Here is a 71,152-nt window from a genome sequence, read left to right on the forward strand (position 1 = left end):
GGTCAGAGCCTCCACCAAAGCCCTGTGAGTCCACACTGTCTCTTGGGTGGTGGTTTAAGTCGCTAATGTCCCTCTCTCTCCTCAGTCTTTGTGGCTGTGGACTGTCCCCTCACAGCTGTGGGCCTCTGGCCTCAGTCCTCAGCTCCTCCAGTCTCACACACCTGGATCTCAGTCACAACAACCTCCAGGACTCAGGAGTGGAGCTGCTGTGTTCAGGACTAAAAAGCGCCCCCTGCAGACTGGAGACACTCAGGTGAGACACGCCCATGATGCGCTCTGCCCCCTTCTGTCCACATGAGTGTAATGTTGTGTCTTTAGGTTGTCTGGATGTCTGGTCTCAGAGAGAGGCGGGGTTGCTCTGGCCTCAGCTCTGAGCTCCGCCCCCTCCCACCTGAGAGAGTTAGACCTGAGCTACAACAATCTAGGGCCCTCAGCCGAGCTCCTGACCGCTCTACAGGACGAGCACCCATTGCTGTCTGTCAGGTGATACTCCCACCTACTGTTTGTCAGATATGGGTCCTGGTATCTGGTTCTAGTCTCTGGTCATGGTTGATCCTGTTTTTTGGTCCTGGTCTCTGGTATGTGGCTGACCCTGGTCCTGGCCTCTGGTCCATGGCTAGTCTTGGTCTCTGGTCCATGGCTGGTCTCTGGTCCATGGCTAATCCTGGTCTCTGGTCTGGTCTCTGGTCCTGGTCTCTGGTCCATGATTGCTCCTGGTCTCTAGTCTCTTGTCCTGGTCTCTGGTCCATGGCTGGTCCTGGTCTCTGGTCCTGGTCTCTGGTCCATGATTGCTCCTGGTCTCTGGTCTCTTGTCCTGGTCTCTGGGCCTGGTCTTGGTCTCTGGTCTGGTCTAAACTGGACATGTTTCAGGCTGGATCCTGCTGGAGAGCACTGGATGGTCCCAGGTCTGAGGAAGTGTGAGTGTTTGTTTTTATTTCATTAAACATTAAGGGGCCTAGAACAGTAAACCTGGCTCTTCTATAAAAGAACATCAAAAACACAGGATTACTTGCGGGTATTAAATGTGGTAATGTTCATGTTTGCCCTCATTGCCACCCAAATGTTTGGAAGCTGTATGGTTGTGGGGGAGTGAACTCCCTGCCGCGATGGGAGCGAGCGCCTGCCGTGGGGGAGCACTCTTCCGCAGGGGAGCAACCACCCTGCCACATGGGAGCGAGCACCCTGCACATGATGCCCCTGGATCTGTGGACTCGGTGTAGGTTGGTGTGTTACTATAAAGTCATAAGATTAAATGTCTGTCTTTCAGACTCCTGTGAGTTCTCTCTGGACCTAAACACGGCTCACAGAGAGCTGCTTCTGTCTGAAGACAAACAGTCTGTGACCTGTGTGTGGAAGGAGAAGCAGGAGTATCCAGATCATGAGGACAGATTCACATTCTGGCCACAGGTCCTGAGCTGCACTGGCCTGAGGGGGCGCTGTTACTGGGAGGTGGACTGGAGCGGGAAGGAGGTTTCCATAGCAATGAGTTACAAAAGGATCAAACGGAGGGGAAAGGGACTGGACAGTAACTTTGGATCAAATGAACAGTCCTGGGATCTGGGGATCTTTCATGGAGAGTGGTCTGTTTGGCACAACAAGAACTTCACAAGTCTTGACACCCGTCACTTAGAAAGAAGGGGCATGTCCTCACACAGGGTGGGCGTGTTCCTGGACTCTGAGGCTGGAGTTCTGTCCTTCTATGAGGTCTCCTCTGATGGAGAACTGTTCCACCTCTGGACCTTCTCCTCATCCTTCTCTGAACCTCTGTTCCCTGCGTTTGGACTGTACAAAGAAGGTGACTCTGTGTCTGTGGTGAAAGTGGCATGACACTGAATACAGACTGGATTTAGGGTTTGGGGTAGGGTTTAGGGTAGGGTTAGGGGTAGGGTAACCACTAGGGTAAACCCTTCATATGTAGTGTTATAACCCCTCTTTAATTAAGCATATAGTCCTCTTCCCAGGGTTGTTGCATCACAAATAGAAACCCTGAGCAGTTTTTAAGTCCAGACGTTATTGCCAGACTCATTTTAAGCCTTTCTGCAATCAAACGATGTCTACATCAAAACATTTGGACATGTTCTTTAAAGCCATGATATGTAACTTTTTTGCCAAAAAATACTCATGATCATTAATTTTGCTTGTGTTTATTGCACTGAAAAGTGTAGAAGCTGCTGACCCCATCTGCTCCAAATCTGGAATATTTTCAATAATCCAGATGCTCGGCTAGAGGAGATGGCACAAACCACAGTGAATCACCATAATAATAATGATGGTATAGGCCGTACAGCACGTTTCAGGAACTGAAACTGAATCAGTCAAATGCCACTTGAGGTGGTTTGTGTTTCTTACAGCTGAAGTTATGATTTATATAACAATTCTGTAAACATATAACTCTGAATACTTCTGACAAATATTTATGTTGCTGTCTTATACGTTATAATTTCTGTATAGTGGTTAGGGTTCACATTAGCTTACATTATCGTAAACCTTAGGATTGTGCTGTTTCTCTGTGCTGGCATTCTTTCAAGTATTAAAGTGACCAAAGAAAAGAGATTAAAAGGCTTTGTCTCGTCTCGTTTTTTTTCCCCGTTGTTCAAACTGTGCATGCTCAGATACACACACACACACACACCCCCCCCCACACACACACACACACACAGTGGATATAAAAGGTCTACACACCCCTGTTCAAATGGCAGGTTTTTGTCATGTAAAATAATGACAGCAAGACAAATAATTTCACAACTTTCTCCACCTTTAATGTAACCTATAACCTGTACAATGCAATTGAAAAACAAACTGAAAACTTTAAAGGGGAAAAATATAAAATAAAAAAGTTTAAATAAACTGGTTTTATAAATATGCCACACCCTTAAAAGCCAAAGGTTGCTGCAACAAAGTATTAGTTTATTACAGCACTCAGTCTTTTTGGGTAGGAGCCTATCAACATGGCACACAATATTTGCCCACTATTCTTTGCAAAACCACTCCAAATCTGACAGATTGGGTGGGCATCTCCTGTGCACAGCCCTCTTCAGATCACCCCACAGGTATTCGATGGGATTCAGGTCTAGACTCTGGCTGGGCCATTCCAAAACCTCAATCTTATCCCGGTGAAGCCATTCTTTTGTTGATTTAGATGTGCGCTTTGGGTCATTGTTGTGCTGAAAGATGAAGTTCCTCTTTGGACTGGACTCACAACACAGATGCACTGTACAGGAATGGCCAGAGTAGGCTCTATCTCCTGAGGAGACTTAGGTCTTTTGGAGTGAGAGGGCCACTCCTGAAGACCTTCTATTCCACTGCAGAGGTTAGAATGTGACATTGGAATCAGAGGGACCGCCCTCAAATGGTTTAAATCCTATCTATCAGATAGGTACCAGTTTGTTAGTATAAACCAGAGCACCTCTCCCTGTTCTAAAGTAGCCTGTGGTGTTCCACAAGGATCTGTGCTTGGTCCAATCCTATTTACTCTGTATATGTTGCCATTGGGGAACATTATCAGAAAACATGGCATTAATTTTCACTGCTACGCTGATGACACTCAGCTGTACTTATCAATGAAACCAAATCAGACTGATCAAATAGATAAACTCAGTGCCTGTGTGAAGGACATCAAAACCTGGATGACCTTGAATTACCTGCTCTTAAATCCTGAAAAAAACAGAGGTCATTGTCGTTGGTCCCAAAGGTCAAAGAGATTCTCTGTCGGACCAGATAATCTCACTCGACAATGTGAGTTTAGCTTCTAGCCCTACTGTAAAAAATCTTGGAGTCCTATTTGATCAAAATCTCTCATTCACAGCCCATATAAACCTAGCTTGTAAAACCGCATACTTTCACCTGCGAAATATAACTAAAATTAGAAATATTTTACCTAAAAACGATGCTGAAAAACTCATCCATGCATTTGTTACTTCCAGACTTGATTACTGTAATTCTCTGCTCGCCGCCTGCCCCAAAAGTACTATAAAGTACTATAAAGTACTATAAAGTATTATAAAGTACTATAAAGTACTATAAGGAGCCTCCAGTTGGTCCAAAATGCAGCGGCCAGAGTCCTAACAGGAACTAAAAGAAGAGACCACATCAGTCCTGTACTAAAATATCTAAATATATATACTAAAAGTCCTCCTCCTGACATACAAAGCCCTAAACGGTATGGCTCCATCCTATCTGCAAAATGCTATTGTCCCGTACCAGCCAAACAGAGCACTCCGCTCTCAGAATGCAGGACTATTAGTGTTTCCTAGAGTGTCCAAAAGTACAGTGGGAGGGAGAGCATTCAGTTACCAAGCTCCTGTGCTATGGAATCAACTCCCTGCTGATGTTAAACAGGCCCCCACAGTCTCTGTATTTAAGACCAGGCTTAAAACCTTCCTCTTCGGTATAGACCAGGTTACATAGTGAGGGAGTTAGGGACATTAAAACCCGGGATAAGACAGGCTGCAGTAGGAGTAACTAGCTGGTGTGTAGGCAGCACGGTGGCCGAGTGGCTCAAGCCTCACAGCAAGAAGGTTCGATCCCCGGGTCGCCCAGGCCTTTCTGTGTGGAGTTTTTCATGTTTCTCCTCGTGTGTGGATGGGTTTCCTCCGGGTACTCCGGTTTCCCCCATCAACCAAAACATGAACGCCCTTTGAGACAACTGTTGTTGTGATTTTGGGCATTACAAAAATAAAATGAATTGAATTGCATCCATCCAAGTTAAATGGTTTATTAAAAGAATCAAATTACCGCATTTACATTTCTATTAAAAGACTTTTAATTAAGTGCTTTAGCCACTTATACAATGAAAATGACACAAATCTTGCTCATGACCTGTGTAGTATGTTAATGCTATTGGAAGTATAAATATTCCATCTTAACTATGGCAAAACATGAGTCTCCAACCAAACCAAGACAACTGTAAACTCCAATATTGAAAACACACAACATTTTTATGATAAAGCTCTGACTTGTATTATGAGTATAAGCCATTGTGTGAAGCTTTTGCTTGATTTTTACAACTTATAAACTAGTGACAGTATCAATGACCAATACACACTGAAAGGAATCTGTATCTGCACAGCTGCTCTATTACTGTACATTTATACTGTACATCATATCAAAACACAATATATTTGTATATAAAATATATTCAAAACAAGTGGTATGGGTCAAAATAAATATATATTTACAAACCACACACTGCAAACAGTGAACAAACACACACTGGGAACTAAAAATACACTGTACATGTGACAGTGTGAGTCATTCTGTGACAGAGGTTGGTGGATCGAGTCCCACTCAGACCAAATTCTGTCATTGTGTCCTTAGGCAAGACAACTCGCCCAAGTGGTGTGTGCGTGATGATTGGTGGTGGTGGGGGGCGCAGATTGGCATTAGCTAATGCTAATGATTACACATAATACACATTTGACCCCCAATTAAGTCAATAGCAGAATAAACCACGCTTACCGATCAGGAACAGTATCCAGTCCATCAGCACATCAGGTCCTCTGCTCCTCAGTCCATCATGAGATCTTCACTCGATTCCACGAACCGCTCCGGGTCCAGATGCCTTTAGTTTAACTTGTACAAACATCCACAGTGTCCTCGGACGCGTACTTCATTTGTTTTGTCCGTTTCGTCATGTTTAAAACGCAAAACCGCTGCAAAACAGTGCGTAAAATTACGCAATTACGCGCGCGTAATTTTATGCGCGAATTTTTGCCCGAGGGCGGGCCGTCGGAATGTTCAGGGGTTAAACACTAAGCATCTTTAGCGAGTCCTCACTCCACATCGGCCACACCGGCGAAAACACTAATAGCGGGACATGAGGACGCCTGTCAATGACGAGGATAAGCTGCGCAAATACGTCTGTGAATCACATACTTGTCTGGAGCAGCTCGTCCCGGTCACACTCACTGAGTCACACTGAAAAATAGCGCAGAATGAATTGTTGTGTGTTTATTTTATTTTCAACTCCGGTTCGATTTTTTTGTGCGCAGCACAGATTTTCTGTGCGCGGAGACCGTGTCAGCAGTGCGCAATTGCGCACGCGCGCAGCTTGGAGGGAACAGTGCCCTCCAGCCTGACTGACGCCCCAGTTCCAGTTGAAGAAAAACAGCCCCAAAGCCACTACCATGCTTCACTGTAGGTATGGTGTTATTTTGGTGATGAGCAGTGTTGTTTTTGTGCCAAATATACCTTTTGGAATTATGTCCAAAAAGTTCAACCTTGGTTTCATCAGACCATAACACATTTTCCCACATGCGTTTAGGAGATTTCAGATGTCTTTTTGCAAAATTAAGCCGGGCTTGGATGTTTTTATTTGTAAGATAAGGCCGTCCGTCTTGATACCCTACCTCATAGCTCAGACATATGAAGAAGACAGACGATTGTTGTCACATGTACTACACAGCCAGTACTTGCCAGAAATTCCTGCAGTTCCTTCAGTGTTGCTGTTGGCCTCTTGGCAGCCTCCCTGACTAGTTTTCTTCTCGTCTTATCATCAACTTTGGACGGACATTCTGTTCTTGGTAATGTCACTGTTGGGCCATATTTTCTCCACTTGATGATGATGGTCTTCACTGTGTTCGATGGTATATTTAATTCCTTGGAAATTCTTTTGAGCCTTCACCTGACTGATGTCTTTGAATAATGAGATCCCTCTGATGCTTTGGAACCTCTCTGCGGACCATGGCTTGTGCTGGAAGATGTGGCTATGAAAATGTCATGAAAAACCTACTAGAACAGCTGACCTTTATTCGGGGTTAATCAGAGGCACTTTAATTTGTGACAGCTGTGTGCTGACTCCAGTTTAACATGAGTTTGAATGTAATCAGTTAAATCTGACCACAGCCACATCCCCAGTGATAAAAGGGTGTGCACACTTATGCAACTACATTATCTCAGTTGTTTATTTTTAATTCACCTCCCTGAAAGATTTCTGCTTGTTTTTCAGTTGCATTGTACAGGTTATAGGTCACATGAAAAGTGGAAAAAGTTGTGAAATACTTATCTTGATGTCATTTTTTTTTTACATGACAAAAACCTGGCATTTAAACAGGGGTGTTGACTTTTTATATCCACTGTATACACATACAAACACACATCTGGTCAGGCCTGGTCAGGTCTGGTCAGGCCTGGTCAGGTCTAGTCTGGCACAGTTTTATTTTCAGTGATGTTTAGTCGGGTCAGCTTCACTGCTCTGGGAAGTGCTTTTGTAGATCATTTGTGTGGATTCTGGATAACGTGTTTGCACGCGATGGATTACAGAAAAAAAACATTTCAAGCACCTTTCTCTCTGTACTGGATTCCGCAGATATAATCCATGTGCAGACTTCAGACTCCACTTTAAAATCTCTCAGTCTTTCTCTCTGTCTCCATCTTTTCTTCCCAAAATGGAATCCATTTGAAGGACACGTCAAACTGGACAGAGCCACTGCAGCACTTTAATAATGTGGAGATAACCATTTACACTCTCACCTGCTCCTGTTTTTAATATTTTAAATGGACCTGTGTTTGGTTTGTGTGTTTTTGTTTGTATTTTCCCTCATGAAAAGGACAGTCTAAGTGTTCTCAATGAGCTGTCCTTGTATAAATAAAAGACATGTTTCAAATAGTTAAATGGGTTTGTTTAAAAAGGAATTAAATCGGGCAATGATGTCTCCTCGATGCGGAGGCCATCTTAGAACCACGCACTTATGGTGTCGTTCAAGCGGCGACATTCTTTTTGTTTCTTATTATTAAACACGTGACGACAGGCGTGTTCCAGATTCCCTTCTGCGCAGATCCGGATGTCAATGACGTGGTGCAGCCCAGTTACATCTGATTATTTTAACTTTGAATCAATTGGTTTGAGTTTGTGCTCTCGGCTCCTGTCACGTGACCCGTCTCCAGGCTAAATGTGTCACGTCTGCTGTACAAAAAAAAAAAAAACAGTGGACAGAAGGTTTGAATACATTTAATTTAAGAGACAGAACATGTTTGGTCCCTGGTCATATCCAACAGACTGGTCCAATTATGATACTAGTTTGAGAACAAACAAAAAGACAAAACGGGATCAGTCCATGTGCTTTTGAAATCACCAACTCTCAAAATGACATTCACAAACTTTACTGTTTATCAAACTCTAAGCCTAATGCCTGACCCTAAACCTAAGTCTGACCCTGACTCTAACCCTAACTCTGATCGTAAGCCTGACCCTGATCATAATCTTAACTCTAAACCCTCTAACAGTGACCATAATCTTAAAACTGACCCAAACCCTAACTCTAAGGCTAATGCCTGACCCTGACTCTAAATCGAACCCTGAGTCTAATCTTAAACCTGAATTTAACCCTGATCCTGACCCTAGTCTAATCTTAAATCTGATTTAAACCCTAACCCCAACCCCGAGTCTAATCTTAAACCTAACTTTAACCTTTTACTGAAACAAAGCAACAGATATTTTCACTACATCAAAATTCAGAGAAAGTCAAATACATTCACTTTGTCAACACTGAGCACAAGTCCACAGAGAAATACAGAACAAAGAGGAGGACAGAGGAGGAAGAGAGGAGTAGAGAGGAGTCCACAGAGAAATAAAGAAGAGAGAGGAGGACAGAGGAGAGGAGTAGAGAGGAGTCCACAGAGAAAAAAAGAACAGAGAGGAGGACAGAGGAGGAGGAGAGGAGTAGAGAGGAGTCCACAGAGGAAAAAAAGAACAGAGAGGAGGAGGAGGAGAGGGGAGTCCACAGAGAAAAAAAGAACAGAGGAGGAGAAGAGGAAGAAAGAAGGGGAAAGGAGGAGGGGAGAGGAGTCCACAGAGAAATAAAGAACAGACAGGAGGACAGAGGAGGAGAGGGGAGTCCACAGAGAAATAAAGAAGAGAGAGGAGGACAGAGGAGGAGGAGAGGAGTAGAGAGGAGTCCACAGAGAAAAAAAGAACAGAGAGGAGGACAGAGGAGGAGGAGAGAGGAGTCCACAGAGAAATAAAGAAGAGAGAGGAGGACAGAGGAGGAAGAGAGGAGTAGAGAGGAGTCCACAGAGAAAAAAAGAACAGAGAGGAGGACAGAGGAGGAGGAGAGAGGAGTCCACAGAGAAAAAAAGAACAGAGGAGGAGAAGAGGAAGAAAGAAGGGGAAAGGAGGAGGGGAGAGGAGTCCACAGAGAAATAAAGAACAGAGAGGTGGACAGAGGAGGAGGAGAGAGGAGTCCCCAGAGAAATAAAGAAGAGAGAGGAGGACAGAGGAGGAGGAGAGGAGTAGAGAGGAGTACACAGAGAAAAAAAAGAACAGAGAGGAGGACAGAGGAGGAGGAGAGGAGTAGCGAGGAGTCCACAGAGAAAAAAAGAACAGAGAGGTGGACAGAGGAGGAGGAGAGAGGAGTCCACAGAGAAATACAGAACAGAGGAGGAGGAGAGGAAGAAAGAGGGGGAGAGGAGGACAGAGGAGTTCACAGAGAAATAAAGAACAGAGGAGGAGGAGAGGAGGAACGGTAGGAAAAAGAGGAGGGGGGAGAAGGAGAAGACGACAGAGAGAGAGAAGAGGAGGAGAGTCACAGGAGAAGAGAGGAGGAGAGAAGAGGAGAAGGAGAAAGAGTGAGAAAGAGGGTCATAGGAGAAGAGGGGAGGGTCACAGGAGAAGGAGGGATGAGGAGGAAGGGCCATTAGGGCTGAGGTCCATGTGGAGGTCCATGTGGAGGTCCATGTGGAGGTCCATGTGGAGGTCCATGTGGAGGTTCAGGGAGGACATTTCCATTCATTTTTGCCATTGACTCTCAGATTTTCATGTGTAGTTGTGTTGCACAGATGAGACTTTAAACTGTCCATGGAGAAAAGGAACAGGCCCATGACCCTGAAATAAACTGTTTAAGGTGGACTGTTTAAGGATGATTGTTTAAGGAGGACTGTTTAAGGTGGACTGTTTAAGGTGGACTGTTTAAGGTGGACTGTTTAAGGAGGACTGTTTAAGGTGGACTGTTTAAGGTGGACTGTTTAAGGAGGACTGTTTAAGGATGATTGTTTAAGGAGGACTGTTTAAGGAGGACTGTTTAAGGATGATTGTTTAAGGTGGACTGTTTAAGGAGGACTGTTTAAGGAGGACTGTTTAAGGTGGACTGTTTAAGGATGACTGTTTAAGGTGGACTGTTTAAGGTGGACTGTTTAAGGAGGACTGTTTAAGGATGACTGTTTAAGGTGGACTGTTTAAGGTGGACTGTTTAAGGAGGACTGTTTAAGGAGGACTGTTTAAGGATGATTGTTTAAGGTGGACTGTTTAAGGAGGACTGTTTAAGGAGGACTGTTTAAGGATGATTGTTTAAGGAGGACTGTTTAAGGTGGACTGTTTAAGGATGATTGTTTAAGGTGGACTGTTTAAGGTGGACTGTTTAAGGAGGACTGTTTAAGGATGATTGTTTAAGGAGGACTGTTTAAGGAGGACTGTTTAAGGATGATTGTTTAAGGTGGACTGTTTAAGGAGGACTGTTTAAGGAGGACTGTTTAAGGTGGACTGTTTAAGGATGACTGTTTAAGGTGGACTGTTTAAGGTGGACTGTTTAAGGAGGACTGTTTAAGGATGACTGTTTAAGGTGGACTGTTTAAGGTGGACTGTTTAAGGATGATTGTTTAAGGAGGACTGTTTAAGGAGGACTGTTTAAGGATGATTGTTTAAGGTGGACTGTTTAAGGAGGACTGTTTAAGGAGGACTGTTTAAGGATGATTGTTTAAGGAGGACTGTTTAAGGTGGACTGTTTAAGGATGATTGTTTAAGGTGGACTGTTTAAGGTGGACTGTTTAAGGATGATTGTTTAAGGAGGACTGTTTAAGGTGGACTGTTTAAGGAGGACTGTTTAAGGAGGACTGTTTAAGGACGATTGTTTAAGGTGGACCGTTTAAGGTGGACCGTTTAGGGTGGACCGTTTACGGTGGACCGTTTACGGTGGACTTGAGGTAGCTTGAGGAGATGGTGTCAGTTCTATGGAAACAAAAGGATTGTAAATGGAAAAAGTGATGATGCATCCAAAGGCTTTGCCATCAGTGTTTCACTAGAAGTATAAAAATAACTTAATAATAATAACCACTTTTGTTTGCACTGTTGTTCTGATGCTGCTGTTGTATATAATTTCTACCTTTAAGTATTTTATTTTTTAAGCATATCTTTTTTAACTTTGTGCATGCCCTTATTTGTATTTATTCAGTGTGTTTTATGTTGCACTTTATCACAAAAATAACTTCCTAGTTTGTGAACTGTGTTCACAAACGATGGCAATAAAAGGATTCTGATTTTATTGACAGAGGGGGAAGGGTGAGGACTGTACCGGGTAGAGTTTTCTGTGACGAACACTGGCTCCACCTCCAGACACACTGGCCACACCCCCTCTGACAGATGTCTGCTGACGGCCCGCTCTGATTGGCTTAGCTTCAGGACACAACCAACACAGATTAGGATTAGATATAATGTTTTACTGGTGCAAAAACGCAAATAAAGAAAGACGCAGCATCTGAATGTGCCCCTCACCTCTAGCCCCTCCCTCAGTACAAAGCTCCGCCCTCTTATGCCTCCCTCACCACTTAGCTCCGTCATCTTACCCCTCCTTCACTACAAAGCCCTGCCCTCTTACCCCTCCTTCAGTACAAAGCTCCACCCTCTTACCCCTCCTTCATTACCAAGCTCCGCCCTTTTACCCCTCCTTCACTACACAGTCCCGCCCTCTTACCCCTCCCTCACTATAATATGGTATTTAAGGGTTTAGGTGGAGTGCGGTAAGTGTTTTGTACCAATCTGGGCATAGTGGGTCCTTTGTCTCATGGCGTCTTTGATTCGTTCTACTTCCTGTCTGCAGCGCTCCACTTCCTGTCTGTAGCTCTTCTTGTCCCGGATGGCGGCCATCTTGGCCTGGTTCAGTGCTTTCTGCAGCAGCTGCACACGCTCGGACGCTGCTCGGAGACGCTTCTCCAGTTTTGGTAGCTCACACCTCAGGTCTGCATTATCCCGCACCAACTTTAAAAACAAAAGAAGAAGCGGTTTGAATGAACAGCGAAACGCCTTCACTCTTAGAACGATTTGTTCAGTTGAAGGATTTAAACTTCATCTTTTGCTTTGAAAACAAAACACAACAAAAACTCTCCCGAACCCCACATTATCAATGTAAAGGAATAAACTAAATAAACAAAACAGCTCTTCAGGAAACAAAAAGAAAGTAAACATAGATCTCAGTGAACAGTGGGTTCCACTTGAGTCATAACCAGTTTTACCTGTTTATGGACTTTGCTGAGCTGGTCTAAGTTGTTCTCCAGAAAAATTATTCTTTGTTTTTGAGCCAAACTTCCTCCAGCTTCATCTGCATCATTTTCCTGGATCTGAAACACAATATTATCACTTCAGTCCTGGTTTAGTCCTGGTTCAGTTCTGGGTTAGTCGTTTAGTCCTGGTTTAGTCCTAGGTCAGTCCTGGTTTAGTCCTGGTTCTTACATTGTGGATCCTGGAGCTGAAGTCACTCACAAACTGTTTGCGGAGGTTCATCAGAGTCTGAAGCTCTTTGGCCTGAAACAAAAACACACTAAGAAGTTTGGGTGGGGGGTGGGGTGATATTCTGTCTGAGGGGGGCAGTAGAGAGTAGAATTTACCACAGTGTCCTCAAGCCCCTTGAGGTCCTCCTTGGCCTGGTCTCTTTTCTCTCTCTCCAGCCTGAAAGAGACCACTGTTTAGTCCTGCTTTAGTCCTTTCTAGTCCTGTTTTAGACTGGGTTTATTCTTGGTTTAGATCTGGTTTAGACCTGGTTTAGACCTGGTTTAGTCCTGGTTTAGTCCTGGTTTAGGCCTGGCTTAGTCCTGGTTTAGTACTGGTTTAGTACTCACTGCATCTCTTGGAGCCTTTGGTCCTTGGTCTGGTCTTGGACTTGTAACTGGTCCAGGTCTGAGGTGAGTCTGTGAATCTCGACCTGTTGCTGTGCCGTGACGCTGTTACATAAAGTGGTATATAAACAATGTAATATATATTAAAAAGATTCAACCTGAAGCTTCATCACAGTAAAAACTATATACAAAATAAAAATAATAAAAATAAAGGGACGCACATTTAAACTGAACCAAGTCCATCTGAAACCAAAGACACAACAGTCACAACAATATTAGTATGACTCATCATTATGACCACGGGCAGGACTCACTCTCGGAGGAGGTCCAAGTCCCGGTTTTGGGCCTGGATCTGGTCTCTGAGTCTGGAGACCTGTCTCTGATGGACCTCCCTATGATTCTCCATCTGCTCCTCCAGAGTGCGCTAGGCAAAGAGGAGAAAAAAAGAACAGGTGTAGACTAGATTCAGAACCTAGAACCACATGTGCCATCCCGTGTGACTTGTTAGGGAAAATATGTGTCCTAAAGAGTCCTACAGTTGTAACAAGACAGAGGTACAAGACTCTGGAGGTTTGAGGTACGAGACTCTGGAGGTTTGAGGTACGAGACTCTGGGGAAGTGAGGTACGAGACTCTGGGGAAGTGAGGTACGAGACTCTGGGGGGCTGAGTTACGAGACTCTGGAGGTTTGAGGTACGAGACTCTGGGGGGCTGAGTTACGAGACTCTGGGGGACTAAGGTACGAGACTCTGGAGATCTGAGGTACGAGACTCTGGAGGTCTGAGGTACGAGACTCTGGAGGTCTGAGGTACGAGACTCTGGAGGTCTGAGGTACGAGACTCTGGAGGTCTGAGGTATAAGACTCTAGGGGTCAGAGGAATGAGACTCTGGGGGTTCGAGATATGAGACTGGATGTTTGGGGTAGGAGACTCTGGAGGTCTGAGGTACGAGACTGGAGGTTTGAGATATGAGACTCTGGAGGTCTGAGGTACGAGACCTCACAGGGTCTGAGGTACGAGATTTTGGGGGTCTGAGGTATGAGACTCTGGGTTTGATGTACAAGACTCAAGGGGTCTTAGGTACATGACTCTGGAGGTTTGGGGTACGAGACTCTGGAGGTCTGAGGTACAAGACTCTGGAGGTTTGAGGTACGAGAGTCTGGAGGTTTGAGGTACGAGAGTCTGGAGGTTTGAGGTACGAGAGTTTGGATGCCTGAGGTAGGAAACTCTGGAGGTTTGGAGTGCAAGACTCTGGGGGTCTGAGGCAGGAGAAGTTTATTGACACCAGTTCAGGACCTGGTGACTTGAGTACTCAACTCTGCAGGTTAGTATTGTCCATTCAAGTGTGACTCTGCTTCCACACAAGGGGGTTCAAATAGGAGCTCAGAAGGACAGTCTGGAGACCAAAGAAAATGGATCATGTTAAAGGAGGAGAAACAACTGATGAGGCCAAAACCACACTGAACTGGATGTGTCTTTCTAAGGCTCTGCAGGGTATGTAAAACTCCCCAACATTACCGTGGTAGAATGTTTATCCTGAGGTTGTGGCCTTGACTCCGGTTCGTACCTTCATATCCACAGTGTCCTTTAGAACCTTCTCTTTGTCCATTGCTGACAACTCTACCAGACGACCTGTCAATCATAGTAACAGGTTAGTCTTGGTTTAGTTCTGGTTTAGTCAGGGCCAGCCCAGCCTATAAGCGAACTAAGCGGCCACTTAGCACCCCGAGGCTTCAAGAGGGCCCCCAATCTGGCAACCCCCCACAATATACATTGCATTTAGTGCACGCGCAGTACGCACTACTGACGCATCTCCATTGTACCTGGCAACCAACTGAATGATGCTACACCTGATCTTGCGATGATTGGCCAACTTTATTGTAAACGAGCATGAGTGTGGAGTAAACAAATGCATAATGTAACGATACTGTGCCCGACTGTTCCGAGTTGAGTGAATCTTACAAAGAGGTTAATGCATTTGTTAATGTGACAAGTTACGTTATCGTCATTTTAATTGACAATGTTGCCACCCACCGCTATCTCAAGTATGTCAACATGCTATTAGCACTTAGCATAGCATCGCAGCGGCAGGTGTAGTAGCAGGGGGCGGGGCCCAGCCCAGGGCCAGCGCAAGGTGGTGTTTCTGTGTTTGTGACCGACCGTGCAGCCTTCTTCCCAGTAGTGAAAGTCATGAAACATAATATTTTCATGATTGTGTTTCCTGCCTGTAAATTATGTGTGTGTGTAGGATATTGTTGTTTATTTATTTTATTTATTTATTTGTTTATTTGATTGGGACAGTGCATGTTAATGAACATAAATGGCAAAAGCACGAATGTAAACACGCCGGATTGTAGCTATACGGCTAATTTCCATCCGTAGTCCCACGGGTCACAGGGATCAAAAATACAACAACAATAAAATTTACATTAAACAATGATCAGGCCTTAAATACAATTTTCCAAACATACAATCTTACAATCTTAGTCACTTTGCACAAAACTCCATTAACATTCACTCAGCTCATTATCCAGACCCACATGCAGCATACAATACTATGTGTGAGCCAGTTAGCGTTAAATTTGCTGTTCTGCATCTCTTAACATTAAATCCAGGCTAAGGTGTTGCTGTCAGTGTGTCTCACTGTCGCTGCGGTGGTTGGTGCTACATTGCTCTGCTAAATTATCGCGAGAGCCTGGGCATGGAGCTGACGGGACGCCGGTCTTTCACATTTGTAAAAGACCTGAGCAGCATAATAAAGCCACGGTTAATAACAGTCTTATTTTATTCAATGCCATTTATAAACTATTTGTAACTATTATATGATTATAATCCCTATCCATAAACATTTCACATTTAACTTAAAATTAATGCAGATTCATAGATACAATACTCATTGCCTGTGATCCAGAGGCTGTAAAGTGTAGAGCCATGTGGCTCATGATGGCAGAAACTTTATTTAAACAGAGTTTAAGGAAATGTCTGATATTTCAGGGTAATGTTTAATAATCAACTGTTGTTTCAATTGTTGGATGTTTTATTGAATTTTAATCCATGTTTGAATTAACTTTTTAAGTTGCATAAATGTCATTTTTTTATCCAATGCACAAGCACAGTGTTCAATTTTATGTAATCATAAGGCATACGGTTAATATTTGGGCTTTTTGCCTCTTCCTGCATCTTTTTTTTTTTTTTTTGTATAAACTGTGTCCTTTTTATTGTTATGTGTTATATGAGTGCTAAAAATAAATAAATAACATAATAGTCACAAATAACGGCAAAGTGCCTGTGATAAAGCCTATAATTATTTCATTTCATCATTATTTTCATTATTCAGGAATTTGGATTTACATTTAGTCTGTCTGACTGTATTTTAAGTTTTTTCTGCAAAGGCTCTTTAGACAAGTTCTTTGCCGTTGGAGATGAAGTGACATCCACATCTTAAGATGCTGCTGAAGATGCTGAAGCTGGTAATGCCTGGTGATAATAACTTATTACTTAAGTAATTTATCAGAGTGTAAACATTAGTTATTTATTAATATAAATAAATACAATATGCTATTCAACACATAGCCTTATGTTTTTTGTGATATCAACACAGTTTGACTCAATGTTATAGCCAAAATTGTATTAAATTTTCTATACTAATCTATCAACAACTGACTGACTTCAGTCACTTACTCTTGGCAGTGTTTATCATATCAAACATAAATATATAAAGGAAAAAGTATATTTAGTGGGTCTTATGTTAAAACTGATTTAGTCTAAACAGCTGTTTTTATAAAAATATCTATCATGTAGCTTTTACAACCTGTACGTATATTCTCACTTTAGCCAATAGGGCCACATTATAATGCACCACTTGTTTTGATACTGTGTCTGACTTAAGATTCTTGATGTCTATGGTGTGTTATTTATACAGCCTGTAATCTGTAGAGATCTGTGCAGCATCAAGATGCAATGTGGGATTTGTGTTGCTGATGTGGTGAGGGCCCCCAAGGCAAATTCTGCTTAGGGCCCCCTAAAGGCTAGGGCCGGCCCTGGGTTTAGTCCTGGTTTAGTCCTGGTTTAGTCCTGATTTAGTCCTGGTGTAGTCCTGGTGCAGTCCTGCTGTAATCCTGGTCTCACCTTGAGCCTGGACTCGGTGGAGTTCTTCGGTTAGGGAGTCCTGGTTCTCCTCTAGGACTCGGTTCCGCTGCTCCAGCCTTTGCAGGTCCTCAGTCTGGGTCCGGGTCTTGGTCTGGAGCTGGATCACACCAGAATTAGAGTCAGAACAGATTAGTTCAGACTGGAACAGGCTGGAGCAGACTGGATCAGACCAGACCAGACTACACCAGACTGGACCACAGTCAGTCTACTACAGTATCAGATCTCATCTCTGCTCTATACAGCTCATATCATAAAGCTGGTTCAGTCCTGCTTTAGTCCTGCTTTAGTCCTGCTTTAGTCCTGCTTTAGTCCTGCTTTAGTCCTGCTTTAGTCCTGCTTTAGTCCTGCTTTAGTCCCGGTTTAGTCCCGGTTTAGTTTTGGTGTAGTCCAGGTTTAGGCCTGCTTTAGTCCTGGTTTAGTCCTGCTTTAGTCCTGCTTTAGTCCTGGTTTAGTCCTGCTTTAGTCCTGCTTTAGTCCTGCTTTAGTCCTGCTTTAGTCCTGCTTTAGTCCTGCTTTAGTCCTGCTTTAGTCCTGCTTTAGTCCTGCTTTAGTCCCAGTTTAGTCCCGGTTTAGTTTTGGTGTAGTCCAGGTTTAGTCCTGCTTTAGTCCTGGTTTAGTCTTGCTTTAGTCCTGCTTTAGTCCTGCTTTAGTCCTGCTTTAGTCCTGCTTTAGTCCTGCTTTAGTCCTGCTTTAGTCCTGCTTTAGTCCCGGTTTAGTCCCGGTTTAGTTTTGGTGTAGTCCAGGTTTAGGCCTGCTTTAGTCCTGGTTTAGTCCTGCTTTAGTCCTGCTTTAGTCCCGGTTTAGTTTTGGTGTAGTCCAGGTTTAGGCCTGCTTTAGTCCTGCTTTAGTCCTGCTTTAGTCCTGGTTGAGTCCCGGTTTAGTCCCGGTTTAGTTTTGGTGTAGTCCAGGTTTAGGCCTGCTTTAGACCTGGTTTAGTCATGCTTGAGTCCTGGTTCAACCCTGGTGTAGTCCTGGTTTAGTCCTGCTTTACTCCTGTTTTAGTCCTGGTTTAGTGCTGGTTTAGTCCTGGTTTAGTCCTGGTTTAGTCCTGGTTTAGTCCTGGTTTAGTCCTGGTTTAGTCCTGTTTTAGTCCTGGTTTAGTGCTGGTTTAGTCCTGGTTTAGTCCTGGTTTAGTCCTGGTTTAGTCCTGGTTTGTACCTGTTGGACCAGGGCTTGGCTCAGACCCAGGTCTCGTTCCAGGGCCTTGGTTCGAATCTTCTGGTCCTGAAGGTTCTGCTCCAGAGTTTTAGTCCGGTTCAGGGCAGACATCACCTCTGACCTCATTCTACTGATGAAAAGTCGAGCTGCTGTAAAGTCCTCCTCAAGACCAGAACCCAGACTAGGACTAGGCCCAGGTCCAGAACAGGTCTGAGGAAAGAGAACAGAGTTAGAGAGGGAGGTGCAGGGACAAGAGGGGACGGAGTCTGGGGAGAGGGAAGTGTCTAGGGAGTGGGAAGAGTCTGGGGGAGAGGGAGGAGCCTGGGGAGAGGGAGGAGCCTGGGGAGAGGGAGGAGCCTGGGGAGAGGACTCTGAGGAGAGGGAGGGGTTTGGGGAGAGGGGGAGGAGTCTGGGGAGAGGAGCCTGGGGAGAGAGAGGAGCCTGGGGAGAGAGAGGAGCCTGGGGAGAGGGAGGAGTCTGGGGAGAAAGGGAGGAGTCTGGGGAGAAGGGAAGAATCTGGGGGTGAGGGAAGAGCTGGGGGAGAAGAAGGAGTCTGGGGAGAGGAATCTGAGGAGAGGGAGGAGTCTGGGGAGAGTTTGGGGAGAGGAGGAGGAGTCTGGGGAGAGGGGAAGAGTCTGGGGAGGAGGAGTCTGGGGAGGAGGAGTCTGGGGAGGGGGGGGGGGGGGTGGAGTCTGGGGAGAGGGAGGTACCAGGACTGCTCCCAGGTCTGTGAGGTCTCTGAGGAGCAGGTTCAGGACTTCGTTGGACCTTTTCTTCTGATGAGAGCTCATGTTCTGGACTGAAGCCAACTCCTTCTGCACAGACTCCAGCAACACCTGCATAGGGTGAGAGTTAGACCTAGTTTAGTCCTGGTTCATTCCCGGCTCAGACCTGCTTTAGACCTGGTTTAGTCCTGGTTCATTCCTGTTCATTCCTGGTTTAGTTCTGGTTTAGACCTGGTTTAGACCTGGTTTAGTCCTGGTTCAGTTTTGGTTTAGCCCTGGTTTAGTCCTGGTTTAGTCCTGGTTTAGTCCTGGTTTAGTACTGGTGTTGCACGCACAGTCTTTTGCTGCAGTTCCTGTTGGACCTGGTTGAGTTCTCGGGACCGGTTCTGGGACTCTGTGGACTTGTGGTCATAGTTCAGGGCGAGTTCCTCCAGCGCCTGCAGCACCTCCTTCACTTCGTCTTTGGCCTCATCACACCCAGCCTGAGAGCGTGACAGCTCCCCCTGCAGCCGATCCACATCAGCGCGCATAGAGAGGATCATCTGCAACACAACAGCATCAACAGGGTCAGAACCAAGCCAGAGTCAGAACTGGGTCGAGAGATTTCGGTTCCGGGCCCCGTCTGGTTGCATCATCATGATTTCATGTTTTAAGTGTTTAGCCCATATCCTGTACATATCTGTGGACATAGCAAATCTGTGAGCTGCATGCTAGTTAAACAGGAAGTGATCATGGGCTCACTTCCGGCTCCATCGACTCAATTCACTTTCTGTGTTAAAACTGTGTACTCTGTCTGTACCTGCTGCTGTCAGACTCGTCATTTTGGTCTTAAATGTTGGTATTAACCCGTTCTACATGATCCTGGGGTTTTTATTTCACTATTATGTCTGTAAATCAAGAGATTAACATTAATAACAAAGAAATCACGCACCTTCTTTGCCCGAGGTTGCTCTCACTAGCGTTAGCAGCACAGCTGATTGACAGCATTGCTAAGCCTGCATCCTACCAAAACAGTGGAAGTGGCGGAAGAGGCATTACCTTCAACAGCCTCGCTCCTCATTAGCTCTTTGGTTACTATGATACTCGCGGCCGAAATTCTACATATGGAACTGGGCTCTAAATTAGCCGCTATAACGTCTAGCCTTGATGAGCTTCATTTGGAGCTGAATGCTGTGGTGATGTCACACTCACTTAGTTATAATAATAATAATAATATAATAATGGCCTACACTCTAAGTGCTACACTATAGTCATTATTCATTCATTTCCACACTTGGTGATGGTAAGCCACTATTGTAGCCACAGCTGCCTTGGGGCAGACTGACGGAAGCGAGGCTGCCAATCTGCGCCATCGGCCCCTCCAACCACCACCTATCATTCGCACACACACCACTTTCATACTACCTTGGTTTCATACTACCCTTCAGGTTGGGGGACCAACACTCTAACCACTGAGCCACTGTCGCCCCCCGTGTTCACTTCTTTATACAGACTGTAGTTTAACCTCTGTCCTCTATCTTATTTTGGACTGGACTGACTAAAAACCAGAGAGTAAACTATTAATAAACATGTGTTCAAGCTTAATCCACACACTTACTAACAGTTTAACAAATGTGGCTACAAGTCCAGGCTGATTTACAAAATAAAAGTATAAAACTTTCATAATTCTGAGAATATGACCATACACACAAACTGCCATCTAGAGGCCAGACTGAGTCATAACAGATCTCACCTGGTCCTGCTCCAGCACCTGCTGCTTCAGCTCCTCCTGCACCTGACTCTGGAGGTTTAAGTCATCATCCTGGAACACACAGACCCGCTTTAGTCCCAGTTTAGTCCCGCCTTAGTCTCGTGTTACTCTCGCGTGAGTCTCGGGTTAGTCCCGCATTAGCCTCGCGGTAGTCCCGGTTTAGACTCACTTTAGTCAATTCAATTCATTTATTTTTGTAACACCCAAAATCACAACAACAGTTGTCTCGAAGGGCGTTCATGTTTTGGTTGATGGGGGAAACCGGAGTACCCGGAGGAAACCCATCCAGACACAGGGAGAAACATGAAAAACTCCACACTGAAAGGCCTGGGCGACCCGGGGATCGAACCAAACCCTCTTGCTGTGAGGCATGAGTGTTGCCACTCAGCCACCCTGCTGAGTCCTGCGTTAGTCCTGCTTTACTAGTGGTTTAGTCCTGGTTTAATCCTGGTTTTGTACCTTGTCGTCCAGTTGCTTGTACAGGTCTGTAATGAGACTCTCGTACTGAGCTCGCTCCTCATTGGTCACAGGCACAGGGGGCGGAGCCTCTGTCACAACTGTGGGCCAATCAGACGCCAGCTTCTTGTCTCTGTGAGTCTGCTGCTCCAAAGGCACGGCCTCCCCTGCAACGTGGCACATGGGTCAGGGGTCAGTACACATGCACAGTCTAGGTTAGCGGTCAGAGGTCAACACACATGCGCAGTCTAGGTCAGGGGTCAGCACACATGCATAGTCTAGGTCAGGGGTCAGCACACATGCGCAGTCTAGGTCAGGGGTCAGCACACATGCGCAGTCTAGGTCAGGGGTCAGCACACATGCACAGTCATGGGATAAAGGTTAGGCTCAGGATTAGGTGTCAGGTATTACTGATCCCCCGGGCAGGCAATGGACCCTGCACTTTTGTTGAATCGGTCCAGTTGGACTCGGTCAGTGTTTGACCACTCAGTTTGGCCTCAAAATGTAGGAGCTGGTTTTTATGTGTTTGGCCTTTTTGCACTTTTTTTGGAGGAAAAAACTCAGGAGCAGCCATATTTACCCACAGCACTCAAACTAAGGTCAGGGGTCAGCACACATGCAAAGGGTTAAAGGTGCACTCAAACTAGGGTCAGGGGTCAGCACACATGCACAGGCACACTCACACTAGGTTTAGGGTTCTAACCCTAACTGAGCCACGTCCAGTGACATCATCACACAGCGCTGTTTGTTTACATGTCACGCAGCAAAGCTAATGCTTTAGTGGAGAAAACAAGACCAGAGCCATGAAATATCTCTTAAACAGTAGTTAAATATCTCTTTAACAGTAGTTTTAGTTGAAGTAGAAAGAAAAATTATACATTATTTCCAGATTTTAAAAAAACAAAAAACAAAACTGAAAAGTGCAGCATGCAAAAGTATTCAGCCCCCCTAGGTCAATACTTTGTGGAACTGCCTTTTGCTGCAATTACAGCTGCAAGTCTTTTGGGGCATGTCTCCATCAGCTTTGCACACCTACAGACTGAAATTTTTGCCCATTCTTCCTGGCAAAACAGTTTAAGCTCTGTCAGATTTGATGGAGACCGTTTGTGAACTGCAGTTTTCAGATCATGCCACAGATTCTCAATTGGATTTAGGTCTGGACTTTGACTGGGCCATTCTAATACTTGAATATGTTTAGATTTAAACCATTCCATTGTTGCTATGGCTTTATGTTTAGGATCGTTGTCCTGCTGGAAGGTGAACCTCTGCCCCAGTCTTCAGTCTTTTTCAGACTCCAACAGGTTTTCTTCCAAGATTGCTGTGTATTTAACTCCATCCATCTTCCCATCAACTCTGATCAGCTTCCCTGTTCCAGCTGCCCCCCACAGCATGATGCTGCTATCACCGTGTTTGACTATGAGGATGTGTGTTCAGAGTGATGTGCAGTGTTAGTTTTCCTCCACATGTAGAGTTTGGCTTTTAGGCCAAAAAGTTTGATTTTGGTCTCATCAGACCAGAGCACCTTCTGCCACATGTTTGCAGTGTCCTCCAAATGACTTCTAGCAAACTGCAAACAAGACTTCTTATGAATGGTTTTAAACATGTTTGGTGTGCTCCTTTGACTTCATTTTTTGGTTTGCTCCCCAACACACTCTTAAAAAACTTGTGTGGCCTTCACAGCACAGCTGCATTTATACTAAGACAAGATTACACACAGGTGGACTCTTTTTAGTCATTAAGTCAATATTCAATCTTTCCAAAATCATAAGGCAACAAGAAAAAGTGGGCGGAATACTTTTGCACACTGCACTTTTTTTCTTTTTTTTTCTTTTTTTGGAAATCTTGTAAAATATTTCCTTCCACTTCACACTTGCGTTCCATTTTGTGTTGCTCATTCACATAAAATGAATGAATGTTGTGACGTGACAATATGTGAAACAAGTTCCAGGGGGGTAAATACTTTTACAAGCCACTGTGACTTTATGGATAAAACGTCAGGAGCAGTGAGGAGCTGCGAGGAGCCACGAAGAAAATAGGAGACAAGGGTTCAGGACTTCTGCCTGTCACAGACTGAAGCTGAGTGCAGAGGAGCTGGGAGTCTGGAGCAGAGTTCATTTAGAGTTCCTCTCCGCCACAACACAGGCTCCAAACACACAAATGGAGCATGTGCACGTACATGAGCAACCGTGCCGTGCTTTGGCCCACCTCCTCCAACCGGGCCAAAGTCCCAAACGTGCCGTGCTGTGACACACCTCCAACCGGGCCAAAGTCCCAAACATGCTGTGCTGTGACACACCTCCAACCGGGCCAAAGTCCCAAACATGCTGTGCTGTGACACACCTCCAACCGGGCCAAAGTCCCAAACGTGCCGTGCTTGGGCCTGGTTCATTTGCATTCACACTGGACAAACATACCGCGCTTTATCTGTGCTTGGGCATGGTTCGATTGGGTGTGTGTGTGCGCGCCCTTAGGCTCATTGTCAAGGTAAGTTTAAGCACACATGCACAGTCAGGGTTAAAGGTTAAAGGTTACACAGTGAGCTCATAGGCACCTTTCCTCCAGCGTTGCAGCTCCCCCTCCAGGCGGTGATTGGACACTGTTAAACTCCTCGTTTTCTCTTTTTCTTTCTCGTATTTCCGCTTCCACTCATCTGCCGTCAGCTCCATGTTTACACTCACCGTGTTCTTTATCGTCTTGGCCCTAGAAGAGACTGGGTTTAGTTCTGGTCTAGACCTGCTTTAGTCCTAGTTTGGTCCTGGTTTAGTGCTGGCTTAGTCCTGCTTTAGTTGTGCTTTAATCGTGCTTTAATTGTGCTTTAGTCCTGGTTTAGTCCTGGTTTAGTCCTGGTCTACTCCTGGTCTAGTCCTGGTCTAGTCCCGGCTTAGTCCTGGTTTAGTTCTGGTTTAGTTCTGGTTTAGTCCTGGTTTAGTCCTGGTTTAATCCTGTCTGGACCTGGTTTAGTCCTGCTTTAGTCCTGGTCTGGACCTGCTGTAGTCCTGGATTAGTCCTGGACCGGACCTCCTTTAGTCCTGGTTTAGTCGTAGTTTAGTCCTGGTCTAGACTCACCTCTGTCCGAACATGAGCGTGGACCTGGTCTCTGGTTCATTGTAGGAGGAGGGCGAGCAGCAGACGATGATGGTGGTTCTACAGTTTCCTCCGAGGGAGTCCTGCAGGATCCGTGTCATTTTACTGTCTCTGTACGGGACATGTGCTTTCTGTGAAGAAAACAACAGCAGCTAGAATACACACACGCATGATCTGCACATTTGAATGAAATTTAGTGTATATACAGATTGGGAGACTCCGGTGATACATCTTTTTGTTACTCTGTATGTGTAAATGTGTATAATGCAATACACTTAGCCTAGCTCGGAAGTGCATCTGTGTAAATATTAAATCATATATTACTGTAACACTAACTCTATGCCCTAGTATGTGTATATAATGTGTTCGAATCCCCCCCAGGCCAGAGGTCCACGCAAGATAATGAAGCCAGACGAATAAGAACAGATGAATAAACATAGACGAATAAGCCGTCTGTTTGCAACACAACTGGTGAAAGTGTACACTCAGTGGCAGGGTAATAACACCAGAACAAGCCCAACAAGGCTGGAAACTGAGCAGTACTGGAAAGGCATATGGGAGAAGGAAGCATCTCATAACAACGATGCACAGTGGTTGGTGTCTCTGAGAGAAGAACAGAGGAACCTCCCTGAACAGAATCCAGTCACCATCACAGTGGCAGACATCCAGGAAAGAGTCTCAGGTATGAAAACCTGGACCAGGCCCTGGCATGATCCATACTTACTGGCTAAAGAAATGCACTGCTCTCCATGAGCGCCTGGCAGCACAAATGAACCAGCTGTTAAGGGCTGTGACTCACCCTGAATGTTAAGGGCTGTGACTCACCCTGAATGTTAAGGGCTGTGACTCACCCTGAATGGCTAACCGAGGTGTATGAACCTCATCCAGAAGGATTCGTCAAAGGGTACAGTCCCATCCACCTATCGGCCAATAACCTGTCTCTCCACAACATGGAAGCTCAGATCAGATGAGTGGGCTCACCAAAGTGGCTCATATCAAAATATCCTCACATTGTCTTAAGATAGCTGGTCTGAAGGACAGAGGTACTCATCCTGGAGCAGGCCTTGAGCACTAGAGCAATAGATCCAGACCCCAACAAGACCCAGATCTGCCAGACAAGACCCAGATCTACCACACCAGACAAGCCCCAGATCTGCCAGACAAGACTCAGATCTACCACACCAGACAAGACCCAAGGTGTAGGCTGGGCAAAGAGGTCCCTGAGACAATCCAGCACATAACTGCAAGGTGTAACATGCTGCAGGGAAAGCAAACGTGGAGCGGCATAACCAAGTGGAGCCAGAGTGAAACATCTGTGCAGAGTATGAATTGGAGACCCCGAGGTCAAGGTGGAAAACACTTCCAAAGGTCATGGAGAATGATCGAGCCAAGATCCTGTGCGACTTCCAAATACAGAGTGACACAGAAATGGTGATGGTGAACCAACCGGACATTGTGGTGGTGGATAAACAACAGAGCAAAGCTGTCCATTGTGGTGGACATTGCAGAACAAACATGATAAAGCAGAGAAATACCAGGGGCTCAAAGAAGAGTTGGAGAAGGCCTGTCATCGGAGCACTCAGGGCAGTGACCCCCAAATTGGAGGAATGACTACAGCAGACCCCAGGAAAAACATCAGACATCTCAGTCCAGAAAAGTGCAGTACTAGGAACAGCAAAGATACTGTAGAACCCTTAAGCTCCTAGGCCTATGGTAGAGGATATTATTCAAAAAAATTCCTCTGTAGGTGGTCTCATCCTCTTGTTCCACACTCGGGTCCTCAACCAGAGGCCCAGAAGCTTGAGGGTTCTACAGTATCTTTGCTGTTTCTGTACTGCATTTTTCTGGACTGAAATGTCTGATGTTTTTCCTGGAATCTGCTGTCTGATCTGCCTCAGGGTTCTACATTAGGGGTGGCCCTCTTTGCTCTGTACATGCTTCCCCTGAGTTTTTTAGAAAGCACAATAGGTATTTTTCTTGTTTTGTCTGATTTTTCCTGTTGTTTGATTTTCCTGTTTGTTTTTGTGTGTAGGCAGCACGGTGGCTGAGTGGCAACACTCATGCCTCACAGCAAGAGGGTTTGGTTGGATCCCCGGGTCGCCCAGGCCTTTCTGTGTGGAGTTTTGCATGTTTCTCCCCATGTCTGGATGGGTTTCCTCCGGGTACTCCGGTTTCCCCCATCAACCAAAACATGAACGCCCTTCGAGACAACTGTTGTTGTGATTTTGGGCGTTACAAAAATAAAATGAATTGAATTGAAATGAATAATTGCATAATTTTACGCAGCAGTTTTGCGTTTTAAACATGAGGAAACAGACAAAACAAAGGAAGTACGTGACCGAGGACACTGTGGATGTTTGTACAAGTTAAACTAGAGGCATCTGGACCTGGAGCGGTTCATGGAACCGAGTGACGATCTCATGATGGACTGAGGAGTAGAGGACCTTATGTTTTGATGGATTGGATGCTGTTCCTGATCGGTAAGCGTGGTTTATTTATGTGCAATCATTAGCATTAGCTAATGCCAATCTGCGCCCTCGCTAATGCCAATCGTTCAAGCACACACCACTTGGGTGAAGTGTCTTGCCTAAGGAAACAATGACAGAACTCTTTTCCAGTGTGTGTTTGTTTACATTTTGAAGAGTGTGTGTTTGTTCACTGTTTGCAATGTATGGTTTGTAAATATATATTTATTTTGACCCATACCACTTGTTTTGACTGTATTTTATATACAAATATACATTTTATATTGTGTTTTGATATGATATATAAATGTACAGTAATAGAGCAGCTGTGCAGATACAGATTCCTCTCAGTGTGAGTTTTCAGTAGAGTCTCACTGATGTCTGTGGGTTGAAACATTCAAAAGTCATTGCAGTTTTTCCAAACGTTCTCCAAATGTCTCCATTTGGAGAACTTTTGGAGAAGTTTGGACTTACTGATGATAAAATTAGTGTAAAATTAATAATAAAATAAATTTTTATAGGTATTGACCTCAAATTTGAAATGTAAGTGGTCAACAATCTTGTCAGTTGTGATATAGTGTATTTTTGTCCCCAGCTCCTACTGCAGCTTTCTACACCTTAATTTTCACAAAAAAATTTAGGTGAGAATGAGAATTTTTTTTAATGTGTGTTCCAAAGTGTATAAATGCTCAGCAGACAAACTCACAGTGATTCTGACACCTGTGCGTAAAACTATAGGGTGTTACCTTAACAAAAATCCCAAACTTGTGCATTTACTACTAAGGGTTCAATAGTGGTGATCATTTTAATTTGGAGAGGTCAGAACAAAGGCAATTTCACCAAAATGACCCGGAATGCTAAGACCAGACAAAAAAAACAAAAACAAAAACATCTCTTCTCCCTGAAATTTAACACTAGACAGGATATACAGGTGTTTTATTGGTTTACTGTTCTTTGCCTGTGTGTTGTATTTTATGTATACTTGTTTTTGTTTAAACTGAATTGAATAGTATATTAGTATAGTATACTGCACCTTTCCCTCGGACAGAGCTGCAATCACGTTCCCAAGTGCCGAAAGAGACTTGTTGATGTTTTTGGCTTCATCCAAAACAGATCCTTCAGCTCCAGTTTTACTCACCTACAACAACACAACAAACGACAAACAAAAGACAAAAGGCAAATCAGAGTTACTAGGCTATGCCTGGTTTATATTCAGACCCGGTTTAGGCCTGGTTACCTTTTCGCTCCCGGCCAGATCAACCAGGTACAGTTTTCCAGAGACTTTGGTTTCTGTCTCCACATTTTCCTGTTTGATGTTGATGAGGAAAATACTGTGGCTCCTGGAGCTGTGCTCATTCATGTCTGCAACGCAACAGGTCCTGGGTTAGTCCTGGTTTAGTCCTGGGTTAGTTCTGGGTTAGTCCTGGGTTAGTCCAGTCCTGGTTTTGTCCTGGTTAAGTCCTGGTTTTGACCTGGGTTAGCCCTAGTTTATTCCTGGTTTAGCCTTGGGTTAGTCTGGGATTAGTCCTGGTTTAGCCCTGGTTTAGTCCTAGTTGAGTCTTGATTTAATCCTGGGTTAGTCCTGGTTTAGTCCTGGTCTAGTCCTGGGTTAGTCCTCATTTATTCCTGGGTTAGTCTCAGGTAAGTTCTGGTTTAGTCCTGGTTTAGACTCACTGGTCACTGCCACATGACGATTGGCTTTTCCCTCATCGATAACGTCCATCACTTCCTCTGGACTCGTCACAAAACGCTCCGTGCAGCCCTGGGGTCAAAGGTGAATGGTGAGGAGCAGAACCAGTAGGAAACATTCAGTAGGACAGATCCAGGGGATTTACCTTGACAAAAGGCACTCGGTTCTTGTCCTCATGCACGGCCAGATTGGTCTTGGACACTAAGGCACAGGATCAGAATGATTACAGTTAAAGCCTGTGTTCGATGCCCTGCCGCTGTTAAACAACTAAATGATGAAGGTCAAGGGTCAGGTCAGAGTTTGCATACCATCCAGCAGGTCTCGGATCTTGTCCAAGTAAATTTCGAAGTAGGACACCTGCAGCACACAGAGTGTAGTATAATGAGAGTATAATATATGTCTCTGTGTCTACCTAAGGCCTCAACAACAGCCTGCACTAGAGACTCAGTGGACTCAGACTCATCAGACTCAGACCCATCAGACTCATCAGACTCATCAGACTCAGACCCATCAGACTCATCAGATTCAGACTCATCAGACCCATCAGACTCCTCAGACTCATCAGAGTCATCAGACTCAGACCCATCAGACCCATTAGACTCATCATACTAATCAGACTCAGACTCATCAGACTCAGACTCATCAGACTCAGACTCATACTCCTCAGACTCAGACTCATCTGACTCAGACTAATCATACTAATCAGACTCAGACTCATCAGACTCAGACTCATCACACTCATTAGACTCAGACTCATCAGACTCATCAGACTCATCAGAGTCATCAGACTCATCAGACTCAGACTCATCACACTCATTAGACTCAGACTCATCAGACTCATCAGAGTCATCAGACTCATCAGACTCAGACTCATCACACTCATTAGACTCAGACTCATCAGACTCATCAGAGTCATCAGACTCATCAGACTCAGACTCATCACACTCATTAGACTCAGACTCCTCAGAGTCATCAGATTCAGACTCATCAGACCCATCAGACCCATCAGACTCCTCAGACTCAGACTCATCAGACTCATCAGACTCAGACTCATCAGATTCAGACTCATCAGACTCAGACTCATCAGATTCAGACTCATCAGACCCATCAGACTCCTCAGACTCATCAGTCATCAGACTCAGACTCATCAGACTCATCAGACTCATCAGACTCAGACTCATCAGACTAATCAGACTCAGACTCATCAGACTCAGACTCATCAGACTCAGACTCATCAGACTCATCAGACTCATCAGATCCAAACCAAGACTTAAGCTTTGTCAGCTACATTTGAAGGCCAGTTCGGTGCAACAAATCTTGTCCCATTTCACGCAGCCCACAAATGCAGCTGACAAATGGTGTGAACAAAGGACACATCTAAGCATCTTTCCTGGCCTCTTATATCCCATCATACACTGTGTGGCGCTGGTTAGATGTTCGAAAAAATATTGAAACGAAAAGCTCGCCCAGAGAGAAAACAGCCAAGTACACGCTTTAAACTACATGAAATCATCAAGAACACAACTGTAAACATGACATATTTTCCTTTTGGACAAATTGCCAACAAACCTAATCATAAACTTGGTAAAGCTCCTACTGCCAACAGAGACTACTGCCCCTGAGGTATGGGACATGTGGCATTGCCTGTTGAAAACTAGTGATAATGAGGACTGCAAGATCAATCATGATCAAATTGAAATCACAATTTAAATGGTGAAAATGAGCATTTCTCAAATGTGTACTATTGCTGACTTCATTAGTTGCTTGCATTTATATAAATGTCCAGTGGATATGAATTATATTTCTGAACCTAATTTCATTCTAACCTGTAATAGTTTTGTACATTTCTTAATGTGTTTGTCGTTACAGGTTTGACTGTGCAGGACTTTCAAACACAAGGCCCATAATCCCGCTGTGCAGCGGACAGAGCTGAGTCGTCCTGGACAAACATACTGACATACAGAGTGGTCTAAGTGCGTTGGGTCATGTCTGTCCCTCATCCAGAGTCTGTGAGGAGGAGCTGGTCCTGCAGACCTGTGGAGCATCTATGGTTCATCCAGGCCCAGGCCGTGCGCTCTGTCCCTTATGTCCCTAATACTGCAGTGTGTGCGGAAAGTTTAGGTTTAACTTCTAATTTCTTGCAGGAGTAAAAAAATATTTCATTTAAATGTAGAGTAAAGATAGTTTCTTTTAATTTTAGCTGAAGAACACCTAAATGGTTTTATCATTGAGGAAGTGGACCATAGTAATGTTCCAGTTTCAGAAAATAGATTTGTACTTCACATTTGAAGTGTGTGACAAGAAGCAGAATGTTTAAAGATCAAAACACAATTGGTCCATAATGACCACGAGATTATTAGTGTTTTAATGATGTTTGTGTCTATACTGACTTTAGAGTCACTGTGAGATCTGACAGTTATTTGTCTCTTTTGATCATAACTAATTCATTTACATGGACTAAATAATGTTTAAGCCGTAATAATCCACCTGTTCATTTTGCAAACTTTACTGACATACAACTGTTTTTGTACTAACTTTATAATGTGCGTAAAGGGTTTAATGTTTGACTATTCACATTAAAATCTTACTTTAAGAATTCAAATTATTTATTTGAAACTTTAATGTCATTTTGGATATTTTATTACAAGAGAATTTTCAAATTGTTTACATTTATAAAAGTTACTCTAGTTTTAATGTTTGTGTTTTTAGCCATAAGATTTGAATGAGATTTATTATAATATCTTGGGCTCGTGGTCCAACTATTTGATCACACTATCTTTGTAATCGATCCATGTGCATAATATGTGTGGTGCGTGTGGTTAGCATTAGTGTTAGCCTTAGCGTTAGCAGCATGGCTCGATTGCTGGGTGACGGGAGTTGCTCCGTGGGCTAGACCTGTCCCACCTTTGCAGTGGAGGCTACGCGGAGGAGCAGCCTACGTCAGGTTCTTTGAAGGATGCAGCCGCTAAACTGTGACACGACTTTAGACTTAGACTCAGACCTTGATGTGAAACTCCAGGTTCTGGTCCATGGAGTAAATGTGACTGAAGATGTCTGAGGCGATTCTGGGGATGACGCCCTCGGCCTCCTCATCGTGAAGGATGCCCTGAAACACAGAGAGGTTTAACCTGGATCTGAACCAGTTTAGAGGATGATCTGAACATGCTTTTGAACCTCCATGGTGTGGGTCTTTCCTGAAGACGTCTGTCCATACGCAAAGATTGTCCCATTGTATCCACCCAGTACATCTGGACCAAACCAGGACCAAACCAGAGACGAGACCAGGACCAGACCAGGACCGGTCCAGGACCAGTCCAGGACAGGACCAGACCAGGACCAGTGACCAGAGACGAATAGGAATCACAAAAAAAGAGATGGGGAAGGGGGGTTAGGCATTGATCCAGCTCTTTTCTCTTTTCCACCAATTATGTTGAATAAAGCTGTGTTGTGGAACATTACATTTTGCAGGGCTTTTGTTAGGCTTTGTATTTATTTAGGTCTTTAAGATGTCTCTATGAATAAACTTATAACAACTCATTATAATGTTCATGTTAATATAACATGACTGTGCAGATAGCCTCTCCGCAGAGCTGACCTGGCCAAGAGGAGGTGGCTGTGACTCACTTGTTACCTTGGAAACTGTCTTTCTGTAATAGTTATAATTCAACATGTTTGGAAAAGGTCTAGTTTAGTTTAGTTTATTTGAAAGGGACAAAGTGCAAAAAACATTAAAGATGCCTTGCACCAGATTATAGTCGAAGCTCGTTTCCATCTGTCGTCCCTGAGCAGGTGAAAAATACAATACAATATAAAATGTAAACAATATAATCAATACACACTCACACACTACAAAATAAGACTTGGAGGAACAATATACAAATATACAGCAAACTAAATATTTATAAATTAAGAGTGTAATGTGTAATATAATGTATTGTAATGTAATGTAGTGTAATGTAATGTGACTCCTCTCGGGTCTGGCCTTGACGTGGCGAGGGGGCTTGTGTGTTCCCGGGACCTTGGAGAGCGATACCGTCAGGAGCTTGCTCCTGGTAGAGTCACCCTAGGCGGGCCGGTCTCCAGGGTAGGTTCCAGATGAACATAGACCCCAGCGTGTCGGTACGCTGTAAGGTGGCAGCCCCACCAACCGACTATTCTGCAGAGGGCCAACAACCCACCCAGGAGAAATCCTTTTGTTACGAAACCGACCAGAGAAAGAAGCCAGCCTGCCCAAACGACATCACCATCATTCTCACGGACCCCAACGCCACTCTATCTAGTTGCGACCGGCCCGCAGGCTCACCTGTTGGCACAATTTTTGCTGACAAGATCACAAACGACAATGGCAACCGCTTCTCCTTCTCTGCCACCAGAACAACCTCTGTGTTGCTGATACCTGGTTTCCCCGGAAACTCATCTATCACTGGACTTGGTACAGCCCAGATGGCAGAACCAGGAAAGTGCTGGACCACATCCTTATATCTCGACGCTGGAAGTCGTTTGTCACCAACTGCCGTGTCTATAGAGGAGCAGAGCTTGGCAATACCGACCATCGCCTACTGGTGGGCCAGCTTAAGCTAAAGCTGCGAGCCAACCAGCACACCAAGACCCCGCCTCACCTGGACTCCTCCCTACTCACTGATCCAAACATTGCTGCAGACTTCAGCCGCTCTGTCCGCCGTACCTTCGATGCCCTGGCCCCGGACAAAGTTACCGAGTGGACAACCTTTAAGGAGAGCGTCATTCAGTCAGCTCACAATGCCCTCGGATGCTCACGACCTTCCCCGAAAAATCCCTGGATATCGGAGAGGACTCTTAACATCATCGACCGCCGGCGCGAGGCCCGACTCCGGGGCGACCTCCCGGAGTATCGGCGGCTGAACTACCTGTGCAATGTGGCTACAGCCGAGGACCGTGAGAGGTTCTGGAAGGCAGAAGCTGAACACCTAGAGTCTGGGGCCAACAACAACAACATGTGCCGGGTCTTTAGTCTGCTGCGCCAAGCTCGTAATGGTCCACGCATCAAGACAGCCCTGGTGAAAGATTCTGATGGCCACCTCTTAACAACTGGACAACAACATTGAAAACACTGGACAAAAAGCCTCTACAGTATCACTATTGTAATATCTTAAATAAATATAATATTCTGGATCTTGAAAGTTCTCAGGTATTTATGGACGCTTGCCTTATTTTTAAAGTTTTAAATGGACTTGCTCCTCCACCATTAATGGATTTTATAATTAAAAAAACGACTGACCGAGTTAATACCAGAGCATTGACCAGAGGAGACTGTGACGTACAGAGACACAGGACCAAATTTGGCCAAATGGTGACGTCTGACAGAGGATCACAGTCATGGAACACATTACCGGCCCATGTCAGGAACTGTGGGTCCTTTTCAACCTTCAAGAACACTCTGAAACATTGGTTGAAAAATAGTCAAACATGCTCACACGTCTAGATTTTTATTTTTTTTTTCCTTGGGGCATCTTAAACTCAGAATATGGTCTGTTGTGGTTCACTTGTTGTCATGTCTATGTGCACTTTTGTCTCATCTGTGTGTTTCTCTAAATGTTCTGTTTCTGACCTGCCTTAGGACAAAGGATGTAAAGTATCTATTGTGCTAATTCCGGCATATTTACATTGATGCTGTTTGTTGACATGTTGATTAATATGCACTGTCCTAATTAAAATAAATAAATAAATAAAACTGAAGCAACCTGCCTCGAACGCTGGAAAGAGCACTTCACCCTTCTCCTGCAGCACAGCTCCATTCCGACTGACTCCATCATCCCAGCCACTGCACATGACGTATCCATCAGCAACGCTTGCAGCACAGACCCTCTCACCCCAGAAGAAGTCAGAGCTGCTCTGAATAAAATCAACAACAGAAAGGCCCCCGGCATCTGCTCCATAACTGCTGAGATGCTAAAATCTGGTGGTGATGGCATTGTCGAGTGGCTCACCCACACAATCAGGTGTGGGAGACAGAGAGACTTCCCAGCGACTGGACCAGAGGGGTTATTCTACCCTTCTGGAAGCGCAAGGGTGACAGGCTAGACTGCTGCAACCACAGAGGCATTACCCTTCTCTCCATCCCCGGCAAGCTCTTTACCAGGATCTTGCTCACCCGTGCTCTCCCAGCCATCAGACGTAGTCGCCGTCCCCAGCAGGCTGGCTTCATGCCTAACCGCTCCACAACTGACCACATCTCTGCCGTTTGTCTGCTGATAGAGAAGACCTATGAATTCCGTAAAGACCGACACCTCTACATTGGGTTCATAGACCTGAAGGCTGCCTTCGACATCGTCTGCCATGCTTCACTGTGGAGTATCCTACAGGCCCTTGGAGCACCACCCAAGGGCCTATTCAAGTTGCTTTATGGCAATGCACAGAGCTGTGTCCGCATTAACGGCAGAGACTCTGACTGGTTTTCCATCTCCAGTGGCGTCCGTCAGGGCTGCGTGGCTGCTCCCGACCTCTTCAGCTGCATCATTGACCACCTGATGCTCAAGGTCTGTGAGCGGGTCCCCGGAGTGTCCTTTGGCGACTACCATCTGACCGACCTGGAGTACGCTGACGACACCATTCTGCTCAGCACATCCTACAGCCAGCTGAGAGACGCTCTGGGCATATACAGTGAAGAGGCAGGGAAGCTTGGCCTCCAAGTGAGCTGGGCTAAGACCAAATTTATACATGTCAGTGATGGGCCAGATCCACCCCCCCTGCAGCTTGGCAATGACATTGTAGAGCCTGTGAAGCGCTTTGTGTACCTGGGGTCCATAGTGACGGACAACGGGGACCTAAATCCAGAGATTAACCGTAGAAGAGCCCTGGCAACATCAGCCCTGCAGTCCCTCTGGAAGCCACTCTGGCGACACTCCACCATCTCACGCACGACGAAGCTCCGGATATATAATTCCGCCACACTCTCCATCCTGCTGTATGGTTCGGAGACATGGCCCCTGAACAAGACTCTGGCTGCCAAAGTAGATGGCTTTGATAGCAGAGCTCTCCGCACCATCGAAAATATCAGGTGGCCCCAGCAAGTTTCCAACCAGGGGCTCAGAGCTCGCACGCGCCAGCCCAGAGCATCCTGCCTGGCTGCACAACTCGCACCTGCTGGTTTGGCCATGTCCTCCACCTTCCTGCTGACCATCCCACGAGAGCCATCCTCCAGTTTGACCCAAAGGCAGAAGGCTGGAAACGACCACGAGTCAAGCCCCGCACCCGATGGCTTGACGTCATCGCGGGCGACCTCCAACAACTTGGAGTCACCGTAGAGGTCACAGAGCAGCTGGCCCTAGACCGCCAGCGTTGGAAAAAACTAGTTGACCTGGTCGGCTCAACACCTGGGGACGGGATGCCCCCCTCCCCTTTGCTGGAGCCTTAAATAGAGTGTCGTAACGGTGCGGATAGGACCAAAGGATGCAGACCAGAGCAGTTTTAACAGTGTTTATTTACAGCGGTGAAAATGCAGTCTTTAAACAGGTCACAAGAGCAGGTACAGGAACCGGGGAGCGGGAGACGGGTCAGGCGGGTGCGGTGCAGGTAGAGGCGGGCAGGACAGGACCAGGACGGGGATAGAAGCAGGTGCGGTACCAGGGCGGGCGGAGCAGACGAAGACCAGAGCGGGGAGCGGGTGACAAACCAGAGACCAGGACCGGACAGGAGACGAGACGAGCAGGAGACGAGACGAGCAGGAGACGAGACGAGCAGGAGACAAGACGAGCTGGAAGCGATACCGGGACTGGAACGTGGCGGCAGGAGCTGGGCGAGTAGAGGCAGGAATCTGGAGGGTGCATAAATCCAAATGAGCATTTGCAGGAAAGTACCATATAACAAAGCTTAGCAAGAAACATTCACGTTTTACACGCGGACGGTCTGGCACCGAGTGTAGACTGCCAAGCCTTCTTGTACTCAGCAGCAGGTGGTGGTGATTAGGCTGATGCACCCCAGGTGTGCACGGGAGGAGTCAGGCACTCCACCCAGCTCCAGACACACAGGTAGGGGAGGGGGAGAGAGCACGGGAGGACAGGGAAAACTGACATCATGACAGTACCCCCCCCCTAAGGTCCACCTCCTGGTGGACCCCCAGGCTTGTCAGGATGAGCGCGGTGGAAGTCTCTCACCATGTCGGGATCCAGAATGCGTGCCCTGGGCACCCAGGATCGCTCCTCCGGACCGTAACCCTCCCAATCGACGAGGTACTGGAGGCCCCTACCACGGCGACGAACGTCAATCAGGCGGCGGACGGTGAACGCCGGGTGGCCGTCAATGACTCGGGCGGGCGGTGGGGGATCGGCCGGAGGGCACAGGTCGCTGGTCCGGACTGGTTTAACCTGGGAGACGTGAAAGGTCGGATGAATCCGGAGAGACGGGGGTAACTGGAGGCGCACCGCCGATGGATTTATGATCCTCATGATCTTAAACGGTCCCAGGAATCGGGGGGACAGCTTACGGGAGTCCGTCTTCAGCGGGATCGTCTTGGCGGAGAGCCAAACCATCTGGCCAGGTTGGTATACGGGCGCCGGGACACGGTGGCGATCGGCCGTCGCCTTAGTGCGCGCTCCAGCCCGAAGAAGGGCCGCCCTGGCCTTCTTCCAGATCCGGCGACAGCGCTGGAGATGGCGCTGAACAGACGGGACGGCGAGGTCCCTCTCCTCCGTGGGGAAGAGAGGGGGTTGGTATCCCAGCGATGCCTCGAAGGGGGACATACCAGTGGCGGAACTCACGAGGGAGTTGTGAGCGTACTCTATCCAGGGCAGGTGAGTACTCCAGGTCGCGGGGTTGGCGGAGGCTGTGCACCGTAGAGCCGACTCCAGGTCTTGGTTGGCCCGCTCCGTCTGCCCATTAGATTGTGGGTGGAACCCGGACGTGAGGCTGACCGTGGCCCCCAAACTGTCGCAGAAAGACCGCCATACCTGAGAGGTGAATTGGGTCCCTCTGTCGGACACGATGTCCACCGGGATGCCGTGGAGTCGGAAGACATGACTGGTCAGCTGGTCGGCAGTTTCTTTGGCTGTGGGGAGCTTAGGCAGGGCAACGAAATGGGCGGCCTTGGAGAAGCGGTCCACAATGGTGAGAACCACCGTGTTCCCCTGGGAAGGGGGAAGGCCCGTCACGAAGTCCAAGGCGATGTGGGACCAAGGGCGACGAGGAACTGGGAGAGGATGCAAGAGACCAGAAGGGGGTGAGTGGGAGGCCTTGGCCCGAGCACATACCTGGCAGGCGGCGACATAAGCCCGGGTGTCTGTGTCCATCGTGGGCCACCAGAAGCGTCTCCTGAGGAGGGAGAGAGAGCGACCGGCACCAGGATGGCAGGCGAAACGGGAGGCATGGACCCACTGGAGCACCTGAGACCGGACAGAATCGGGAACAAACAGTTTATCTGGAGGGCCGTTACCTGGGTCGGGGTCGTTGGTCTGGGCCTCTCGGACGGTGTCCTCGATTTCCCAATGGACCGCGGCCACCACACACGAGGAGGGGATAATTGTTTCTGCGGTGACCGGGCTATCCTCCAGGGCGAACTGGCGGGAGAGGGCATCTGGTTTGACGTTCCGAGATCCGGGGCGGTAGGTGAGGAGAAAGTTGAAGCGGCTGAAGAAGAGGGACCAACGAGCTTGACGGGGATTGAGGCGCCTGGCGGACTGGATGTACTCCAAGTTTTTATGGTCGGTCCAGACGATGAATGGTTGCTCCGCCCCTTCGAGCCAGTGGCGCCACTCCTCCAAGGCCAGCTTTACGGCAAGGAGCTCCCGATCCCCCACGTCATAATTGACCTCGGCCGAGGACAGTCGCCGGGAAAAGAAGGCGCAGGGACAGAGGCGGTTGTGGGGGTCGAACCTCTGCGAAAGCACGGCCCCCACTCCCGAGTCGGAGGCGTCGACCTCCACGATGAATTGCCGTGAAGGGTCGGGCTGGTGCAGGATGGGAGCGGAGGTAAATAGTCTCTTAAGCTTCTCGAAGGCTGTCTGCGCCTCAGGAGACCAGGCAAACTGCAAAGCAGGAGAGGTGAGTTTAGTTAAGGGCGAGATAACCCTACTAAAATCCCGGATGAAACGTCTATAAAAATTGGCAAAGCCGATAAATCTCTGGAGCTGTCTCCGGCTGGTAGGAACGGGCCACTCAGTGACAGCCTGGATCTTTTCAGGATCAGCTCTTACTTGGCCCCGCCCCACAATGAAGCCCAAAAAGCTGACCTCCTCTGCGTGAAACTCGCATTTCTCAGCTTTCACGAACAGTTTATTCTCGAGGAGGCGCTGGAGAACCTGGCGAACGTGCTGGTGATGCTCCTGGGGGGACCGCGAGAAAATCAAGATGTCATCCAAGTAAACAAAGACGAATCGGTTAAGGAAATCACGGAGCACATCGTTGATGAGGGCTTGGAATACGGCAGGGGCGTTGGTGAGACCGAAGGGCATAACCAAGTATTCGAAATGTCCCAGGGGTGTCTTGAAGGCCGTCTTCCATTCGTCTCCCTCCCTGATGCGCACCAGGTGGTACGCATTCCGCAAATCCAACTTGGAGAAGATGGTCGCACCGTGGAGGGGCGTAAATGCCGAGTCCAGTAAGGGAAGCGGGTATTTATTCTTTACAGTTATATTGTTCAGACCCCGGTAATCAATGCAAGGCCGCAGGGATTTGTCCTTCTTAGCCACAAAGAAGAACCCCGCTCCCACGGGTGAAGTGGACGGGCGGATGATTCCGGCAGCCAGGGACCCACGGATATAGTCCTCCATTGACTCGCGTTCGGGTTTAGACAGGTTATATAGCCTGCTAGATGGTAGTGGGGCACCCGGCAGGAGGTCAATGGCGCAGTCATATGGACGGTGGGGCGGTAAAGAGAGGGCCTTGCTCTTGCTAAAAACCTCCCCCAGGTCGTGATATTCAGCAGGCACCGAGGACAGATTGGGGGTGTCTGGGGACGGATCAGCGACAGGAACGGACCTCCCGGCCGGAGGGAGGGCGGACCGAAGGCACTTGGCGTGGCAATCGGGACTCCAGCCCGAAACTCCGCCCCTGGCCCAATCGAAAACAGGGTTGTGGGCGCGTAGCCAGGGGTAACCAAGGACCAGAGGAGAAGCGGAGGAGGACAGGACATGAAACTGACGGTTCTCTTGGTGGTTGCCGGACAGAATCACGGTGACAGGTTCTGTGATGTGAGTGATGTGCCCCAGAAAACGTCCATTGAGCCCCTGGGCATTTAAGGGGCGTTCGAGGGGCTCCAGGTAGACCCCGAGCTGCTCCGCGACTTGGGCATCAATAAAGTCCCTCTCAGCCCCGGAGTCGATAAGGGCGGAAACGCATAAGGTCTCTGTGCGAACGCACAGGGTGGCGCTGAGCCGCAGTCTATTAGAAGAGTCCAGGATGTGTTGCTCGCCCACCAGTACTCCCAGTGCTACTGGTGGGCCCCCCCTTTTGGCCGAACTGGGCAAGTGACCACATAATGTCCGCGCTCACCGCAGTAGAGGCAAGCCCCGGCCAGACGACGCCTCCGTTGACGCTCCTCGGCCGACACAAGGGTCCTGTCGAGTTGCATGGGCTCATCCGGCGGGGGCGGGGCAGCGCGTGGCTCCGGCGGGACCGGTGACCGGCGTCTCTCTCGGCGACGAGCCCGTAGGCGGTTGTCTATACGGTGAGTGAGGGAGATGAGGGTCCGCAGGTCGGGGGGTTCGTCCCGGGAAACCAATTCATCTTTCAAAGTCTCGTTCAGGCCCCGCACAAACACAGCCCGCAGCGCGCTGTCCGTCCAGTCCAGCTCCGCCGCATGTGTCCAGAATTCAATGGAATAATCCGCTACCGTCCTGGAGCCCTGGCTGAGAGTCAATAACCGGGAGGCAGCATTGTCCTGGTAGTGCGGGTGGTCAAACACCAGCTTAAACGTGGACACAAATTCATTAAAATCCAGGCTATCCACAGACGTCTTCATTAGGCGCGCCTCTGCCCACTGGAGAGCTCTGCCCCGGAGTAATCCACATATATATCGGATCTTGGTGGCCCCCGAGCTGAAACGAGAAGGGCATTGCTGGAACATGAACTCGCACTGGAACAGGAATCCGCGACAGAGGTGAGGTTGTCCAGCATACGGCTCCGGATCCGTGCCTCTCGGCTCCGGGAGGCGTGGCGGCGCTCCGGCTGCAGCAGGCGGGGTGACGAGGAGCGCGGCCACCTGGTGGTTAAGCTGTGCCACCTGCTGGGACAATGTCTGATTTAGCTCCAATAGAGTCCGAATGGATTGTTCATGCTGACCCAGCACCGCCTCGGGGTGAGAGTGCGTGAGGCGGCGCGTCTGGTCCGGATCTGAGCCTGCTTGGTCCATAGTGGCCAGACCGTTCTGTCGTAACGGTGCGGATAGGACCAAAGGATGCAGACCAGAGCAGTTTTAACAGTGTTTATTTACAGCGGTGAAAATGCAGTCTTTAAACAGGTCACAAGAGCAGGTACAGGAACCGGGGAGCGGGAGACGGGTCAGGCGGGTGCGGTGCAGGTAGAGGCGGGCAGGACAGGACCAGGACGGGGATAGAAGCAGGTGCGGTACCAGGGCGGGCGGAGCAGACGAAGACCAGAGCGGGGAGCGGGTGACAAACCAGAGACCAGGACCGGACAGGAGACGAGACGAGCAGGAGACGAGACGAGCAGGAGACGAGACGAGCAGGAGACAAGACGAGCTGGAAGCGATACCGGGACTGGAACGTGGCGGCAGGAGCTGGGCGAGTAGAGGCAGGAATCTGGAGGGTGCATAAATCCAAATGAGCATTTGCAGGAAAGTACCATATAACAAAGCTTAGCAAGAAACATTCACGTTTTACACGCGGACGGTCTGGCACCGAGTGTAGACTGCCAAGCCTTCTTGTACTCAGCAGCAGGTGGTGGTGATTAGGCTGATGCACCCCAGGTGTGCACGGGAGGAGTCAGGCACTCCACCCAGCTCCAGACACACAGGTAGGGGAGGGGGAGAGAGCACGGGAGGACAGGGAAAACTGACATCATGACATAGAGATAGATAGGTAATGTAATGTTATGCAATGTAATGTTATGTTGTAACACTAAAGGTTTGGTAATCTGAGGGCCATCAGGTGGTACCCACAAGGGTAACACCTGATGGCAAAGTACCTGTCAAAGTTAAAAGTTAAAAGTGCAATGTGCTGGTACATGTTCCGTTGTGTGCCTTTTTTTTTCTTATCTTAAAATATATAAATATGTTTTCAACTAAAACGTCGTTTAGAAGTATAAAAACAGAACAAACCGGCCCAGACCCGGCCCAGACCCAGTCTAGACCCAGTCTAGACCCGGTCCAGACCAGAGCTCACCTTTGACGATGTGTTTGGCACAGGTGTCATAAACCTGGATCTGCTCTGAGTCTGGAGGCAGAACTCGATCAAAGATGTACGGCTTTCCCTGAAACAGAAAGAGGTTCAACCAGGATCAGAACTGGATCATACCGGGATCTGAAGCCAGAACCCGTATAACGAGGACCTGAGCCGGTCTAGAGGAGCGGCAGTGTGTCCTGTCATTTCCTGTAAACCCCCCCTCCCTCCTCTTTAAGTTCACATTTAATAAAGTGCGGGTGCACGCGTGTGCGCGGACTCACCGCCAGCACCACCGTGTCTTCTCCGTTAAACTTGGGCACGAAGCGGTCTCCTCGCGCCCGTTCAGCGTCGCTCAGAGGACGGAACCTGCACATGACCTTCACCCCGCACTCCGCCGCGTCCCCCATCCCTAAACCGGACCCTCACTCTGCACACGGACACTACACCGGGAAACGGATCCGCCCTGCGTCCAAAGCAGACTGTCACCGAGCCCCGGGGCCGGACACAAGCGCAACAGGCCGCGGAGTGCGCGCCGTGGCCTGTGTAAACAAAGAGACCGGGAGGAGCTCTGGCACCGGGACAAAGGACCAAAACAGAGGACAGAGGACCAAAGCCGAGTCTTCGGGCACAAAAGGACGAACAGTTCTGTAAAAAGCTCCAGAACCAACGCGACTCCAGCAGAACCACACCGGAGAGAAGCGCTCCACAGGCGGATACGAAAACGGACACTGCCCGGTGTTGGTCTAACGGAGGATGCTACGAGGACACGCCCCTAACGCGCACCGAGAAGAGGGGCACTCTGGGAAATGAAGTCCAGACAAGTTTAGACCCGGCTTAGTCCTGGTTTAGACCTGGTTTAGTTTTGGTTTAGACGTGGTTCAGTCCTGGTTTAGTCCTGGTTAAGTCCTGGTTTAGACCTGGTTTAGTCCTGGTTTAGACCTGGATTAACCCTGGTTTAGACCTGGTTTAGTCCTGGTTTACTCCTGGTTTAGACCTAGTTTAGACCGGGATTAACCCTGGTTTAGTCCTGGTTTAGACCTGGTTTAGTCCTGGTTTAGACCTGGTTTAGACCTGGTTTAGACCTGGTTTAGACCTGGTTTAGTCCTGGTTTAGTCCTAGTTTAGCCCTGGCTTAGTCCTGGTTTAGATTTGGTTTAGACCTGGTTTAGTCCTAGTTTAGTCCCAGTTTAATCCTGGTTTAGTCCTGGTTTAGTTCTGGTATAGACCTGGTTTAGTCCTGGTTTAGTCCTGGTTTAGACTTGGTTTAGTCCTGGTTTAGACCTGGTTTAGACCTGGTTTAGACCTGGTTTAGTCCTGGTTTAGACCTGGTTTAGTCCTGGTTTAGACCTGGTTTAGACCTGGTTTAGTCCTGGTTTAGTCCTGGTTTAGACCAGGTTTAGACCTGGTTTAGTCCTGGTTTAGACCAGGTTTAGACCTGGTTTAGTCCTGGTTTAGACCTGGTTTAGTCCTGGTTTAGACCAGGTTTAGACCTGGTTTAGTCCTGGTTTAGACCAGGTTTAGTCCTGGTTTAGACCAGGTTTAGACCTGGTTTAGTCCTGGTTTAGACCTGGTTTAGACCAGGTTTAGTCCTGGTTTAGACCTGGTTTTGTCCTGGTTTTGTCCTGGTTTAGACCAGGTTTAGACCTGGTTTAGTCCAGGTTTAGACCTGGTTTAGTCCTGGTTTAGACCTGGTTTAGACCAGGTTTAGTCCTGGTTTAGACCTGGTTTAGTCCTGGTTTAGACCTGGTTTAGACCAGGTTTAGTCCTGGTTTAGACCTGGTTTAGTCCTGGTTTAGACCAGGTTTAGTCCTGGTTTAGACCTGGTTTAGTCCTGGTTTAGATCTGGTTTAGTCCTGGTTTAGACCAGGTTTAGACCTGGTTTAGACCTGGTTTAGTCCTGGTTTAGACCTGGTTTAGACCAGGTTTAGTCCTGGTTTAGACCTGGTTTAGTCCTGGTTTAGACCTGGTTTAGACCAGGTTTAGTCCTGGTTTAGACCTGGTTTAGTCCTGGTTTAGACCTGGTTTAGACCAGGTTTAGTCCTGGTTTAGACCTGGTTTAGTCCTGGTTTAGATCTGGTTTAGTCCTGGTTTAGACCAGGTTTAGACCTGGTTTAGACCAGGTTTAGACCTGGTTTAGTCCTGGTTTAGTCCTGGTTTAGTCCTAGTTTAGTCCCAGTTTAATCCTGGTTTAGTCCTGGTTTAGTCCTGGTTTAGTTCTGGTTTAGACCTGGTTTAGTCCTGGTTTAGTCCTGGTTTAGACTTGGTTTAGTCCTGGTTTAGACCTGGTTTAGTCCTGGTTTAGACCTGGTTTAGACCTGGTTTAGTCCTGGTTTAGACCTGGTTTTGTCCTGGTTTTGTCCTGGTTTAGACCAGGTTTAGACCTGGTTTAGTCCAGGTTTAGACCTGGTTTAGTCCTGGTTTAGACCTGGTTTAGACCAGGTTTAGTCCTGGTTTAGACCTGGTTTAGTCCTGGTTTAGACCTGGTTTAGACCAGGTTTAGTCCTGGTTTAGACCTGGTTTAGTCCTGGTTTAGACCTGGTTTAGACCAGGTTTAGTCCTGGTTTAGACCTGGTTTAGTCCTGGTTTAGATCTGGTTTAGTCCTGGTTTAGACCAGGTTTAGACCTGGTTTAGACCAGGTTTAGACCTGGTTTAGTCCTGGTTTAGTCCTGGTTTAGTTCTAGTTTAGTCCCAGTTTAATCCCGGTTTAGTCCTGGTTTAGTCCTGGTTTAGTTCTGGTTTAGACCTGGTTTAGTCCTGGTTTAGTCCTGGTTTAGACTTGGTTTAGTCCTGGTTTAGACCTGGTTTAGTCCTGGTTTAGACCTGGTTTAGACCTGGTTTAGTCCTGGTTTAGACCTGGTTTAGTCCTGGTTTAGACCTGGTTTAGACCTGGTTTAGTCCTGGTTTAGTCCTGGTTTAGACCAGGTTTAGACCTGGTTTAGTCCTGGTTTAGACCTGGTTTAGTCCTGGTTTAGACCAGGTTTAGACCTGGTTTAGTCCTGGTTTAGACCAGGTTTAGTCCTGGTTTAGACCAGGTTTAGACCTGGTTTAGTCCTGGTTTAGACCTGATTTAGACCAGGTTTAGTCCTGGTTTAGACCTGGTTTTGTCCTGGTTTTGTCCTGGTTTAGACCAGGTTTAGACCTGGTTTAGTCCAGGTTTAGACCTGGTTTAGTCCTGGTTTAGACCTGGTTTAGACCAGGTTTAGTCCTGGTTTAGACCTGGTTTAGTCCTGGTTTAGACCTGGTTTAGACCAGGTTTAGTCCTGGTTTAGTCCCGGTTTAGTCCTAGTTTAGTCCCAGTTTAATCCTGGTTTAGTCCTGGTTTAGTTCTGGTTTAGACCTGGTTTAGTCCTGGTTTAGTCCTGGTTTAGACTTGGTTTAGTCCTGGTTTAGACCTGGTTTAGTCCTGGTTTAGACCTGGTTTAGACCTGGTTTAGTCCTGGTTTAGACCTGGTTTAGTCCTGGTTTAGACCTGGTTTAGACCTGGTTTAGTCCTGGTTTAGTCCTGGTTTAGACCAGGTTTAGTCCTGGTTTAGACCTGGTTTAGTCCTGGTTTAGACCTGGTTTAGTCCTGGTTTAGACCAGGTTTAGTCCTGGTTTAGACCAGGTTTAGACCTGGTTTAGTCCTGGTTTAGACCTGGTTTAGACCAGGTTTAGTCCTAGTTTAGACCTGGTTTTGTCCTGGTTTTGTCCTGGTTTAGACCTGGTTTAGTCCAGGTTTAGACCTGGTTTAGTCCTGGTTTAGACCTGGTTTAGACCAGGTTTAGTCCTGGTTTAGACCTGGTTTAGTCCTGGTTTAGACCTGGTTTAGACCAGGTTTAGTCCTGGTTTAGACCTGGTTTAGACCTGGTTTTGTCCTGGTTTAGTCCTGGTTTAGACCTGGTTTAGTCCAGGTTTAGACCTGGTTTAGTCCTGGTTTAGACCTGGTTTAGACCAGGTTTAGTCCTGGTTTAGACCTCGTTTAGTCCTGGTTTAGACCTGGTTTAGACCAGGTTTAGTCCTGGTTTAGACCTGGTTTAGACCTGGTTTAGTCCTGGTTTAGTCCTGGTTTAGTCCTGCTTTAGATCTGGTTTAGTCCTGGTTTAGTCCTGGTTTAGTCCTGGTTTAGTCCTGGTTTAGTCCTGGTTTAGTCCTGGTTTAGTCCTGATTTAGTCCTGGTTTAGTCCTGGTTTAGTCCTGATTTAGTCCTGGTTTAGTCCTGGTTTAGTCCTGGTTTAGTCCTGGTTTATCCATTGAATTCAGTGTGGTGACAAATTGAGACTGTTGCCATAATAACAATTAAAATAAAAATGTTGCTTTTATATTTTGAATGAGGAAATGTGTGAAGGAATCACATGACAATATGCCCCTAAGTCCAGTGGGTGGCGCTGTCACACAGAAGACTGAAGGCGTTTTCAGTTTCACATCTGTGGGCGACAATATAATAATAATAATAATAATAATAATAATAATAATAATAATAATAATAATAGCAATAATAATAATAACAAAATAATAATAATAATAATAGATGTCATAAATGCAGTATGTTGTTGGTGCTGTCCACATCTGTTCAGGTCTAGACCTTGGTCTGGACCTGGTCTAGACCACATCTGAACCTGGTCTGGACTTTGTCTAAACCTTGGTCTGGACCTGGTTTGGACCTTGGTCTGGACTTTGGTCTGGACTTGGTCTGGACCTGGTCTAGATCACGTCTGGACATGGTCTGGACCTGGTTTGGACCTTGGTCTGGACCTGGTTTGGACCTTGGTCTGGACCTTGTTTGGACTTTTCTTTGAGACTTTCAAATGTTTAATAATCAAAGATAAACGCTCCATTATTTCAGATGTTTTATCAGACACAGCTTGAAACTAAATTAAACTGTATGAGATAACCTTTGACCTGCAGCCTCCAAACTCTGAGAGGAGGAGGAGAGGGGGAGGAGGAAGAGTAGAGGAGAGGGGGAGGAGGAGGAGGAGGAGGAGAGGAGAAGACCAGGTCACACTGAGACCAGGTTTAGACCACATATAGACCTGATTTAGACCTGATTGAGACCTGGTTTAGACCAGGTTTAGACCAGTGTAAGGCTGTCACTGTGTCGTGACTCTATGACCTTGTTAAACCTGGACTTCATCAAACAGGTCCTAATCCTGATGAGGACCAGGTCTAATCCAGGTCTAATCCAGGTCTAATCCAAATACACATGTTTAATCTGTCTGTAATTAAAACTCTTCCTCGAATGCCACAAACAAAGATCCAAACCAGGACTACACCAGGACTAAACCAGCTCCAAAAGAGAACTAAACCAGGACTCAAACAGGACTAAACCAGCTCCAAAATAGAACTAAACCAGGACTCAAACAGGACTAAACCAGCTCCAAAAGAGAACTAAACCAGGACTCAAACAGGACTAAACCAGCTCCAAAATAGAACTAAACCAGGACTCAAACAGGACTAAACCAGCTCCAAAAGAGAACTAAACCAGGACTCAAACAGGACTAAACCAGCTCCAAAATAGAACTAAACCAGGACTCAAACAGGACTAAACCAGCTCCAAAATAGAACTAAACCAGGACTCAAACAGGACTAAACCAGCTCCAAAAGAGAACTAAACCAGGACTCAAACAGGACTAAACCAGGAATCAACCAGGTCTAAATCAGGACTAAACCAGGACGAAACCAGGACGAAACCAAAACTAAACCAGGACTACTGTCTGGAGCTGTTGGGTGCTGTTGGGAACTGTTGGGTGCAGATGTTTGGGTGAGAAGTGGATTAGAAAAGTGTGTGATCAAACGTCTTGTGAGATTAAAACAGAATTACTCGTTAATCTGTGTAATCCCACGGCGCCACCTGCTGTTTTTTACTGCTCTTTATCACAGAGGTGTGAGTGGATCAAAGGAGGAGCAGCCCCTGCACATGCTCTCTCCTGACGCTCTCCTCCTCCCTCCTCTCCCTCTCTCTCCTCTCTCTTCTTTCTCTCTCTCTCCTTCCCCTCCCTCTCTCCTCCCTCTCTCCCTCTCCTCCCTCTCCCTGTCCTGCTGCTCTGCTTGTCTCTCTCTCCTCCCTCCCTTTCTCTCTCCTCCCTCTCTCTCCTCTCCCTCTTTCTCTCTCCTCCCTCTCTCCTCGCTCTTTCCTTCCTCTTCCTCTCTCCTCCCTCATCCTCTCTCCTCCTGCTCACTCTCTCCTCCCTTGTCCTCTCTCCTGTCACTCACTCTTTCCTCCCTCATCCTCTCTCCTCCCTCTTCCTCTCTCCTCCCTCCCTTTCTCTCTCCTCTGTCCTTCCACTCCCTTCCTCTCCTCACTCTTTCTCTCCTCCCTCATCCTCTCTCCTCTCTCTTCCTCTCTCATCCTCTCTCCTCCCTCTTCCTCTCTCCTCCCTCCCTTTCTCTCTCCTCTGTCCTTCCACTCCCTTCCTCCCCTCTCTCTTTCTGTCCTTCCTCTTCCTCTCTCCTCCCTCGTCCTCTCTCCTCTCTCTTCCTCTCTCCACCTCTGTCCTTCCTCATCCTCTCTCCTTCCTCGTCCTCTCTCCTGCCGCTCACTCTCTCCTCTCTCAAACGTTTAGGGTGTGAGCATGATCATGCGAGGAGGACGAGACAAAACGCCTCACACTCAGTCATCCACCTGATCTTAGTGAAGGTGGAGTTTAAAAACACAGTGGAGCACTTCCTGTATTACCACATGACATCTGAAGGTGGAACAGAGTGTTTTCAGTTTGAGAGAAGAACTCCTAGCTTAAATCATGTGTGAATGAAACAAAACACAACTTTGGGCTTGATTTTTATGAAGAAACGTCAGAACAGGTCTAAAAAGGCCATAAAATGAGGCATGTTCCATAAGACATCCACTGTGTGGCGCTGTCCGGGACAGAAGGACGTCATAGTTTAATCGCTGCTGTCTCTTTAAGCGGCGTGATGACGTATTCAGAAGGACGCACTGATGCAGGAAGTGGTGAGTACACATGCCGCAAATTGTAGTGTTTTTTACGTGTTTAAAATTGAGCACCGGAGAAAACTGGGAACCGAGAGAGCGAGCAACGGAGCCCGGCTCTGTCTGCGCCGGTACCGGGGTTTGTACCGGGGTTTCTGCAGGGGTCTGCAGCGCCTTTCACCGGGTCTAGAGGGAGTATAGCAGACACGGCACGGAGTTAGCCCATGTGGCTAATGCTAATTTTTACAGTGTGAAGAAAAAACATCAAAACAAATATACAGTCTACAAACTATAAACCCAAATATACAGTCTACAAACTATAAACCCAAATATACAGTCTACAAACTATAAACCCAAATATACAGTCTACAAACTATAAACCCAAATATACAGTCTACAAACTATAAACCCAAATATACAGTCTACAAACTATAAACCCAAATATACAGTCTACAAACTATAAACCCAAATATACAGTCTACAAACTATAAACCCAAATATACAGTCTACAAACTATAAACCCAAATATACAGTCTACAAACTATAAACCCAAATATACAGTCTACAAACTATAAACCCAAATATACAGTCTACAAACTATAAACCCAAATATACAGTCTACAAACTATAAACCCAAATATACAGTCTACAAACTATAAACCCAAATATACAGTCTACAAACTATAAACCCAAATATACAGTCTACAAACTATAAACACAAATATACAAACTATAAACACAAATATACACAAACTATACAGTCTACAGTCTAGTGGAAGAGATGGTAACAGCAACAGACAATAAACAATACACAGTTGGAGTTTTCATAGACTTAAGCACGGCCTTTGACACCACTGACCATAAAATACTCTTGAAAAGAATGTAAAGGTGTCAGAGGCTCTGCACTCGCCTGGTTAAATAGTTATCTTAGTAACCGACATCAGTATGACATCAGTATGTGCATATGAACAATGTTGACTCAGATAAAAAGACGATTACACATGGAGTTCCACAAGGTTCCATTTTGAGACCAAAATTGTTCATGATGTATATAAATGATGTATGTGACATACTGAAAAACTTAAAGTGCAAACTGTTTGCAGATGATCCCAGTCTGTACTGCTCAGGAAGAGACTTAGATCAACTTCTGGATACAGTAGAAAATGAGCTCAAAATAATAAAGAAATGGTTTGATATTAACAAACTATCACTTAAGTAAAACCAAATATATACTCTTTGGGAATAGACAAATTTCTAAACAAATTAAAATTAAAATTAATGATATAGAAATAGAAAGAGTACATGGAACTAAATTTTTAGGTATCACCATTGATATTAAAATGAGCTGGAAACTACATATAAATAATGTAAAAACAAAAGTATCAAAAACTATTGCTATAATGTGTAAAATAAAAACTTTTTTAAACCAAAAATCATTGTTTATATTATATTGTTCTCTTTTCCTTCCATACCTTAATTATTGTGTGGAAATATGGGGGAACAATTATAAATCCAATATGAATCCAGTATTTTTACTTCAAAAGAAAGCGATTAAGATTGTCAATCAGGCAGAATATTATGCATCCACTAACCCACTCTTTATTAAACTAAAAACATTAAAACTAAACTGGTTGAGTTTAATACAGCAGTTGTTATGTATAAGGCCCAGAGTCGCTATAACCTGAGGGGAACTGGTATCTTCCAAAAAACTATGGCAAGAACTACAAAAAAATCTATGCGCATCTCAGTTACAGGGGTTAATTTATGGAATCGTTTGGATAATGAATTAAAAAGCTGCACATCAATTAAATTATTCAAAGCAATAGTATAACTGTTACTATGACAACTGAGCTGAACATTAAAGAACATAGTATAAACTTTGTCTATAACATAATATAAATTATGTAATAAGAAAACAAAATAGTAATAATGATATGCTGATGATTAAAAATAACACCTACGATCATGATAATAAGGACTACTAATGATTATTATATATAAATATAAACCCAGAGGTGACCGTATGAATATAAAAACAAATGTATTTCTTCTGTATTGTATAATTATTTGAAATTGTTGTGTTTTCTCTTGTTGTGTATATTGTTATTTATATGTGGAATTAGGCAGGCATAAATAAGCTCAGCTTCAGCCAATGCCTTTCAGTCACAATGGACGGATTCTGTGTGTGTGACTGTGATATTGTTTTGTTTGTTTTCTGTTTGTGTCTGAATAAACTAACCAAATCAATCAAACAAACAATAAACACAAATGTACAGTCTACAAACGATCAACACAAATATACAGTTTCCTCTGAGTCTAACACGAGTCTAACCCATGTCTCCCCCGGGTCTCCCCCTAGTCTAACCATAGTCTCCTCTGAGTCTAACCATAGTCTCCTCTGAGTCTAACCATAGTCTCCTCTGAGTCTAACCCGAGTCTCCCCCAAGTCTACCTCGAGTGCAAAGTTCAGTCCAACCCCCCCCCCTCATGGCGCAGGCTGCGACCCACTCTTCTGTGCACAGGTCAGTTTCTTATCAGACCATTATCTTCCAATCTGCCTGAGTGAAACTGGTCCTTTCAGAGCCATAATGGCCGCTGCAGAGTTCTTTGTTGGTCTTTATCTCTCCATTATTTAAACATTCAAAAATATTTCACATTGGAAACAGTAATGAGTTCAACGGGACACCCGAAGAATCACAAGCACCCACTGAGTGTCCTTTAGTGCTGGTTTAGACCTGGTTTAGACTTGTTTTAGACCTGTATTAGTCCTGGTTAAGTCCTGGTTCAGTCCTGCTTCTGACCCAGTCTCTCTCCTAGGCCGGCTCCGGTCCGGTTCTGCTCTTGGAGCCGTTCTATGGAGGCTCCCACAAACAGCTGATGGATCTTCTAGTCCAGGACTCGGACTGGACTCTGTGGACACTTCCCAGTCATAAGTGGCACTGGAGAGCCAGAACCTCAGCCCTAGTCTACAGCCAGACCCTGCCCCGGGACCACCAGTACAGGTACTAGATCGGGACTAGACCAGCACTAAATCAGAACTAGACCAGGACTAGACCAGGACTAACAGACCTGTCTCCACAGAGTCCTGTTCTGCTCCTCGGTCCTGAATCTATGTGAGCTCGTGGCTCTAAGGCCGGATTTGGCCAGACTAAAGAAAATCCTGTACTTTCATGAAAACCAGCTGGTCTACCCCCGACAGAAGCCCCAGCACCGAGACTTCCAGTATGGCTACAACCAGATCCTGTCCTGGTGAGTCCAGACCGGCTGCAGACCTAGTCCAGAATTGGCCTGGTCCTGCCCTAGTCCTGGTCCGGTCCTGGTCTGGTCAGGTTTTAGTCCTGGTCTAGTCCTGGTCTGGTCCCGGTCTGGTTCTGGTCTGGTTCTGGTCCTGTTTTAGTCCTGTTTTCAGTCTCGTTGCAGATGAGGTGGTGTTTAACTCTCAGTTTAACCTGGATTCGTTCGTCGGATCTCTGAGGTCTTTCCTCAAACAGATTCCGGATCCCAGACCTCAGGACCTGGAATACAGGATTCGGTCCAAGTCCCGAGTCCTGTTCTTCCCCCTGGACCTGCCCCAAGTTGAGCCGTGAGTCTCTATATGTTTATTTCTATGGCTCAGATCCACAAACATATAAACACACACACACACACACACATATATATATATACCGTAAATTTCGGATTATAAGCCGCTACTTTTTTTCCACGCTTTGAACCCTGCGGCTTTTACAGCAGTGCGGCTTATATATGGAATTTTACTGGATAACGACCCCTGGGGGGCGCTCTCTAGCTGTAAACGTAAAAGTGAGACAGACGTGGGGAAAGATTCTGCTCTGAAGAATTCACTAGTTTTGATTTTGAACGATCATTTTGCGCATCATGAAATGGATATGATGCAGTTTTTAAGATAAAGAAACAGAAAGGAAACAGAGCAGGGGTCGGCCTTTAACACGCACGCAAAGAGCCATTTGGACCCACTTTCCACATAAAATAAAACACTGGGAGCCGCAAATACTTTTTGACATCTAAAATGAAGATAACACTGTATAATAACAATAATGTAACGGAATAATGTAGGTTTTACTTTCACGGACAAGCCTTCTACACGTGGCAGATAAATATGGCAAAAACAACTTAAGTGCATTAAAAAAATACAACTCACCAAACCGCTGCATCATGCATCGCGCTGATTATGTGATAATGTCTACTCTGCTCCGCAGTTTCTTTAAAAAAACAACAACAAAAAAACTCGTAGCGTATCGTTTAATCCCAGGTGCTTATTCTCCATGTGCCAAAGCAGTTTTGAAGGTTTCATTGCCTTATTTGCTTTTCCCGTATGTTACGCAGAGCGGACTTGTAGCGACAAACCCAGATTTTAAGTAGGCATTGTCTGTTAAATTTATCTTTCTTTTTCTTGGAGGTCGTAGTCTCTTCTTCTGGCTCCTCAGTTGTCCTTTTCCCCTTTGTTAAAAAGATCTCCAAAGACTTTTGTTTTGGCTCATTTTCACTCGCTTGTGGCTCTACTTTAATGCGTCGTGTCTGATGTGTTAAACGTGATACGTCACCGCGGAGACAAGAGCAGATAATATACTTGCTACTACATCAAATAGATTTCTGTGGCGATTTCCAGCAGGATTTTCATGATACATCTACGGACGAGCTTATTAGTGTGTCATTAGGGACGGGCCAAAGTTGCTCCTGACCCCTGTGCGCACAACGTCTGAAAATCAGGGCTCTTTACGCAGGACTGTGAGCTGTGTCTGTGTTAGTTCCCAAGCCACGCAGAGCCGCAGTATAAGGCTGAAAGAGGCGCATACGGCTCCGGAGCCGCGAGTTGCCGACCCCTGAAATAGAGCCACTGCACGTAAGCTCGACATCAATGAATCCAACTTGGTCAATGTAAAAAGACGACAAAAGTTTTCAGAGGAAATAAAAGCAGATTTTCCGTGTTGGTGCAGCTTTATTTTCTAAACCTGCAGATGTGTTCATCCCGTGTTGTTGTCGTGTTGGTGCCAATTTTCAGGCACAGTTTAAAAAAAAGCGTGTCGGTGCACCGTCTTTCTGTGTAAATATCTCATGTTACAATATGAAAACCTGCGGCTTTTATTCAGGTGCGGCTTATATATGTACAAAATTGATTTTCTCTTCAAATTTAGCTGGTGCGGCTTATATCAAGGTGCGCTCTGTAGTCCGAAATTTACGGTATATATATATATATATATATATATATATATATATATATATACATACATACATACATACATACATACATACATACATACATACATACATACATACATACATACATACATACATACAACCCCAATTCCAATGAAGTTGGGATGTTGTGTAAAGCTTAAAAAAAACTTTTAAAAAATACAGAATACAATTATATGCAAATCCTTTTCAAACTATATTGAACTGGACTACAAAGACATGATATTTAATATTCAAACTGATAAACTTTATTGTTTTTTTATGCAAATTTTCACTCATTTTCAATTTGATGTCCACTTTGTGAACAACTGCGTGAGCAAATAGTCTAACAGTCAAAGAACAACGTTTCTCGATGTACAATTGCAAGAAATTTAGGGATTTCATCATCTACATCATCTCTGTGTTTTTCTTTTCTTTTATTTCTTTTATTTATTTTTATGTGTTTTATTGATTTTATTGATTTTATTTTTTTTATGTCACTTTGTCTCTGTGCAGCACTTTGGAAACAATTTGTTTATGAAATGTGCTATATAAATAAAGTGGATTGGATTGGATTGGATTGGATCTACGGTCCATAATATCATCAAAAGATTCAGAGAACCTGGAGAAATTTCTGCACATAAGAGGCAAGGCCCAAAACCAATACTGAATGCCCGTGCCCTTCGACCCCTCAGGTGGTACTGTATTAAAAACATGAATGTGTAAAGGATATACCACATGGACTCAGAAACACTTCAGGAAAACACTGTCAGTTAAAACAGTCTGTCGCTACATCTCCAAGTGCAAGTTAAAACTGTACCATGAAAAGAGAAAGCCAAATATCAACAACACCCAGAAACACCGTCGGCTTTTCTGGGCCCGAGCTCACCTGAGACGGACTGACGCAAAGCAGTAAAAAGTGTGCTGTGGTCTGATGAGTCCACATTTCAAATTGTTTTTGGAAATCATAGACGTAATGTCCCGTGGGCCAAAGAGGAAAAGGACCATGCGGATTGTTATCAGGGCAAAGTTCAAAAGCCTCTGTGATGGTCTGGGGGTGTATTAGTGTTCATGGTCTGGGGGTGTGTTCATGGTCTGGGGGTGTGTTCATGGTCTGGGAGTGTGTTTGTGTTCATGGTCTGGGGGTGTGTTCATGGTCTGGGGGTGTGGTCATGGTCTGGGTGTGTGTTAGTGTTCATGGTCTGGGGGTGTGTTCATTGTCTGGGGGTGTGTTCATGGTCTGGGGGTGTGTTCATGGTCTGGGGGTGTGTTTGTGTTCATGGTCTGGGGGTGTGGTCATGGTCTGGGAGTGTGTTTGTGTTCATGGTCTGGGGGTGTGTTCATGGTCTGGGGGTGTGGTCATGGTCTGGGTGTGTGTTCATGGTCTGGGGGTGTGGTCATGGTCTGGGGGTGTGTTCATGGCCTGGGGGTGTGGTCATGGTCTGGGGGTGTGGTCATGGACACATACACTTCCATCCAAGCAACAGGAACGTCCTGTTTATTTCAGAAAGACAAAGCCACATTCTGCAGGTGTTACAACAGCGTGGCTTTGTAGTAAAAGAGTGCGGGGACGAGACGAGACGAGACGAGACGTCTCCCATGGAAAATGTATGGCAAAATACGACAACGGAGACCCCGGACTGATGAGCAACTGAAGTTGTACGTCCAGCAAGAATGGGAAAGGATTCCTCCTGCAAAATGTCCTCAGTTCCCAAACGCTTATTGATTGTTGTTAAAAGGAAAGGTGATGTAACACAGTGGTAAACATGCTCCTGTTCAGGTTTATTGAAACGTGTTGCAGACATCAAATTCAAAATGAGTGAATATTTGCATAAAAACAATAAAGTTTATTCATTTGAACATTAAATACTATGTCTGTAGTTTATTCAGTTCAGTATAGGTTGAAAAGGATTTTTGTAAATCATTGTATTCTGTATTTTTCTAAGTTTTATGCAACGTCCCAACTTCATTGGGGTTGTACACGCACACACACACATCTCTTCTCTCTCCTCCTCTCCTTCCCTCTCTTTCTCTCTCCTCTTCTCTCCCCTCTCTCCTCCCCTCCTCTCTGCTCTCCTACCCTCCTCTCCTCCTCCTCTCTTTCTCTCTCCTCCTCTCTACTCTCCTCTGCTCTTCCTCCTTTCCTCCTCCCCTCCTTTCCTCCTCTCTCCTCTGCTCCTCTCATCTCTCTTATTTATTTGTTCTTTTTCAGATTTCTTCCTGAACACAAACGACAGAGACGACCTCGAGTCCAGGATCAGAGCCCCCGACCCGAGACGAGGTAAAAAAAACAGGACTGGACCAGTCCAAACTATATACATATATACATACATGTATTATATATATGAGAGAGAGAGACCCCTTCTGTGTGGACGACCTTCCCTCTCTTTGTTACCTTCCAGTGTCTGTGGTGTAGATCCTGGTGCTGTAGATCAGTGAGTCAATGTCTCATTCTTAACGTACAGTTTGATGTTGTCCATGTAGAGGAGGTGACTGATGGTCTTCCTGTTCCTGAGTCGTGTCCATAGCCAGTGTTGTTGATGATTTGGCCGAGGGGGTTCAGACTCTGCAGAGCAGCACTTGGGACAATGCATCTCCTTGGTATATATGCCACATTTGATGGTCACTTGTACAAGTGACCATTCACCTCAAGGGTGGTTTTCTACAACATCATGGAGTTTGCACTGAAGGCTCTTGGAGTCCTGTTGATGTTGTACAGCTCCATTCAGTGATCCATGTTGAGTCATAGGCTTTCTTGTATCAATCCAGGCAGTGCACAGGTTGTTCTTACAGCTTCAGGGAACTCGTTTTTTCATTACACCTCTCTGGGCCCCTGACAGTTGGCACACTTCTCTCTGCACTGCTCTAACCGTTGTTTCCATGGTGGGTATTGTTTCTCATGGCTCTTATAGCCAAGCAACTCTAGGATCACTGCTGCTGAAGTGTAAATCAGCTCAGTGTTTTCTGTAAATGGTCACATTTTTCTATAGCGCTTTTCCAAGGCACTTACTGTACGCATACACTGAGGGCAAGGTGGGTTAAGTGTCTTTTGCCCAAGGACACAACGACAGCATTCATCTGTGTGACCTAGAATCGCACCGCCAACCTATGGATCAGTGGATCTGACCACTCAACCAATGATGTTTATGTCAAGAGCGGGATTTGAACCTCCACCTTTCAGTGGACAAACACTCTACCAACTGAGCTACTGTCGCCCCATCTGTGATGGCTGAGGACCACCCTCCACAGGTGGTCTCATCCCCCTCTTTTCCGCGCTCGGGACCTCTACCAGAGGCCTGGGATATACATGTGTGTGTGTTTTTTCAGATCGGATGCACAGTCAGAACCTGGTCTAGACTCAGATGGGGGTCCAGAGTGTGCTCCAGACCAGGTCCAGCCTCTGCACATCGTGTGGCCCCATAGATGGTGAGTCTCCTTTGTCCCTGTCCGGGTCTTGACTGGACCCTTGACTGGACAGAACCTGTTCAGGTCCTGTCCAGGTCTTGACCAGTCCTGTCCTCTCCGTGTGTTTGACCACATGCTCTTGACAGGATTATAGTTTATTCAGATTAAATATTTACAAACTGATCCCAGTCCATCTGTCCATCACAACAGCAAAGTGGTTAGCCTCCTCTCAGTGAGGAGGTTGTGGGTTTTATTCCCTGCACATGTGTCCTGATGTTCACCTGACTGTAATCTCTGGATTAACACACAGCATCTGTAATCCTCATAATCTCAGTGTGGCCTCGATAAACTGCTCACTACACCACAGGGGATAGACTGGGACTAGACCGGACCTAGACCGCACCTAGACCGCACCTTGACCGCACCTAGACTGCACCTAGACCGCACCTAGACCGCACCTAGACCGCACCTAGACCGCACCTAGACCGGCGCTAATTCGGGGCTAAATCGGGACTAAATCTGTGTGTTCTGCTGTAGGGAGCATGACAAAAACCCGGCGCTGCTCTTCTGGGTCTTGCTAAGACTCAAAGACCGAGGTCTTGATTTCAGAGTGTCTGTTCTCGGGGAGAGGTTCTCCGAGGAGCCAGGTGAGCTGTTAGTCCTGGTTCTGACCTGGTTCTGACCTGGTTCTTACCTGGTTCTTACCTGGTTCTTACCTGGTTCTTATCCGGTCTCTCTGCAGAGGTCTTTGCTGAGTCCCGGGACCTTCTAGAGAACCACATTCTTCACTGGGGCTTCCTCGAGAGCAAAGACCAGTTCTACAAAGTCCTGACCGAGTCCGATCTGGTCCTGTCCACTGCCAAGCACGAGTTTTACGGGGTCTCCATGTAAGAGGCATGGTCCAGTTCATGTCCAGTTCATGTCCAGTTCATGTCCAGTTCATGTCCAGTTCATGTCCAGTTTATGTTCAGTTTATGTTCAGTTTATGTCCAGTTTATGTCCAGTTTATGTTCAGTTCATGTTCAGTTCATGTTCAGTTTATGTCCAGTTTATGTCCAGTTTATGTTCAGTTTATGTCCAGTTCATGTCCAGTTCATGTCCAGTTCATGTCCAGTTTATGTTCAGTTTATGTCCAGTTTATGTCCAGTTTGTCCAGTTCTGGTCCAGTCTAGGGGCCTAATTTATAATGTTTACACACTACACCTTGTGTAAATACAGCAATAAAATTGAAACAGAGGAAAACAACAGGCTCCATCTGCAGAGATGCTCGGTCTGACCAGGGGGCGTAGTCTGTCCTTTTATGGCGGAGGTGTGGAGAGCATAGATTGTAGGTGGAGTGCACACGCCTCTTGTGTATTCCACCTGCATGGAGTGCAGGTTTTGCACTGGGACTGGAAAAGTCCCATGCAATACTTTATAAATGAGGCCCCTTGTTCCCCGGTCTGGTCCCGGTCTGGTCCCGGTCTGGTCCCGGTCCGGTCCCGGTCCGGTCCCGGTCCGGTCCGGTCCCGGTCTGGTCCCGGTCCGGTCCCGGTCTGGTCCCGGTCTGGTCCCGGTCCGGTCCCGGTCCTGTTCTGGTCGTGATTTGGTCAGGTCCTGGTACTTGTCTTGTTTCAGGTTGGAGGCGGTTCACTGTGGGTGCTTTCCTCTGGTTCCTGATGCTTTGGTTTATCCAGAAATATTCCCAGGTAAAATTAAACGTATTTATTATTATATTATGTATTATTATTATTATTAAAAAGGTTTCATGTTCTTATTGTCTCTGTTTGGTGGATGGTCAGTGCGCTAAGTATAATCACTGTTTGACTTGAGATCAGTATGAATTTGTGAAGTACAAACGTAGAGCTGATGTCAAATACAGAACACACACAGAACACTCCAGAACACACACAAAACACTCCACAACACACACAGAACACTCCACAACACACAGAACACACACAGAACACTCCACAACACACACAGAACACTCCACAACACACACAGAACACTCCACAACACACACAGAACACACACAGAACACTCCACAACACACACAGAACACTCCACAACACACAGAACACTCCAGACCACACAGAACACTAGAACACACACAGAACACTCCTGAACACACAGAATACACACAGAAGACCCCAGAACAAACACTCCTGAACACACACAGAAGACCCCAGACCACACAGAACACTCCAGACCACACAGAACACTCCAGAACATACACAGAACACTCCAGACCACACAGAACACTCCAGACCACACAGAACACTCCAGAACATACACAGAACACTCCTGAACACACAGAACACTCCAGACCACACAGAACACTCCTGAACACACACGGAACGCTCCTGAACACACACAGAACACTCCTGAACACACACAGAAGACCCCAGAACACACACGGAACGCTCCTGAACACACACGGAACACTCCTGAACACACACAGAACACTCCTGAACACACACAGAACACTCCTGAACACACACAGAACACTCCTGAACACACACAGAACACTCCTGAACACACACAGAAGACCCCAGAACACACACGGAACACTCCTGAACACACACGGAACACTCCAGAACACACACAGAAAACTCCTGAACACACACAGAAAACTCCTGAACACACACGGAACACTCCTGAACACACACGGAACACTCCAGAACACACACGGAACACTCCAGAACACACACAGAACACCCCAGAACACTCCTGAACACACACAGAACACTCCTGAACACACACAGAACACTCCTGAACACACACAGAACACTCCTGAACACACACAGAACACTCCTGAACACACACAGAAGACCCCAGAACACACACAGAACACTCCTGAACACACACGGAACACTCCTGAACACACACAACACTCCTGAACACACACGGAACACTCCAGAACACACACAGAAAACTCCTGAACACACACAGAAAACTCCTGAACACACACGGAACACTCCTGAACACACACGGAACACTCCAGAACACACACAGAAAACTCCTGAACACACACAGAACACCCCAGAACACTCCTGAACACACACAGAACACTCCTGAACACACACAGAACACTCCTGAACACACACAGAACACTCCTGAACACACACAGAACACTCCTGAACACACACAGAACACCCCAGAACACTCCTGAACACACACAGAACACTCCTGAACACATACAGAACACCCTAGAATACTCCTGAACAGACACTTTAGGTTCAAGACAGGGACACTTTAAACTGCATTTAAATAAATAAAAGTCATATTTTTCTTTGAGTCTGATCAGAACTGTTGTTTACATTGTGGTTATGGACTTACTTCTATGTGTGTCACATCTGTGTCCAACCAGAAAGTAAAACTATAAACTTCATCAATACAACAAAACTAGAAAAAAACAAGACTAGATTTGAGTTGAATCTTAAATATAATGTTACAGTGTTAAAGTGCATCTTACTGTGAGACTCATGTCACTAAATGCTTATTACTGTCTGCCCCTGTCTGCCCCTGTCTGCTCCTGTCTGCGCCTGTTTGCCCCTGTCAGACCAATACAGGTACAGGACTCCAGATCAGCTCTGCAAAAAACTCATGCGATTCTGTAAAAGACCTGATCTCGTTCGGACCCACACTGTTCAGGTACTTCTGCACCTGTCTGCACTTGCCTGCACCTCTGGCTCTGCTCCTGTCTGCTCCTCTGGCTCTGTTCCTGTCTGCTCCTCTGGCTATGCTCCTGCCTGTTCCTGTCTGCTCCTCTGGCTCTGCTCCTGTCTGCTCCTGTCTGCTCCTCTGGCTATGCTCTTGCCTGTTCCTGTCTGCTCCTGTCTGCTCCTCTGGCTCTGCTCCTGTCTGCTCCTGTCTGCTTCTCTGGCTCTGCTCCTGTCTGCTCCTGTCTGCTTCTCTGGCTCTGCTCCTGTCTGCTCCTGTCTGCTCCTCTGGCTATGCTCCTGTCTGCTCCTCTGGCTGTGCTTCTGTCTGCTCCTGTCTGCTCCTGTCTGCTCCTCTGGCTATGCTCCTGTCTGCTCCTCTGGCTGTGCTCCTGTCTGCTCCTCTGGCTGTGCTCCTGTCTGCTCCTGTCTGCTTCTCTGGCTCTGCTTCTGTCTGCTCCTGTCTGGTTCTCTGGCTGTGCTCCTGTCTGCTCCTGTCTGCTCCTCTGGCTCTGTTCCTGTCTGCTCCTGTCTGCTCCTGCTCTTCTGGCTGTGCTCGTGTCTGCTCCTGTCTGCTCCTCTGGCTCTGTTCCTGTCTGCTCCTGCCTGTTCCTGTCTGCTCCTATGGCTCTGCTCCTGGCTGCTCCTGTCTACTCCTCTGGCTCTGCTCCTGTCTGCTCCTCTGGCTCTGTTCCTGTCTGCTCCTCTGGCTGTGCTCGTGTCTGCTCCTGTCTGCTCCTCTGGCTCTGTTCCTGTCTGCTCCTGCCTGTTCCTGTCTGCTCCTCTGGCTCTGCTTCTGTCTGCTCCTGTCTGCTCCTCTGGCTCTGTTCCTGTCTGCTCCTCTGGCTCTGCTCCTGTCTGCTCCTGTCTGCTCCTCTGGCTCTGCTCCTGTCTGCTCCTCTGGCTGTGCTCCTGTCTGCTCCTGTCTGCTTCTCTGGCTCTGCTCCTGTCTGCTCCTGTCTGCTCCTCTGGCTCTGCTTCTGTCTGCTCCTCTGGCTCTGTTCCTGTCTGCTCCTCTGGCTGTGCTCCTGTCTGCTCCTGTCTGCTTCTCTGGCTCTGCTCCTGTCTGCTCCTCTGGCTCTGCTCCTGTCTGCTCCTCTGGCTGTGTTCCTGTCTGCTCCTCTGGCTCTGCTCCTGTCTGCTCCTCTGGCTCTGTTCCTGTCTGCTTCTGTCTGCTCCTCTGGCTCTGCTCGTGTCTGCTCCTGTCTGCTCCTCTGGCTGTGCTCGTGTCTGCTCCTGTCTGCTCCTCTGGCTGTGCTCGTGTCTGCTCCTGTCTGCTCCTCAGGCTCTGCTCCTGTCTGCTCCTCTGGCTCTGCTTCTGTCTGCTCCTGTCTGCTCCTCTGGCTGTGCTCCTGTCTGCTCCTCTGGCTGTGCTCCTGTCTGCTCCTCTGGCTCTGCTTCTGTCTGCTCCTGTCTGCTCCTGTCTGTTCCTGTCTGCCCCTCTGGCTCTGCTCCTGTCTGCTCCTCTGGCTCTGTTCCTGTCTGCTCCTCTGGCTCTGTTCCTGTCTGCTCCTCTGGCTCTGCTCCTGTCTGCTCCTGTCTGCTCCTCTGGCTCTGTTCCTGTCTGCTTCTGTCTGCTCCTCTGGCTGTGCTCGTGTCTGCTCCTGTCTGCTCCTCTGGCTCTGTTCCTGTCTGCTCCTGTCTGCTCCTCTGGCTGTGCTCGTGTCTGCTCCTGTCTGCTCCTCTGGCTGTGCTCGTGTCTGCTCCTGTCTGCTCCTCTGGCTCTGTTCCTGTCTGCTCCTGTCTGCTCCTCTGGCTCTGTTCCTGTCTGCTCCTGTCTGCTCCTGCTCTTCTGGCTGTGCTCGTGTCTGCTCCTGTCTGCTCCTCTGGCTCTGTTCCTGTCTGCTCCTGTCTGCTCCTCTGGCTCTGTTCCTGTCTGCTCCTCTGGCTCTGTTCCTGTCTGCTCCTCTGGCTGTGCTCCTGTCTGCTCCTGTCTGCTCCTCTGGCTCTGTTCCTGTTTGCTCCTGACCCTTTTTCCCCTTTTAAGGTGGACATGTCTCGGTTTTCCTGGACGACTCTAAAGCCTCAGTTTTTGGACTTGCTGTCACAAACAGGAGGAACATAACTCTAGAGGTGGAGAAACCGTGACTCTCACTGACGGAGCGGCTCCAGGAAAGACTGTAACTTTACCCGTTATAATTATTGTAATTAATTTGCTGATGTTTGAGTGGGACTCCTCGGGTCCTCGGCTCCTGTCGGACTCTGCAACAGGCGCTGAGTGAAATGCCTCGATAACCTGCATTTAAGTCCGTTAGAAAACAGATGAACACAAGCGGATTCGTGTCTAGGTTAATATTTTATTAAAGTTTCAGGTACAATGTTTCAGGAAATGGGCCAAAAACAGTGACAGGAGTTAAAGGAGAAACTGCAGCACATGGTGGTCATTTTGTGTCAAACATATTTACAACAACTGTATGTATATTTTATTTTAAATCTCATAAACGTGACCTGTGACCCTAAAATAAAAGTGTTTTCTTATAATTGTGTTTGTCACAGGGACGTGCGGTCAGGGGAGGCAGGGGAGGCAGAGCCTCACCTGTCATCATGACAAGTAAAAAAAATAAATAATTATAACATCAAATTTATATTAATATTTGTCCACTGATTTTTATGTACAACTCATTTCGAACATTTTTTATTGTCAAAATCGCCGAATTTCCCTATTACCTGTTTAAATACAGGGATGAAACGAGAGGTGCGGCAGCAACGAGTCAAGCCTCACCTCTGAATGCGCCATCCATTACAAACTGGGTTGATACATGCAATTGGCCCGTGCTGCTTGCCATATATCTGCATGTTTCCAATATAATGTTTGCAGATACGTTTATTTGACCTGATTTTCCACTCTGGCTAATGTCTTTATTAACCATTAAAGTTTAATGTTTGTTAGTGACATATTTGGTTTTGCTGATGGAAAATAAAACCGCGGTGAAAAGGCGCAGGGTGAGGCAGATAGTTCTCTGCCGCACTGAAGAGGGCGTACGTGAGCCAACGGGTACGTGTGCTGTTCTTCTACGCAGAGGCGCCAGGCCCAGGCGAGTCAAGTGCGATCCGTTTTATATTTTGCTAGCTACGCCGGACTGCCAAAATGGAAGAGGATTATATATCGAAGCTTAAAATTTTCTCAAAACTGGACTTTCAGTCAAAAGTGGACGTGATTAACACGGGTAGACCAACACCGGAGCTAAAAGGTTTGCTTCAAACTTCGGGACAGAAGATAACGCGCTCTTTTCAAACGGAGTGGTACACCCGAAAAGAGTGGCTGTGTGGCTGTCCTTCGAAAAAACGTCTTTACTGCTTCCCCTGCCTTCTGTTCTCAACTTGTGACAATGTCTGGACTAACACGGGATATTGTGACATGAAAGATTTACCACGAAGCCTCAGCAAACATGAGAGATCGACCACTCACATCCAAAGCCAAATTGCTTTAAAAACTTTTGGAAACTCAAGGATCGATTTGGCTTTAAACGAACAGCGGAGGCTCAACGTTAGCATCCACAATGCCAAGGTAAAGGAAAACCGGCAGATTTTATGTTGAAATTCTCAATTCTCATTTGATCTCGGTTCAGGTTGGGGCTGATCAGTTTTTTTTCCCACGAAATGCAGGTTGAAATAATGCTGCTTATTATGAATATTATTTCTGTGCATCGTGTCGAGGCGGGTTCGAAAAATAGAGGCAGCCGCGCGGGGCGGGTAATATTTTGCCGTACATGCGGGGCCCCGCGGGTTGAAAATATCCTGACCCGAGCATCACTACAACACAGGGAGGGTGTAGAGCAAATGCACGTTTTTTTTACCTTTACATATCTGTAATATGTACCGTGTGTGTGCGTGCGTGTTTTGTGAAGAATGCTGATGAGATATGAAATACCCAGCAGCCAATTCAATAAGCGACCCTTTTTGGTTTATATATTTGTAAATCTGACACTAAAGGAGTCAGTGCCTCACCAACCATGAACCTCACCGCACGTCACTGGTTTGTCACATATTAAATCTGTGACATGGACTTTTTGCTCAGTATACCACGTGGTTACTAGGCAACAATTCCCTAGTGTGATGTCATGATTTACAACCAGGAAGTAACATTTTAAGCCTAAAACAAATGGCCAAACTGAGGATGTTTTTTTTCTTTTGTAAAATTTTAAATCTAAAATCTAAGGTTACAAAACTCTTACTAAAACAAAGAGCCATAAGGTTTACATTATTAAGGCCATGAACGCTCCAGTGATGTCACAGACTTCAGGCCTTGCGGTCAGCTCTGCGGTCAGCCCTGTGGTCAGTGACCTGTGCTCTATTCAGTTTGGGTCACAAGATGGCGGCTGCATTTGGAGAAATGTTCTTTATCAGTGTAAAAAACAAAAGGATAAGGCACAAATGGGTGAAGACTGAGGTGAAAGTGGGAGAGGGGCAGCCATTTTGGGCCTGACACATGAAGAGTCTCACAGTCACATGGTACAAATATTGTCAAAATAAACGTAAAAACAGCACTTTTATTTGGCAGTGCTACCACTTCCTTTGTCAGTTCTGTTCAAATAAGTGCATTTAATAGAGGATAAGTCCTGTGGTAGTCCCTCTTTAGTCCTGGTTTATCCATCCATCCAATTTCTTCCTCTCCCAAAGAGGGACTCCCAAACTTCCCTCACTCCAGACACATTCTCCAGCTCCTCCGGTGGGACCCCAAGGCTTTCCCAGGCCAGTGACATAGTCCCTCCAGGGTGTTCTGGGTCTCCCCTGGAACTTCTCCCGGTGGGACATGCCTGGAACACCTCCCTAGGGAGGAGTCCATGAGGCATCCGGAACAGATGCCTGAGCCACCTCAGCTGCTCCTCTTGATATGGGGGAGCAGCAGCTCTGCTCTGAGCTCCTCACCCTGTCTCTAAGGGAGCGCCCAGCCACCAAACAGAAGAAACCAATTTCAGCCGCTTATAGCTGTGATCTTGTTCGTTTGGTCATTACCCAAATCCTATGAACATAGGTGAAGGCAGAAACATAGATTGACCTGTAAATTGAGAGATTCGCCCTTCGGTTCAGCTCCTTCTTTCACATGACAGACCAATACAGTGACCGTATCACTGTGGACGCTGCACCTTTCCACCTGTCACCTGTCACGCTCCATCCTTTTCCTCACTCGTGAACAAGACCCCAAGATACTTGAACTCCTCCACTTGAGGCAGAGACTCTCCACCCACCCGGAGAGGGCTCCACCTTTTTCTGGTTGAGACCCATGGCCTCAACCGGATTTGGAGGAGCTGGTTCTCATCCCAGTCACTTCACACTCAGCTGCAAACCACCCCAGTACCTGCTCCAGTGGACCTGTGCTTCCCAAACAGGACCCCCCTCCGGTCTCTGGCTGCACCTAGAAATATTGTCCATAAATACAATGAACAGAACCGGTGACAAAGGGCAACGCGGGCAGAGTCCAACATGCACGGGGAACAGGTCTGACTTACTGCCGGCAATGCAAACACAGCTTCTGCTCCGGTCATACAGGGACTGGACAGTCCTTAGCAAAGGGCTTCAGTATCCATATTCCCGGAGCACCCCCACAGATCCACAAATGTTGGGCAAACTCCCATGAACCTTTGAGTTTATTGATCGGATTCTCCTCTCCAGTACCCTGGAATAGACCGGGCTGAGGAGTGTGATTCCCCTGTACTTGGAACACACCCTCCGGTCCCCCTTCTTAAACAGAGGGACCACCAACGCCGCCAGTCCAGCGGTACTGTTCCCGATCACCACGCAATGCTACAGACACATGTCAGCCAAGACACCCCCACAACATCTAGAGATTTAAAGTACTCGGGTAAGATCTCGTCCACCCCCGGAGTCTTGCCACCGAGGAGCTTGCCATCCACCTCAGTGACTTAAGCTAGGGTGATGAACGAGTCCGCCCCTGGGCCCCCAGTCTCTGCTTCCTCCTCAGAAGACATGACAGTGGGATTGAGGAGATCCTCAAAGTATTCCTTCCATTGTCCGATAACATCTCCAGTCGAGGTCAGCAGCTCTCCACCCCTGTGTTGTGTTGCACTGCTTCCCCCTCCTGAGGCATCGGACGGTTTGCCAGAATCTCTTTGAGGCCATTCAATAGTCCTCCTCTATGTCGTCCCCGAACTCCTCCCAGCCCCAGGTTTTTGCCACTGCGACAGCACGAGCAAGGCTCGATAGGACTCCTTCTTCAGCCTGACGGTATCCTATACTTCGGGTGTCCACCACCAGGTTCTGGGGTTGCTGCCGCGACGAGCACTGCAGACCTTACGACCACAACTACGAGCAGCCGCATCGACAATAGAAGCGGAGAATATGGCCCACTCAGAATCTATGTCCCCAGCCTCCCCTGGGATCTGGGAGAAGTTTTCCCGGAGGTGTGAGATGAAAACCCTCCTGACAGAGGGCTCCGCGAGACGTTCCCAACAGACCCTCACGATGCGCTTGGGCCTGCCAGGTCTGTCCGGCCTCCTCCGCCAGCGGATCCAACTCACCACCAGGTGGTCATTGGTTGACAGCTCTACCTGACACGCGGTCGGAGGTCAGATGACACAACAACAAAGTCAATCATCAACCTTCAACCTAGAGTGCCACGTGCACTGATGGACACCCTTGTGCTCGAACATGGTGTTTGTTATGGACAAACTTATGTTACGTTATGAACAGAACACCACTTGGGTTCAGATCAGGGAGGACATTCTTCCCAATCACCTTTCTCCAGGTGTCACTGTTGTTGCCCACTTGGGCGTTGAAGTCCTGCAGGTGAACAATGGAGTCCCCGGTTGGTGCACTGTTTAGTACCTCTCCCACACTCCAAGAATGCCAGGCATTCTGCACTGCTGTTCAGCCCATAGGCCGACACAACAGTGAGAGACCTGTCCCTGAGCCAAAAGCCTAGGCATGCAACCCTCTCGTTCAGCGGGATGAACTTCAACACGTGGCAGCTGAGCTGTGGGGCAATAAGCCCACAACAGCTCGCCTCTTTTCTCTGCGGGCAACATCCTGCTTTAGTCCCAGTTTAGTTCTGCTTTATTCCTGGCTTATTCCTCTTTAGTCCTGGTTTAGTCCTGGTTTAGTCCTGGCTTAGTCCTGGTTTAGTCCTGGTTTAGTCCTGGTTTAGTTCTGGTTTAGTCCTGTTTCATTCTTTCATCTCGTTCCTTTTTCTTCATCTCTCCTTCCATTGACTTTCACTTTGTTGATCTGCAAAAAAAAGAATATTAATTATATCTATGTTTAAACAAGGACTAAACCAGGTCTAAATATTTTTCACCTTATTGTGCTTCTCAAACTCATAGGGATTGTGTAGGTCTGTTTTGATTCTCAGGTGTCTCAGATCTGGATCCAAGGTCTGGTCCAAGGTCTCGTCCTGGTCTAGGTCTTGGTCTGGATCTTTGTCTGGATCTTTGTCTGCATCCAAGTTTAGACCCTGGTCTGGGTTCAAATCCTGGTTCAGGTATAAGACAGGACTCGTTAAGACTCACACAGTCTAGGTTCCGAGCAGAACATTATTGAACAGACCTGCTTCCTACTTCTGAAGAGTGCAGAACCCTTGTTTGCTCCTGCTGCTTCCTCCTTACTTTGCTTTTTTAATCATTTTACCTCTTCCATTGCTGGGAGATTTGTTTAGTTATGATTTTCTCTTAAGTAAACCAAGATTTTTAAACCATTTTTACATTTTTAACAAAATTTTTGACGAGCCACCAACATGTCCGGAGGAAGAAACAAAAGGAATTCTTTCTGCCAACGCTGTCAGAACTATCAACAACAAATTATTGAGCTACAAGCACGGATATTTGTTTTAGAATCTGAAAAAGGACATCACCGAACCCTCCCTGTGACCTCCAGTGGTAAGCAGCCTACAGTTACTTTCAGAGAAGAGAGTGAAAAATCTGCTACTTTCAACTTAAACCTGAGTGATACGGTGTCTTTTCCAAAACTTTGTAAAGACAAGAATTTCAAGCCAACGCGACAAATGATAAGAGGCAATGCTAATATAATTACATCACCCAAAATACAACTTACAAACAGATTTTTACCACTGTCACAGACTGATGTTGATGTTAATATACAAACGGAAAATAGATTTTTGTCGCAAAACAAGAGCAATGAAGTTGGCAAAAGAGCAGCGGCAGACAGGCGGTCTGTGCCAAACGTCAAGGTCAGAGATACGCTGCTGCTAGGAGACGGTGCTGTTAGAGATGTAACTCAGAGGAATCCAAACTTGCTCGTACCCCAGTCACACTGTCTCTGAGATTACAAAACTCCTCCCAAAAGTTTTGTCAACACACCAAGGAGCTAAACAGCTGATTGTGCACGTGGTGCAGTTGACACCGGAATGAATGAGACTGAAATCTTGAAAAAGCATTTCATTGAATTATTTGAGGAGCTTGATAAAGTGGAGGTTAAGACTTTCATCACTGGACCTCTTCCTACCATAGACAGACGAAAGATGAACAAATTTACCCTGCTGCTTCAGCTGAACACATGGCTGTTCAACGAATGTGCAGCCAGAGGACTGCACTACATTGAGAACTGTGATCTATTCTGGAAATGAGAGGACCTGTTCAAGGGAAATGTTCCGCACCTGAGCAGAGGTGGAGTGAGAGTGTTGACGGAGAACCTCCTCCACGCTCTGAGGCACCGGCCTGGACAGGGTCCTGGGCCAGTGAGAGAAAAGAGGAATGAGAGAAGCATTCCTGCTGCACCAACCAGAGACCGAGCCAATGTGTCAGCACCATCTGCAGCACCACAACTACAACCACCACCTCCCCCAGCGAAGGAGTCACCACCAGCAGCACAACCATCTCCCCCAGTGAAGGATTCAGCAGCACCACCACCTCCCCAAGAGAACAAATCAGCATCACCACCACCTTCAAAAGTGAAGGATGCATCTCCAGCGTCACTTCCCTCAGGGCCCACATCACAGAACCTGTCTGTGACAGCCCCAGCAGAGGTTTCAGTCACAGCACCACCCACATCACCTCCCCTGCCCACAGACCAGCCCTGGGTCCCCTTTGCTACATCTACTCCCTCTAGGGACTCCTCACTCTCCTTTTCCTCCCCACCTTCACCTATGGCCCTTCCTGACCGTCTAGAAAGTCTCATCAGATCAGGAATTAAGATGGCTCCCCACACAATATAGTGCGATCGAGAGTTCTGGCATCACCTATGCTGAACTCTTCCCCATACCCACCTATCCCCCCTCGTCTTTCACCCAAACTTCCCCCTGCTCCGCCTCCTCGGCCCTCACCTGGTCCCTCACCCTCACTCAAACTCCCCCCTACTCTCTCACGTGGTCCCTCACCCAAACTCCCCCCAGCTCGCCCTTCCCTGCCCTCCCCCAGAGCTGTTATCAACAAGAGCTAGGACACACAGGGCCTCTGCTGTCTCAGGACATACAGTCATGATAAAAATAATATGCTGAGGCCTGTGATGGAGCTGTATCTACAGTTACACCATGTAGACTGATTAACAGAAGGACAGACTGTCCAATCAGAGACATTTAGTTCACATTCCCTGTAAGAAGATAACATCCAGTCCTACTGAAACTAATCTGAAACTTGCTGTGCTCAATGTCAGATCTTTATGTAACAAGTCCTTTTTAATTAATGATTTTATTTCTTCTTTTAGTCTTGACTTTATGTTTTTAACCAAAACATGGCTCGACAAAAACACAGGTAATGCAATTCTAGTGGAATCAACTCCACCCAACTTCAAATTTGAATCTGAAACATGAGTAAACAAAAAGGGTGGAGGTGTTTGTGCATTTTTTTAGAGATAATTTAGTTACTCACAGATTGTCATTTGGGGTGTTTTCATCTTTTGAGTATGTTTCCTTTAAAATGGAGCTAAAACAATCCCCCTCCAGACTCTACTTAGTAAAATCATCAATAAAACTCAGACAGTGCTGAGGAGGTTTGTATATGACTGAGATGCTTTCAGTCGTATGCACAGACTTTGATGGTTTAGTCATTACAGGTGATTTTAATGTATATGTGGACAATGTGTTTCACAGAAACACTAAAGAGCTCAGGTCTGTCCTTGAAACCTTTGGTCTGACTCAGCGTGTCAGCGAGTCCACCCACAACAGAGGACACACTCTGGACCTGCTCATTACAAAAGGAGTAAATATTTCAAATGTCAATTTGGTGGATGTTGTTCTGTCTGATCATTTCTGTGTCTTCTTTGACCTGTCTGTTATTCCCAAACCAGCGGCTGGTCCTGCAGTTGTTCGAAGGAGACACATAAATGATAAAACAGGTGCACTGTTCATGGAAATGATACACTTTGAAAATGCCTCATGTTCTAATGTTGATGATTTGTTGAACTCTGTAACTTCAAGTGTTTTGAATGTTCTGGACACCATTGCCCTGATGAAGGTTAAAATGGTTAAAGATGAGCAGAAAGCGCCATG

The 71,152-nt window shown here is 46.6% G+C and overlaps 2 protein-coding genes across 4 annotated transcripts; one reads left to right on the forward strand and one right to left on the reverse strand.

Annotated features, from left to right (window-relative positions):
- Positions 1–10,880: 10,880 nt before the first annotated feature.
- LOC117389380 (kinesin heavy chain-like) lies at positions 10,881–42,014 on the reverse strand. The gene is made up of 26 exons (XM_055230621.1): positions 41,889–42,014; positions 41,608–41,695; positions 31,469–31,542; positions 31,296–31,400; positions 28,603–28,651; positions 28,440–28,495; positions 28,279–28,366; positions 27,842–27,966; positions 27,638–27,742; positions 24,122–24,270; positions 23,607–23,755; positions 21,059–21,222; positions 20,582–20,650; positions 19,185–19,391; positions 18,835–18,960; positions 18,125–18,334; positions 16,946–17,063; positions 14,385–14,449; positions 13,134–13,243; positions 12,823–12,924; positions 12,592–12,652; positions 12,437–12,508; positions 12,220–12,324; positions 11,743–11,965; positions 11,283–11,383; positions 10,881–10,939 (listed from the first exon to the last, which is right to left on the reverse strand). Exons 1-26 carry the CDS (start codon positions 42,012–42,014, stop codon positions 10,934–10,936), a joined length of 2,853 nt encoding a protein of 950 aa, XP_055086596.1. The 3' UTR covers positions 10,881–10,933.
- Positions 42,015–48,503: 6,489 nt separating this feature from the next.
- On the forward strand, positions 48,504–63,331 carry gtdc1 (glycosyltransferase-like domain containing 1). Of its 3 annotated transcripts, XM_033986633.2 has the most exons (11): positions 48,504–48,532; positions 51,329–51,513; positions 51,593–51,760; positions 51,921–52,094; positions 55,917–55,985; positions 57,032–57,130; positions 57,647–57,756; positions 57,852–57,996; positions 58,727–58,797; positions 60,654–60,745; positions 62,741–63,331. In XM_033986633.2, exons 1-11 carry the CDS (start codon positions 48,521–48,523, stop codon positions 62,816–62,818), a joined length of 1,203 nt encoding a protein of 400 aa, XP_033842524.1. In that variant the 5' UTR covers positions 48,504–48,520; the 3' UTR covers positions 62,819–63,331. The 3 variants fall into 3 exon arrangements, with proteins under 3 accessions (XP_033842524.1, XP_055086578.1, XP_055086579.1); XM_055230603.1 differs by lacking the exon at positions 55,917–55,985 and having other exon boundaries at positions 62,741–63,204; XM_055230604.1 differs by lacking the exons at positions 48,504–48,532; positions 51,329–51,513 and having other exon boundaries at positions 51,690–51,760; positions 51,932–52,094; positions 62,741–63,204.
- Positions 63,332–71,152: the final 7,821 nt, after the last annotated feature.

The sequence above is a fragment of the Periophthalmus magnuspinnatus genome, chromosome 21, assembly GCF_009829125.3.
Source record: "Periophthalmus magnuspinnatus isolate fPerMag1 chromosome 21, fPerMag1.2.pri, whole genome shotgun sequence".
In the NCBI taxonomy this organism is placed as follows: domain Eukaryota; kingdom Metazoa; phylum Chordata; class Actinopteri; order Gobiiformes; family Gobiidae; genus Periophthalmus; species Periophthalmus magnuspinnatus.

Coding starts and splice junctions, on each gene's coding strand:
- gtdc1 (XM_033986633.2), top strand. Junction 51,514..51,592: donor CCCCGGGACCACCAGTACAG/GTACTAGATCGG, acceptor CTGTCTCCACAG/AGTCCTGTTCTGCTCCTCGG. Junction 55,986..57,031: donor AGCCCCCGACCCGAGACGAG/GTAAAAAAAACA, acceptor GTGTTTTTTCAG/ATCGGATGCACAGTCAGAAC.
- LOC117389380 (XM_055230621.1), bottom strand. CDS start 42,014: ATGGGGGACGCGGCGGAGTGCGGGGTGAAGGTCATGTGCAGGTTCCGT. Junction 31,543..41,607: donor TGCCAAACACATCGTCAAAG/GTGAGCTCTGGT, acceptor GGTTTGGTCCAG/ATGTACTGGGTGGATACAAT. Junction 18,961..19,184: donor AGGAACTGCAGCAAAAGACT/GTGCGTGCAACA, acceptor CACCCTATGCAG/GTGTTGCTGGAGTCTGTGCA.